General features: G+C 45.0%; 4 protein-coding genes across 12 annotated transcripts in view; 2 read left to right on the forward strand and 2 right to left on the reverse strand.

The window, feature by feature from the left end:
• Positions 1 to 10,355: 10,355 nt before the first annotated feature.
• WDR93 (WD repeat domain 93) lies at positions 10,356 to 40,606 on the reverse strand (the record flags this gene model as incomplete). Of its 6 annotated transcripts, none has more annotated exons than XM_083586551.1 (18): positions 40,486 to 40,606; positions 38,588 to 38,916; positions 37,950 to 38,160; positions 36,125 to 36,189; positions 33,480 to 33,558; positions 30,903 to 31,060; positions 29,472 to 29,513; positions 28,273 to 28,360; positions 27,546 to 27,729; positions 26,154 to 26,224; positions 25,830 to 25,916; positions 24,501 to 24,632; positions 22,661 to 22,868; positions 21,757 to 21,817; positions 20,589 to 20,745; positions 13,855 to 14,005; positions 12,279 to 12,398; positions 10,356 to 10,996 (listed from the first exon to the last, which is right to left on the reverse strand). In XM_083586551.1, exons 2-18 carry the CDS (start codon positions 38,852 to 38,854, stop codon positions 10,978 to 10,980), a joined length of 2,100 nt encoding a protein of 699 aa, XP_083442677.1. In that variant the 5' UTR covers positions 38,855 to 38,916; positions 40,486 to 40,606. The 6 variants fall into 6 exon arrangements, with proteins under 6 accessions (XP_083442677.1, XP_083442673.1, XP_083442675.1 ...); XM_083586547.1 differs by having other exon boundaries at positions 30,888 to 31,060; XM_083586549.1 differs by having other exon boundaries at positions 30,888 to 31,053; positions 33,476 to 33,558.
• On the reverse strand, positions 18,016 to 19,808 carry LOC310749593 (uncharacterized protein). Its single transcript, XM_083586829.1, has 2 exons — positions 18,236 to 19,808; positions 18,016 to 18,189 (listed from the first exon to the last, which is right to left on the reverse strand). The coding sequence occupies exons 1-2, from the start codon at positions 19,508 to 19,510 to the stop codon at positions 18,166 to 18,168; spliced, it is 1,299 nt and encodes a 432-aa protein (XP_083442955.1). The 5' UTR covers positions 19,511 to 19,808; the 3' UTR covers positions 18,016 to 18,165.
• On the forward strand, positions 33,785 to 49,804 carry PEX11A (peroxisomal biogenesis factor 11 alpha). Of its 3 annotated transcripts, XM_083587038.1 has the most exons (4): positions 33,785 to 34,062; positions 35,778 to 35,836; positions 45,491 to 45,606; positions 47,870 to 49,804. In XM_083587038.1, the coding sequence occupies exons 1-4, from the start codon at positions 34,018 to 34,020 to the stop codon at positions 48,424 to 48,426; spliced, it is 777 nt and encodes a 258-aa protein (XP_083443164.1). In that variant the 5' UTR covers positions 33,785 to 34,017; the 3' UTR covers positions 48,427 to 49,804. The 3 variants fall into 3 exon arrangements, with proteins under 3 accessions (XP_083443164.1, XP_083443166.1, XP_083443165.1); XM_083587040.1 differs by lacking the exon at positions 35,778 to 35,836 and having other exon boundaries at positions 33,796 to 34,062; XM_083587039.1 differs by lacking the exons at positions 33,785 to 34,062; positions 35,778 to 35,836 and adding an exon at positions 40,598 to 40,773.
• A 6,598-nt stretch (positions 49,805 to 56,402) lies between these two features.
• PLIN1 (perilipin 1) overlaps positions 56,403 to 70,745 on the forward strand; it is a 24,456-nt gene continuing 10,113 nt past the window's right edge. The window contains exons 1-6 of one of the 2 annotated variants that reach the window (XM_083586706.1): positions 56,403 to 56,580; positions 59,050 to 59,113; positions 60,236 to 60,440; positions 62,883 to 62,965; positions 64,770 to 65,022; positions 68,078 to 68,232. In XM_083586706.1, coding sequence (XP_083442832.1) covers positions 59,066 to 59,113; positions 60,236 to 60,440; positions 62,883 to 62,965; positions 64,770 to 65,022; positions 68,078 to 68,232 — 744 coding nt within the window. In that variant the 5' untranslated portion in view covers positions 56,403 to 56,580; positions 59,050 to 59,065. Of the gene's footprint in view, positions 56,581 to 57,879; positions 58,076 to 59,049; positions 59,114 to 60,235; positions 60,441 to 62,882; positions 62,966 to 64,769; positions 65,023 to 68,077; positions 68,233 to 70,745 lie in introns of those variants that run through there. The other variant, XM_083586705.1, reaches the window with a different exon arrangement.

Here is a 70,745-nt window from a genome sequence, read left to right on the forward strand (position 1 = left end):
TCCCACTGCCCTGAAGAGGCTGCGCAGCTATCCCAGAAGCCAGAAGAGCAAGAGGGATAGGTGCGCACCTGCTTCAGGGATAGCCACACAAAGCCTCTTGAGCGCAGCGGGAGCACTCCTGCCTCTTTGCTCAAGAGGCTTTGCATTGCTTTCTTGTTTCTTGTTTTCCTCCTCTAAAAACTATGTGCGTCTTATGGTCTGGTGCGTCTTATAGAGAAAAAAATACGGTATATGCTAGTCTTCACAAATATATGTAAACGTTTTCTGAGGTCCCAGGAAAAAAATATTTTCTATAATTTTTATTAAATTTTCTGTTTCACATTTTAGTATCTTCATTTAAACAACCTTAAACTATCAATGACTACCCTTCTTTTCCTTCCATGGTACGTTTTGCATATCATAAATCCCGGCATATTTTACATAAACTAAACCACTCAGTATTCCATTATTACTTCATCAAAATTTATTTACACTGTTGAATTTATCTTAACGCTGCCAACGTTTCAAGTGTACGCAATTTCCCCCATATAATCAATCAACCTTTCCCAATCTCATTTAAACGTATGTTCATCTTGTTCTCTTATTCTGTATGTTAAGTCTGCAAGCTGTGCATAGTCCATCAGTTTATGTTGCCATTCTTCTTCAGCTGGGACCTCGCCAGGGGCGCAGGAAGCGAGGTGCGAGGGTTGTGGTCTTCCCTGGGTGTCATCCCTGAGGGGGTGACAAAATGTCACACCGGAGGGGGTGGCACTTACCGCGGGGCCTGACCTGCAGCGCACCTGAATGACACGTCTCTCCTGCCCGAAATGGCAGCATGGGGCTTACATCCACCAGGCAGACCCCATGTGCGGATTGCCCCAGCCCCCGCCGCTCCAGGTGTCAGAGCAGCTTGCTATGCCACTGGACTTCACTCGTTTTCCATTTGGGGGCTAACAAAACACCGGCCGCAGTAGTGGTGTACAAAAATAACCTTTTTTGACACCTGGGAATTTCCATCTGAATTATCCCCAACAAAAAGGACTCTGGGTTTTTTGGGAAAAGACTTTTAAACAATTTTTTTCCCCAATTCATTACAAATTATTTCCCAATACTATTTTACCCTTTTACAGGTCCACCAGGTCCCAGAAAATTTCTGGCTCCACTCCTTTGGCTCCTGGGACCCCTTTTTGACCCCGGGCTGGGATATGATGTACCCCCTCACACCCTGCTTTCCTGAGCTGTCATGGGGTTGCATAATGTTTAAAAAGGTAAAGGTACCCCTGACAGTTAGGTCCAGTCACGGACGACTCTGGGTTGCGGCGCTCATCTCACTCTATAGGCCTAGGGAGCCAGTGTTTGTCCGCAGACAACTTCCGGGTCATGTGTCCAGCATGACTAAGTCGCTTCTGGTGAACCAGAGCAGCGCACAGAAACGCCGTTTACCTTCCCACCGGAGCGGTACCTATTTATCTAGTTGCACTTTGACGTGCTTTCGAACTGCTAGGTGGGCAGGAGCAGGGACCGAGCAACGGGAGCTCACCCCGTCGCAGGGATTCGAACCGCAACCTTCTGATTGGCAAGTCCTAGGCTCTGTGGTTTAGACCACAGTGCCACCTGGGTCCCTGCATAATGTTTACTTATGGTTTAAAGCCCTGCCCAAACATGTGCTCAGGAACTGGGGAAGAAGAAGACCGGGGAAGAAGAAGACTCCTCCCCCTCCTCCTTGCTGGCAGACTGCTTTGGATTGCTTGGTGTGGATCTGATCCAACCTTGGGCTGCCTCAACCCACTCTGTCCAAATTCTGGGTCAATTCTGTTCAGTATTTGGGATTCGGCCAAAGTCGGTGCACAGCCCTATTGATGACCCAGTTTTGCATTAAGGTTACATTCAACAGCGAACTGCAGTCGCTTCTTGCTCTCCGATAAATGTAACTGCATGACTAAATTGTTACTAGGCACATTGTCTCATTGACACATTATGTTTTAGGCTTACACCTCTTTTTTTAAAGAAATATATTGCTTGTTTTAAGCGTTCACAGACAGGACAGGAAACCAAATGCTGCGACGTGGAATGCTTCTGTTCATTGTTACAGCCAGTTAGTCAATGCCGCCATCTACGAGGCTCAAATCTAATCCAGCCAGTCACACAGTCCTGTAGCCACTGAGGATAGTCTGTCCTCATTGGGCAGTTTGGGGGATTTTTAAATGTAGTTTTATAAATCTCCTCAAGCTCCCTGCCCCCCAGCCAAAATGCACCAGAACTCAGTTATGGCACCTCTCAGGTGTGCGCTGTTGCCATTCTAAGAGAACAAGGGAGAGGTTCGTGGTGCGTTCCAGCACCTCTTTTTCTATAAAAATAGCACTGCTTATACATAAGGACATAACTATCATGCTGTTTACCACTCCCTATTTAGAGAGTTCCTCTCATTAGAAAGACCAGAGGAAAAAGTGTTTCACCCCCTGCTCAAGGTCTAAATCATTACAGTGGTACCTCGGGTTACAGACGCTTCAGGTTACATACGCTTCAGGTTACAGACTCCGCTAATCTAGAAATAGTACCTCGGGTTAAGAACTTTGCTTCAGGATGAGAACAGAAATCATGCAGCAGTGGCACAGTGGCAGCAGGAGGCCCCATTAGCTAAAGTGGTACCTCAGGTTAAGAACAGTTTCAGGTTCAGAACAGACCTCCAGACCTCCAGAATGAATTAAGTTCTTAACCTGAGGTACCACTGTATTTCCCAAACTTGGGTCGCCAACTGTTTTGAGACTACAATTCCCATCATCCCTGACCACTGGTCCAGCTAGCTAGGGGTGGATGGTGGGAGTTGTAGTCCAAAAATAGCTGGAGGAGACCCAAGTTTGGGAAACATTGGTCTAAATTAAGAGAACTCCTGGTGAGTTTCGGCACCTCTTTTTCTAGAAAGGTAGCAATGCTCAAGCCTACATTCCTCTTTTGTGTCATTTTGACTTCATAAGCAGTGGCACTCACATCTGAACATGAGAAACAGAGAGAAGGCTATATTGCTTTACAGCCTCCCCCCAAGTGGTTTACAAAATGCCGATACGCTTATCAACAAAAAAAGGATTAATACAGCATGATAGGGAAGCATGACAGAAAAACATTTAAAACAACAACAACAGATAAACTCATCGGTCCCAACAAAACCCAGGTGATATTTTTAAAAACACACTGAAAAGATAAGGGACTGCAGCAGATGAGCTTTGCTGGGTATTATGAAAGATGGAGACAAACTACTCCTTCACTTTCTATGTGCCGTGCAGAATATGATACACCTCTATCATTTTAAGAACTTCAAAACTGAGAACTAGTGCTTGATGTTATGTTTTTCTCCTCTCTCCCAATCAATTTTCCTTTTCTGTTGTGTCTTTTATATTGTAACCCTGAGGGCAAGGACTATCTTATTACTGGAGACTCCGGCTAAAGATCAGGAAGAACTCTCTGGCAAGTAAGAGCTGTTTGACGGTGGAACAGATTCTCTTTCTATGGAGGTTTTTAAGCAGAGATTGGATGGCCACCTGTCATGCATGACTTAGTTGAGATTCCTGCATTGTAGGGGGTTGGACTAGATGACCCTGAGGGTCCCTTCCAACGCCACAATTCTATAATTCCATGATTCTGTGATTCTATGATTGTTAAGAGCCTTCTTTAGTTGAAGAGTGGGATAAAAATGCTTCATATCAACTGAGAAATAATATTCTGACCTAAGACAAATAGCCCAAGAAATAAATAACACCAGAACTGTCCAATTCCCCCTGCTTCTGCCCTTTCTGAAACGATCACACACAATTTTACGTTCTGTCGTCACAATAGCATATTGCCTGTGTCGTTTCAAAACCGTGAATCCCACCTCCTTGCCAAAATGCTTATCTTTTCCCCTTCATTCCTCAATAAACCGTAACAGAAACTAAGCCAAACATACCCCACTGTTTTGCTACTTGAGCCAGGAATGGCAGGAACCAAGGAAAACATTGGCAAGTTTAATTAAAAACTTAGCAATGTGGTTTAGAGTGAGCCATAACAGTGCAGATAGCATTGCAATAACCCTTTCCCATATTAAATATGGCTTCAATATTGTTCAACAGAGAGTAGGGCATTAGCACAAGTAATCATCCCTGCCCAGTCAGGGTTAAGGGGAATTTGCTATAGCTAGAAAGGTTGTTTATATAATATTTCTTATATTTAATTTAATACCATTTCAACACGTCCTTTGACCCAAAGTACAAAACAGAATTAAAATCAAGGGGAGGGGGAGACAAAAATAAATTAAAAAATCAAATCGCACTGAAAGATAACAATGAAAAGCAGCAGCTACGATTGTACACATACACACAAACACATATACACATAACAGGTAAGCGTGTGTTTTTCCCCAAAAGGTCCTCCCCTGATGTCAAAATGAGAGCACAAAGGAATTTCTACCCGAACAGACAGGACAATTGGAAAATGAAAATGTGCGATCAAACCTAAAAGCACATACAGTCGTACCTCGGCTCCCGAATGCCTTGGGAGTCAAACATTCCGGCTCCCAAATGATCGAAAACCAGAAGTGAGTGTTCCGGTTTTTGAACGTCTTTTCAGAAGCCAAACATCCGATTGGGCTTCCACGGCTTCCGATTGGCTGCAGGAACTTCCTGCAGCTAATCAGAAGCCGCGTTTTGGAAGTTGAACGTTTTGGAAGTTGATCGGACTTCCGGAACGGATTCTGTTTGACTTCCAAGGTACAACTGTACACTTGAGCTTAAGTGGCTTCTGAACAGCAGTTACAAAAGATACTTAGGGTGCAGTAAGTGAACAGACCAGAACAGAGCAATGTACAATGTTCTGTGTACAATGGCATTTCAAACATGATCCTTCCATTACAGACTTTTAGTACCTTGTCCTTAAAGATTTGGCTAAGTTCGTGAAGATTTCGGAAGGTTTGCTGATTTTCACAGCCTTTTTAAAAGGATAATCGTGACAAAGGCAAAGTTAGAAGCTTGTTAGCAGTCTTGCTGATTCTCAAGCCCCTATTTGCTTTCAATCTAGCTCAGCAACAACTGGGGTGCTAAAGGTTCCCAACACCTGTGTTAGGGGGACACTTGCAGAGAACAGGCAGGTTTGTGGGAAGCCCCTCAAAACCCTTCCCTCACCCGGGTTCTCCACAAGAAGTCCTCTCCACAGCTGCTTTTCCTGCCAACCCAGGGAACTCATTTGGAAACTAAAGTATGACAAAGCTATAATTTGGTTTGCTATCCCCTTGCAGGCAATTACATGGCTTTAACAAGGATAAACCTCAGTAAATATTATGCCATAGAACCAGTGAGATGCGGTGCTGTGTGTGGCAGTCAGCTCAGCGGGATCCCACCTTCGTCGCCAGTGAAATATACTCAGAGTCGCAAAGTGATTTCATGCTCTTTATTCAGCTCATAGTGGTGAGGAGGAATGAATGAATGTCCCCTCAAAGTATCTGCTTTATATACATTATTTACACAATGGGCTGCACATGATTGGCTAATTCCAGAATTCTACTGTAAGCCAATCAGGCTGTGGATTCACTTTTATCTGGAGCATGATTGGGTGGTTCCTGCCAACCAATCATACTGCTGCATTGTTCTAGGACCAATCAGACTGCTGCATTCTGAATCCTATTGTTCTAGGACCAATCAGACTGCTGCAGTTTGGATCCTATTCAACTCAGTACATAACACTTGGTTTGGCTAGAACTCTGCATGTCCCCTGGAATTATGTAGCTATTTTGGCTGCGATCTGAGCAATTAGCGTGGTGTCACTGCAAAGCAACATTTGTCTAAGCTGGAAAATCTCCTTTAGCAGCTAGGCGTGGGATTGCAAAGCAACATCGGTTGAAATGCATATATATATATATATATATATATATATATATATATATATATATATACAGCACAATTACACCCTGGAACTCTGCCATATTTAATGGAAGTATTTACCTCTCTTGGAGTATGGATTAACTCTGGCAAGAACAAGAGGCTTCCTTCCAGCAAGCATCTTCCACTAGCAATCAGATGGAGTCTAAATTTCCATTTTCTGCGGTAACATCACCACTTTTCTTCAATGTGGGGAACTTTGGATCAGTGTCCTAATTAGCTAAGGAACCATCCATGACCATTCAGTTGCTCTGTGTTGTTATGCTTGCTGACAGTTTACCTGTGTCCATGGGCCAATGTCTCTTCCAGCCATATCGCCAACATTATTATCTATTGTCTTAGTTCTAACGCCCGTCAGGAAGATTCTTTCCTATAAATGAGCAGCTCAGGGATCCCCCCAAAATGTGCACTGCATGAGTTTAATGCTTGCTAGGCTGCTCCACATTTTCCTTCAAGCCTGCTTTACTCCATAGATGACTCTCTCTGCCCCCCCCCCAATAATCTTTATTAGTTTTCTGGTTACATACTCCACATACACATAATGTGTTGCATTTTACATTTATACTTGCTCCTAAGCACTGACTTCCCTCCTTCCTTCTTCTGGTTTTTTACATCACAAATAATTTTATCACATTATTTTCATCCATTTTGTATATTGTTATTCATTTTCCATATATGTCCATAGTATATCCATAAACAAATAAATCCTCCTGTTTATACAATTCTTGTTGTCTGTCTGTATTCAATTACAACTACTGTTAGTTATATTAATCTCCTTATACATTTTGCTTCTTATTCTTTTCATTATCCATCACTTTTCTTAATCTTTCCCGTTATGAGGTTTATTTCCAATTCTACTGGTTTCACTATTTCATCTTATCTTTCCTATATATCATAAATTTTTCCCATTCTTTTTCAAAAGTTTCCTCGTCCTGTTGTCTAATTTTCCCAGTTAATTTGGCTATTTCTGCATATTCCATTACCTTCTGTTGCCATTCTTCTACTGTTGGTATTTGTGGTGTTTCCAGACCTGGGCTAGCAGTAACCTTGCCACTGTTGTTGCATATAAAAACAATTTCTGGTCGTTCTTGATTCCATGGATGACTCTCTTTAACTTAGCTAGATCCCTTCTCCTTGCCTCTCAGGTACGGTTGTTATTTTCTTTCAATTAGTCGGGGCCCTTGCAGAAATTACAAGTTGGATTTCTGAACCACATTAAAAAGGGTTTGAAGGAACCTAGAACAGGAATCTGGTTATGGGTCAAGGCCAACCTATTCCTGGTTGCTTCATCCTGGCCTAAGCCTGTATATTTCTTTCTGAAAACAGAGGCAGCTGGGGCTGATTCTCTCTGCTGGAGGAACCAGCCACCCAAACAATTGAACTGCTGGCAAGAATCTATATATAGCCTCAACCTTGCACCCACAGATCATGGTGAAATTTTGGGGAAGGCTTCTTTTTGCACTCCCTTCCTGGTAATCATTAGCATCTCGCTTCTCTCTCCTGCGCTTACTTATCTCAGTCTCAAAATGTTGCTGTCGTTCAATCCTTGCATTATCCAAACCAACATCTGCATTCAAGCATCGACTGCTGGTTCTACAGAATCCATCTCACTGCATGTGTGGCAATTCTCCATCCTCCGATTGTTTCTATCACTACATTAGTAACTGTTCCAAGTATACAGGTCACACACCTGGTTTTGGGTAGCCTGTGCAATAGCTTGCAACAACTAGCCATCTCCCTGTTTTATGCTGCTGTACTGGCACTTCAAGCTTCAAAGCCAATTTACACAAAATGACAGACAATGAGTAACTAAATCTTTTATTTGCATTTATCTCGACATTTGTTGATTCTCGCCAAATCCTTCAAGTAATCAAGACAGTATTGGTAATTCTAAATTAATACTAACATTGTGCAATAGCCACTGTGGCGTGAAACTGTCTCCAAATTCAAGATCCCCAAACATGATGTACCGGTAATATATGGGTTCGTGTTGTTGTGTGTACAGAGAAACATTAAATCAGTTAACAAAGGTTTCCTAATCATGAACACTAAAATTCTACTCTGCAGGTCTTTTAGACTGGCAATTACAGGAATGCCCTTTAAAAAGTATCTCATCAATCATTTCTGCAGTGCTTCGTAACTGCCAGACGACCTTCTTGGGAGGTAGAACACAATTTAGAATGACTTTAGCTTTTACACTTGTCTCATGACAATAGAAAGGAAAATAACCCTATGTTCTAGCAGTGCATGGAAGCAACTACTATAACAATGCGCTATCCAAATGAAAACACAACCAGATATTTTCAAAAGGCTGGAATGTACAAGAAAATCATGCATGCATCTACTAACAAAATAATTACGCTGCAAGGAGACTCCTCTACAATGTTCCGGGGGGAAATGGATTTTAAAAGTCTCTTAAATGAAGCTGCACTGAAAAAGCCAAGTCACAAGGCAGGGGTTCAGATTCTGTTCCAAATAGGATGGGTGGGTTGGAGAACTTTAAATGGCAATGCTGGGATCTCAGTTTAGCTGTGCTGTTTTTTAACAACAAAAAATCCCTTCCATTTGTGTCTTGCTGACAAATGGGTGTGCGTGAGTAGTTCAGAGAATGCAAGAAGCTTGCAGTAACTGGGCTTTTGCTGCCTTTCTGCAGCAGTCCATGCAATGCAAGGTACTCTGTTATCTCTGCATCTGGCAGATAGTGTATTCTGTGTATATCATGGTGGAGGGGCTTTGTGGAAGCATCTCTCAACTCCCTATGCTTTGACTGGCTCCATTCATGCCTGGCTGACATGAGAGTGGGAATTCGCAGTGCTTCCAAGGACACTTGGGTACGGATGGTACAGTTGCTTGTCGTGTGCTTTAGAGTACTTCTGTTTTTTCCTCACCTTCTGCACTAGAAATGCATAGTATCCCAACGTATGTCCCCTCCAGACCATCCTCATATTGTGCATTCATGATGACTTGCATGCATGATGGTATCAGAGAAGTTATCTGCAATTCCGCTGTCAATACTGTTTGAGAACTGCTTCGTTTGCAATTAGTGCATGTCCTGTAGCTCCCTGCTAAAATCCTGTAACGTTTATGCTACAAATGTTCGGGGGCGGAGGGGTTGTCCCACTTTTGTTGGATTACAGTGCAACGAGTGTCCCTCCAGGCAGTAATAATGTGGTAACAGGGAAGCATCGCAGAATGATGCTTATAAATCCACTATTAATGATGCACCTATTATTGCATCAATGGCATGTTGCAGAACACAGCCACACACACAAAACACCTGCATCACATTGATGATGGCTGTTGGCTTGCTGTACCCATAGGACTACCAAAGCCAGGTTAATAATAATTGATTGCTACAATTATATGCTGATGTTGGGGGAGGATCTCCCTTAGGATGGAAGCCAAATTGTCCCATAAAGAGTCACCCTAAGAGACAGCTTAACAACACATCAGAGGCCTACGGCTTATTCACATTTGTGGATTAAACTTTTAAGATGGTTGTCAGGAGTATTTCCACATCAACACACAAGATAAATATGCTGATGGTTCGTCTGCATTTTAAGGAAGACTCCTGAATCAGCTGCCTACTTTGGCTGTGGCAATGCAGCGCTCTCTAGTGGAAAGTTATGCTGTTGACATTCTGCTCGGAAAATACCTCTTAAACTCATAAGCGAGGTTGCCAGCTCTCACAAGTATTACCCAACTGGATCGCTGAGACGCGGATTCAAGTTCACCAAAGCTTATTCCACAGCAGGACTGTTAGCTTTTTAAGGTGTCCTGAGCCATTTTGTGAAAGGTTATCGCAATCCCAAAAAGCAGGGTGTTTCAGACTTATAGTCCTAACCATGGTTTAGCACAATGTGAACAAACATAGAGAAGCTTTGAGATAACGTGCTTTATCCCTCTATCCTGGGTTTGAAACAAACTATGATGTGCCATTTTATCCTATTAAGTGCAAATCCTTGTTTTGAGGCTCAGACTAAATGCCAAACTCTAATATACCTCAAACCAGGATGAGAGACAGGTATGCAAAGAAAAGAATGAGTGCATCATTCCAAGGCTCCTATTCATTTGTCCACACAAACCGTGGATTGCCATTATGTTTGAGCCACCTTGCAGCCTGTGGGACCCTGGGCCAATGAAGAGCGCTCCACTGTGATTTGGAAATACAACTACAGTGGTACCTCGGGTTACATACACTTCAGGTTACATACACTTCAGGTTACAGACTCTGCTAACCCAGAAATAATACCTCGGGTTAAGAACTTTGCTTCAGGATGAGAACAGAAATCGCACGGCGGCCCCATTAGCTAAAGTGGTCCTTCAGGTTAAGAACAGTTTCAGGTTAAGAACAGACCTCCGGAACAAATTAAGTAAGTAACCAGAGGTACCACTGTAACTGCCAGTGGGAAACAATTGTGACTGTATCTCCACCACTAAAAGTACCTGCAAATAGAAGCAGCACAGACCACATTTTCTTGCCCCTATGCAATTTATTTGCATGTAAGGTTCCCATATTAACAAAGTGAACATAGTGTCTTCTGATATTTATTTGCTGTATTGTAGTAGCAGTACTGTTCATTTTTAAGATGTCAAATACTGGTAGGTGCCATGCAAGAATTAAAAAGCAATCAAACCTAGGCCCTATCTATAGGTTCAGGTTCTGAGCAGATGAGGAGGCGGTGATGGAAGAGACAGTAGACTTAGTGCACTTGCAGAGATTTCTTCAATATTCTGTAGCACCACATATTCCAGTTTCCCAGTATCTTTGCCTATGTCTCCTGTATTTTGCTCCACTTCCCCCTTGCCCTTCTCTGACATTAATTACATTTTAACAAGGTTTGCCCTTTAAGCTTGACAGTCTATTCCCGTTTTGGAACTCATTACCTATTGGGTTCAGAGCCTGAAGGCTTGTGATGGTGGATCGGGTGCTCTTTGAAAGGATCCAAAAAAAGGTTATGGGACAAAATAGCCAAGTTACGCTCACTGCTAGAATTCCTCAATGTGCTCAAGCAAATGGCAAGGATGCTGTCCATACAGAATGTAATTCATTGAGTCATCACTCAGTCCTCTGACTACTGTGCCGGCCGATGTGTCATGGCTCTTCAACATCCCTGGGAAAGAAGTTAGAGCAGGAAAGCAGAATTAACTGCTGATTTAACAGCACCATATGCAAGGCTGGGAGGGAAATGTATGCAGGCACAACCACAGTCGCTATACCATATAAGCTTTCCAGAGGTCTCTGGGCTGGAGCAAGTGCAATGCATTGGAGCTGGAAGCAAGGAAGAACCCAGAGTAGGGTTTTGCAGCTAGAAGTTGGCTGCACTTTTAGCACTGTGCTTACAAGGGAAAGGAAATGGGTTTAGCTAGGGCTGCCATATGTCTGGAATTTCCCATACATATCCGGACACAACTTTTGTGTCTGGATTTTCACTTAATGAAATATGGCAGCCCCAGTTTAGCACAACCCTTCACGGTAACCCAAGAGTTGCCAATTATCCTACTGGACTCAGCTCAAAGGTTTTGATTTTATCATTTGAAGTCCTACACCTCTGTTTTTGGGACGCAGGTGGTGCTGTGGTCTAAACCACAGAGCCTAGGGCTTGCCAATCAGAAGGTCGGCGGTTCAAATCCCCACGACAGGGTGAGCTCCCGCTGCTCGGTCCCTGCTCCTGCCAACCTAGCAGTTCAAAAGCACATCAAAGTGCAAGTAGATAAATAGGTACCACTCCAGCGGGAAGGTAAATGGCGTTTCCATCCACTGCTCTGGTTTGCCAGAAGCGGCTTAGTCATGCTGGCCACATGACCCAGAAGCTGTATGCTGGCTCCCTCAGCCACTAAAGCAAGATGAGTGCCGCATCCCCAGAGTCGTCCACGACTGGACCTAACGGTCAGGGGTCCCTTTACCTTTACCTTATCTCTGTTTTTAAGTTTTAATGTTTCACTGTGCTTATTGTTTCAAAATGCTTTCAATGGTTCTTAAATATTAAAAAAATGTGTCCCTCTAACTTCCTTTTGTATCACTGAAGTGCTTGCCCAAAACGGCCTTGGCGCAGTATCCCTGAAGGAGCATCTCCACCCCCACTGTTCAGCCTGGACACTGAGATCTAGCACCGAGGGCCTTCTGGCGGCTCCGTCACTGCAAGAAGTGAAGTTTACAGGGAACCAGGCAGAGGACCATGAGACACAGACATTTTTCTAACACTAACTGGTCAATAACATCCTTCCTAGCAGGAGGCAAAAGGGTAAAAAGCTCCTCATGACAGCAAAATAACCTGCTTTAGGAAATCGCCTGGACTGGCAAAGGATGGATAAGCAGCTGTCATTAAGATGACAGGCATGGGTTGATGAAAGATACAGCAACACAAAATCAGCCTCTGAGAGTGACCAACTCACCTAGTCTCCTCTTCCTCTACCACTTCTTGTGACTCTCCCTTTGCTAAGGATTTTGCACAGTTCTTCAGCAGGCTCCAGCACTCGGGCATCTGTTGGCTAATTGTGGACAGCCGCTGCAAGCTGGCAACGAGACAAAGACAGAGATTCCATCTCCCTGGGCTCCTGCCTGAGCCCACTTTGCCATGCCTCATTCACTCAGTGCCAGATGGTTAAGCGATAAGGAGTTAAGTCAAAATGGCGCTCCCCAACACTGTAAGTAAGGCTTATCCTTCGTAGTTCTCACTTTCAAGTTCTCAAAGTGATTCACATTTGTTCATTTTTATAACAGCCACATAAAAGTAAGTGATCAGGACAAATGTAAAAACGAGACATATAAAAACTTTTATAAATAATGCAATGAATCCTCATCACCTCCTCGTACCATTTTAACTAGTTTTGGTTGTTTCATATTATTGTTGCATTGGTTTTAACATACTGTCAACCACCTAGAGGACACAACTGGGTAAGTGGTATAAAACCACGAGTAAATAAAATCACTATTATTATTATTATTAATTCAAATTATATCTTTCCTCTCAAAGGAGACCAGGACAGCAGTTTAGGCCAATTTAGCCCTCAGAATAGGAAATAGTATAAGGAAAGGTTTCATGGTGCTCATCTGTGTGGATCATGTTGTACTGCCATCTGATGACATTACAAACAAATTGCACCCTGTGGAACACATCACAATAAATGCAGTATACAATCTTCCCTGAAATTGGGGCTTGATACATAGTTTATCCGAGGAGATCACAAGTCTTCTCTACTGCACCCAAAGTATACAGCAGCACCTCCGCCCAAAAGCATTGAACTGTCAAGGCAAGTACTGTACTAATCTATAGGCATATGGCTGCTACTAAATCTGGAAATCCTGGGGCCTGGGGTACACCCCGTTGCTCCATTAACAGTGGCCACTATCCTGTGGATTGTTTATTTCATTTATGAATTGCTTCCCCTGAAACATCCTGAAGCAATTAACATCAGTTTTTACATCAGCGATAAAAACGTTTATGGAAACAATTTCAAGTCCAGTGCAAAGAAAGGCTGGGATAAAAGCATCCACATAAAAGGCTTGTTGGGAATGGAAGGTCCCCAAGAGGCACCCAAAAGTCAATAGAGACAGCACTTGTTGGACATGGAATGGGAGAGAGGGCAGGTGTTGTTGCCACACTATAAGCCTAAATCCCAGAACGGGCATCCTGATTATATGGAATCTGCCCTCCTGCAGACTGGTGAAGCAACTGGGTATATGATGGGTGAGATTATATTCCAGGTATCCTGGCCCCCAAGCTGTGTGTAGATGTGCATGCCAGTATCAGCACCTTGAACTCAGCTTGAACAGAATCTATGTTTTCCTTATGTCCTCGGTGCCAGGCCAGAGGAGAGTCGGGATGCACCGAATTTGTTTGAGAGTCTAACGCTCTTAGGTAGAGTGCTGATCTCTCCAGAGAACATTCCCGCTCCGGTCCCCTGTCGCAATCACATGAGCAAAAATGGCTCGCCAGCTCCAGGTCTTTTTCCGATTCAAGAAACTTACCTATCTTTTAGGAAGATGTTACAGCGCTTGTCCCAGGGTAGGACTACGGCTAAGGCTTCGGGTTGCTCTTCGGCTTTCAGGGCAAAAGCTTCCATGAATGGGTAAGTCGTGAAGTCAAAGATGAAAATAGTTTCACTTTGCTGCTTGACCCCTGTGGGCAGAAAGAGAACAGCTTGCTAAGAGAGAAATGCACACACACACACACACACACACACACACACACACACACACACACACACAAAGTTGGGACAGGCACTATTTTTCTCTTTTGGGGGCTGTACTCCCGTGGGAGAAATTTGTTAGGAGTCGCATGCCACTAATCTGTTATTGTTTTTAAATCACATACAGTCGTGCCTTGGAAGTTGAACAGCTCAGCTCCCAAATGTTTTGGCTCCCGAACGTCGCAAACCAGGAAATGACTGTTCCAGTTTGCAAACTATTTTTGGAAGCCGAACATCCGACGGGGCATCCGCGGCTTCCGATTGGCTGCAGGAGCTTCCTGCAGCTAATCAGAAGCCGTGCTTGGGTTTCCAAACATTTGGAAGTCGAACGGACTTCTGGAACGGATTCCATTCGACTTCCAAGGTACGACTGTATTCTCCTGTTGAAAGTAATTTGAGTCTTTGCGGTTGACAGTGACAAACAGACAAACTCATTCATTCATTGATACGATAGGCTTATCAGCTTGGCAGAGTGGTTCTTGGTTCGTGGCTCCAGGTGCAAGCAACAAAGTTCAATAAATAGGACCAGGAAACTTCTAGAGAGGAGGGAAGACACAGGGAGATTCCACATTAAACAGCGGGTGTGCTGGATCACTGCAATAGGATATCTGAAAGTCCGCTGCCTGCTAATTGATACATTTCTCCCTTGGAGATTCCCTCAACTAAAAGGAACCTGATAAGAACTGGAAAGAACCATGTGGGGGCGGGCGGGCTTTCTCGTGTCACTTACAAATGTGACGCTCACTTTCACTTCCCGTGAACCAAAAAAGCCCAGGAGTCTCAAAGTGAGCGCATTTTGCATACAGAAGGCCCCAGATACAATCCCTAGCATCTCCAATTGAAAGTATCAGGTAGCCAGTAATAAGAAAGGCCTTTGCCTAAGACTCAGGAGAGTCATTGCAAGTCAGAGAAGACACTGCTGGACTATATGGGTCAGGGGTTTAACGGTATATGCCACCTTCATTTGTTCAGGAGGTTACAACAGTGGGAACTGTTAATTAGCCAGGAATTAGACCAGAAAGGAAGTCACTCAGCTTGTAAATTGCTGCATGCAAGCTTCATTGCCTCAGAAACAAGGTGGGAGGGTTGCTTGCAATTTGACTGGAAATATTATGAACTACAATCTTGCACATGCATGGAATGAGTCTTCCATCGAGAGATGGGGAACCTGTGGCCTTTGAGATGCCATTGCCCTACAATTCTCAGCAGTCCTGGCTAGTTGGGGCTAATGAAAGTTCTGCTCTGTTTCCTGTTCAAGTGTTAACCACTATTGGGCAGCTTCAAAGCTCCTGCCCACACTTCTCCTCTTTTCACCATTAACCAAACTTTAATTGGGCAGCCCTCCAAATAGAGGACTCCTTCAAGTTGAGGTCTGACCTCTGAAAAGTAGGGCACATGGCCACCCCATCTGTCTATCAGATCTTGGCCTTCTTCCCATATGCGTGTTGTGTCATATACTAGAGATTCCTGAAGAAAACATGAGCAATCCTTTTCTTTTAAACAGAACGTAAGAAAAACAGAACGGTAGAAGTGGGGGACGGGAAAAGGAGAAAGGGCATGCTGAAGAAGAAGAAGAAGAAGAAGAAGAAGAAGAAGAAGAAGAAGAAGAAGAAGAAGAAGAATTTTATTATTTATAAATGGCCTCGGACCTGTATACCTGAAGGAGCGTCTCCACCCCCATCGTTCAGCCTGAGGTCCAGCTCCAAGGGCCTTCTGGTGGTTCCCTCCCTGCGAGAAGTGAGGTTACAGGGAACCAGACAGAGGGCCTTCTAGGTAGTGGCGCCTGCCCCATGGAACCCCCTCCCATCAGATGTCAAGGAAATAAACAACTATCTGACTTTTAGAAGACATCTGAAGGCAGCCCTGTTTAGGGAAGTTTTAATGTCTGGTGCTGTATTGTTTTTAATATTCGGTTGGAAGCCACCCAGAGTGGCTAGGGAAACCCAGCCAGATGGGTGGGGTATAAATAATAAATTAATTATTGTTATTATTATTATTAATAAGAAGAAGAAGAAGAATACCCTGCCCATCTGGCTGGGTTTCCCCAGCCACTCTGGGCAGCTCCCAACAGAACACTAAAAACAGAATAAAACTTCAAACACTAAAAACTTCCCTAAACAGGGCTGCTGAACAGTATTATATTTTCCAGCCTCAATTCCCTCATCTTCCCAGGTCAGAGGAAGACTCAGTGGGAGGAGGCATCGCCCAAGAAGCAACTTGCCCTCTGCCCTCATAGAGTCCAGATTGTGTGGCTGTTTACATAATAATAATAATAATAATAATAATAATAATAATAATAATAATAATAATAATAATAATTATCATTTATACCCCGCCCATCTGGCTGGGCTTCCCCAGCCACTCTGGGCGGCTTCCAAAAGAATATTAAAATACTATAATACATCAAACATTAAAAGCTTCCCTAAACAGGGCTGCCTTCAGATGTCTTCTAAAAGCCTGGTAGTTGTTGTTCTCTTTGACATCTGGTGGGAGGGTGTTCCACAGGGAAGGCGCCACTACCGAGAAGGCCCTCTGCCTGCTTCCCTGTAACTTGGCTTCTCGCAGTGAGGGAACCGCCAGAAGGCCCTTGGTGCTGGACCTCAGTGTCCGGGTAGAACGATGGGGGTGGAGACGCTCCTTCAAATATACTGGACCAAGGCCGTTTAGGGCTTTAAAGGTCAGCACCAACACTTTGAATTGTGCTCGGAAACGTACTGGGAGCCAATGTAGGTCTTTCAAGACCGGTGTTATGTGGTCTCTGCAGCCGCTCCCAGTCACCAGTCTAGCTGCCGCGTTCTGGATTAGTTGTAGTTTCCGGGTCACCTTCAAAGGTAGCCCCATGTACAGCGCATTGCAGTAATACAAGCGGGAGATAACCAGAGCATGCACCACTCTGGCGAGGCAGTCCGCAGGCAGATAGGGTCTCAGCCTGCGTACCAGATGGAGCTGGTAAACAGCTGCCCTGGACACAGAATTGACCTGTGCCTCCATGGACAGCTGTGAGTCCAAAATGACTCCCAGGCTGCGCACCTGGTCCTTCAGGGGCACAGTTACCCCATTCAGGACCAGGGAATCCTCCACACCTACCCGCCTCCTTTCCCCAAAAACAGTACTTCTGTCCTGTCAGGATTCAACCTCAATCTGTTAGCCGCCATCCAAGCTCCAACCACCTCCAGGCACTCACACAGGACCTTCACTGCCTTCACTGGTTCTGATTTGAAAGAGAGGTAGAGCTGGGTATCATCCGCATACTGATGAACACCCAGCCCAAATCCCCTGATGATCTCTCCCAGCGGCTTCATGTAGATGTTGAAAAGCATGGGGGAGAGGACAGAACCCTGAGGCACCCCACAAGTGAGGGCCCAGGGGTCTGAACACTCATCCCCCACTACCACTTTCTGAACATGGCCCAGGAGGAAGGAGCGGAACCACTGTATAACAGTGCCCCCAGCTCCCAGCCCCTCAAGATGGTCCAGAAGGATGTTATGGTCGATGGTATCAAACGCCGCTGAGAGATCCAGCAGAACTAGGAAACAGCTCTCACCTTTGTCCCTAGCCCGCCGGAGATCATCAACCAGTGCGACCAAGGCAGTTTCAGTCCCATGATGAGGCCTGAATCCCGACTGGAAGGGATCCAAATGGTCCGCTTCTTCCAGGCGTGCCTGGAGTTGTTCAGCAACCACTCGCTCAATCACCTTGCCCAAGAATGGAAGATTTGAGACTGGGCGATAGTTGGCTATCGTGGCTGCATCTAAAGATGGTTTTTTAAGAAGCGGTTTAATAACCGCCTCTTTCAGCGGGTCTGGGAAGGCTCCCTCACGGAGGGAAGCATTCACCACCCCATTAAGCCCATCGCCCAGTCCTTCCCGGCTAGCTTTTATAAGCCAGGATGGGCAAGAATCAAGGAGACAAGTGGTTGGTTTCACTCGTCCAAGCAGCCTGTCCACATCCTCGGGGTAACAGATTGGAATTGATCCCACACAACTTGACTAGACAGGACTCTAGCACTCTCCTGCCCCGGCCCTGCTCCCACGGTGGAGTCTACCTCTTCTCGAATCTGAGCGACTTTATCTGCAAAAACTTTGCAAAGTCATTGCAGGAGATCATGTGGCCTCTCTACTGGGCCCTGATGGAGCAGGTGGTTCCGCTAAATTGCGAACTGCCTGAAAGAGTCTCCTGCTGCTGTTTTCCGCAGATGCAATAGAGGCGGTGAAGAAAGTCTTCTCCGCTGTCGCTATCGCCACTTGGTAGGCTCGACATTGAGCTCTAACCCGTGTCCGGTCAGATTCAGAATGGGTTATCCGCCACCGGCGCTGTAGCCGTCTCAATGATTGTTTCATTGCCCTCAGATCCGTGGAAAACCACGGGGCTGTCCGGGCTCCATGCAATCGGAGAGGGCGCTTTGGAGCCAAACAGTCAATAGCCCTGGTTAACTCCACATTCCAGCAGGCCACCAGGGAATCAGCTGAAAGGCCATCAACATGGGATAAAACATCCCCTACCACTCTCTGGAAACCATTTGGATCCATTAAGTGGCGGGGGCGGACCATCTGAATCGGTCCCGCCTCCCTGCAGAGGGGAAGGGTCACGGAGAAGTCCAGTTGCACCAGGAAGTGATCTGACCATGGCACTTCTTTGGTTTCGCTTTTACTTAGTGTCAGATCACCAACATCCATAGACGTGAACACCAGGTCTAAGGCATGCCCGTGGCTATGAGTTGGGCCAGACTTATTCAGGGACAGCCCCATGGAGGCCATGCTTTCCACGAAGTCCCGAGCGGCCCCTTGTAAGGTCGTGTCGGCATGGATGTTAAAATCCCCTAGGACAACCAAGCTAGGTGTCTCCAGGAGAACATCCGCCACGACCTGAAGCAGCTCGGGCAGGGAATCCTTGGTGCAGCGGGGAGGTCGGTACACCAATAGGAATCCTGTACTGCCCCTATTGCCCAACTTCCAGAACATGCACTCAGAGAACTGGTTCTTTCCAATAGGACGCCTGGTGCAAACTAATGACTTCCTAAAAATCACTGCAACCCCCCCTCCCCGCCCACAAGGCCTGGGTTGCTGTGCGTAAGAGAAACCTGGTGGACAAGCAGCGGCAAGGACAGGCCCATCTGCTTCATCCAACCAGGTCTCCGTCACACATGCCAGGTCAAATCCTCCATCCACAATCAGGTCGTGGATGGCAGTGGTTTTATTCATCATTGACCTGGCATTGCACAGCAACACTTTCAGGTCATGTGGGTTTCCCTTGTTGATTCCAGTATCCTTCCGGTCAGGACCAGACCTGGAGGCAGGGATAGTCCTCAGACAACGACTAAGCCTGCTTCCTCGGTAATGACATGGTCTGGTCTTAGCGTAACTCCTCCTCCTACCCATGATCACTGAGATCAGTTGTCTGAGTGCATCCCCCCCTGTGGAACCTGCCCCAGCCATTTTGTTTGCTGGGACCCACTCCCAGGCAGCCCTGACCACTCCCCTTAAAATCAAATTAAAGCCTATACAAAAAACAAACTAACAGAACAATAAAACTATAAAAACAAAAAACAAAGTTACAAACACAACATAATTAAATTAAACAAATTCCCACACCCAACTAAACACCCACCCCACCCCACACACCCGAGGCCTCCCTGGAGCCCCATAAGCTGCAGAGGTGAGTATGGGACCCACCCCCAGGCCCAAGGTGGAAAATGGGCTTCAAGGGGGAGCAGTCCTCCCCACAAACTCACGGCAAAGCGGCAGCAGCCGCTTAACTCCTCAGACTCAGTCACATAATAGGGGTTGGTGGCTGCAGAATCAGACAACAGCCCTTTTGAGAAACACTGACAAGCACCTCAGAGGTAGCGAGTTATCTGCAGGTCCAGACTAGTCAGCCTCCACCACAGGGCCTCAGCATGCTACTGAAATACAGTGGTACCACAGGTTAAGTACTTAATTCGTTCCGGAGGTCTGTTCTTAACCTGAAGCACCACTTTAGCTAATGGGGCCTCCTGCTGCCGCCGCACCGCCGGAGCACGATTTCTGTTCTCATCCTGAAGCAAAGTTCTTAACCTGAGGTACTATTTCTGGGTTAGCGGAGTTTGTAACCTGAAGCGTATGTAACACGAAGCGTATGTAACCCGAGGTACCACTGTAACAGCTCTCCTTGGGCAAGTTTCAGCCGGCATCTGCCACAGCTACCTGTCCAGGGTCCTGAAAAGCCATGCTTTGCCTTGCCTGTTGTAATCCTGCATAGTCTCTTTTAACTTTGCCCTATCAGATGCGGCCCTGCAATGCCAGTAAGTCCCTTGCTTTAATCCATCATCTCCTGGATTGAGCCAAGCTAGGGCACAACAAGCAGGCATCTTAAAGAGTTCTCTGTGATGCTGCAGAGACCACAATAGAAAGACATTTGCTAACCACCTGAGGCATGTTATGGGGTGTTCCCACTTCAGGGGAAGGGCTTGAATGCCTTCAAGTGCTATTTCTGAGTTTTGAGTGCCTGCTCCCTTTTGTACCTAGGAGATCCTACCTTGGAGGAGCAAGTATTGGCCCTGAGTATCCACAGAAAAAACGGGCTGCCAGGAAGTTGCCACCTTGTAGGAGGGAGGCATGATGAACTGGGAAATATAATCTTCTGTGGTGGTGTCCATCAGAATGACTGTGCCATCCCAGAAGAAAAGAAGTACCTGGAACAATGAAAGTTCATTGTTATGACAGAAACCCACCTAATGACAGAAACCCACCTAATGAACTGATAGTGTTTCCATAGCTACTTTCTTGGATAGGATCAGCAGTGGATCTTGACATTTTCCCAGGTAGGTTATGATTCACATTCGCAGGCACAGCTGCACAGAAGATTTACCGTATTTTTTGCTCTATAAGACTCACTTTTTCCCTCCTAAAAAGTAAGGGGAAATGTGTGTGCGTCTTATGGAGCGAATGCAGGCTGTGCAGCTATCCCAGAAGCCAGAACAGCAAGAGGGATTGCTGCTTTCACTGCACAGCGATCCCTCTTGCTGTTCTGGCTGCTGAGATTCAGAATATTTTTTTTCTTGTTTTCCTCCTCCAAAAACTAGGTGCGTCTTGTGGTCTGGTGCATCTTATAGAGAGAAAAATACGGTATTCAGGCTTTTAACAGGGCTGAAGCCTAGCAGTCTGGCTTCGTCCTTCCCTCAAAATCCAGAGGATGAAAGATGTAGGGCTAGGCAGAACTACAAATCCCACTTCGGCCAAAAATGTATTAACTGATGCTGAGAAAACTCAGCTTCTTAGCCACATGGAAAGAAAAGTAGTTCAACTCAATATAAACTATAGACAGATGATCACTACTGTTGTTGGACTGGACAGCCCCGGTTAGGTTTACTGACCTTTTGATTTTGTGTGCTTTTAAGTATACAAGCATAGTTTATGTAGACAGTGGGTTTTTTTTTTAAGTCTGACAACTACTCTAGGCCCCAGTTTAGATGTGTTATGGCTGCCCACACACTTCTATGGGCTAGCTGTCTATACAACATCCATACTCTACCCACAAGAAATTGTAAGTGTTAACTGAAAATTTCATGCCCAGAAACCTTAATCTTGTTGTGTTAATCTAACTAAAACAGTATCTCCTCTCCCCCCCCCCCAATACTGCTTTCACAATTCTGGTATTCAGAAGATGCAGAAGACATTATGGGAGGTAATCAGAAAACACTCACTGTATCAGGTAAAGAAGAAATGGTTGCTATAGCAGTGATGGTCTGATTGGGAGTCTCAGGCCTAAGAAAGAAACCCAAGTTTGTGTTACTCTTTGTGCATTTCTTCTTTGGGCATCTTGTGGGGAAAGCACACCAGTGAGAGCAGAGAGGTGGATTCACATAACTATTCTGGGGAAATGGTTTGGTTTTGCTTCATATTGCAAATGAGGCCAACAGAGCGTTCTACAATGTTCAAAAGTCATTGCCTCCAGCAGACATAGCCTGATGTGTTCTTTTATTTTATTTTATTATCATTTTTAAACAACACAAGTCTCAGATTTCCACTTTGGTTTCATTTCTCAAAAAACAAACGAACCCCCCCCCCCAAAAAAAAACACACTATGTTGTCAGTCAGGATTGCTGGGTGAAATCCTGAGAATATATCAGGAACTTCCTCTAAATGCTTTAAAACTCTAGGAGTGGAGGTATTCATTTTAATTAATGAGAAACTGGACTTCCACATTTCACCCAGTTCCTTGGCCTTCAGGATTATCTTGTTAGAGGTCACTTAGTTTATCTGCATCTGCTCTTACCTACTTATGCTCTGTTTCCCTAACAATACCCCCTTGTATCCCAAATGGCCTTCCCTTGTCCCTGTAGGTGGTATTATCCAGCCGCAACTATGAATTCCAACTCCCAATACTCTCTTGGAACCAGAGTAGTCCTAACCAACTCCAATAAAAAGAGGACTAGAAAATGAAGTACCCTCTTCTTCTGGGAAGTACAGGAGTGGAAGACAAGGTATGCGGCCCTATTTGTCTTTGGGGGGGCCTGGGCTAAAGAGTCCTCTCAATAGGAGAACCTCTCCCATCCTTCAAACAAGGTTCTGGGTCTGTAAACAGCCAGAATCCTGCCTCATCCGTACCCCAGCAGCTTGGTGTCAAATTCTTTGGCCCCCGATGTAATCATGTGGAGAGACCCATCTGTGCACAACACCAGAAGCTTCACTTTGGTACTTGCAAGAACTTCACTGGAGCCAGGTGCTTTCTCGCAGAGTGAGGGTAAACATGGCATGAACTGGATGCTTCGTATAATGTATCCATCAGGGAGCACAGTCACAGACAACGGGAACCCTAGGAAAGCATAAACATCACAGAGGGAGAACAGGAATGACAGCAGGATCCTCCTGGCCAAGATAAGACAGATGGTTTCTACTAGACTGGCTGATAGGTGGGTGGGTGTGACCTGACAGCATCTATTCTTCACATCTGAGAGCCACACTTACCCAATGCTTGGATTATTTTGCAGTTTGCTGGCCAGCCCACATCTATTACATGCTGTAGCATATTAGAAGATGTGTTTCTTAGTTTACATTTCTTAGTTTATCCACTTGTTTCCAGGCACAATTCAAAGTGCAAGGTTTTATTTATTTAAAGTGTTTTTTATCCTGCTCTTAAGCTAAAAAGGCTCCCAGAACGGCTGGCTTATTGTTACATGAGATCGGTAAAAACAAGAAAGGGGGCCAACCTACAGCCTAATAATCTAAAATACACGATACGAAAGGGAAAAGAAAACGAACAAAGCCATGCACCAATTCTTAAAGTTACACGGTAGTTATTATAGTAGCCAGCTGGAATGGAAACAGTTCAGGGAGAAATCAAACAGAGCTGGTCTCCTGTCAGAGCTGATGGAATGGCCCTGTTTTCCCCCCTCACATTGCTGAAGCCTAACCTACAAATCCTTAAACAACCTGGGCCCAGAGTACTTGGAGGTTCATGCCTGTTGCATGTTTAGACCTTTAAACCTCCCCCTTAAATAAATTCAGACAAGACTCAAATTTTGGTTTGGTTTTTGGCAGAATTTAGGCCACAACTTTATTGATTACAGCAAGTGACTGGTTGCATAGGCTCTGGTTCAACTAGCGCCCTGCACCGTTGCCGGTAGCGCTGACCCAGAGCACCAGCATAGGTCAGCCAAGGGCGAACACTTGGAAAGCCGGGAGCAGGCTAACTCCGCCACCCAAATGCTCCCTGGACTCAGGCATGGGCACAACCCCCTCACAGGGGTTGACCAAACCATTGAGTCCCTGAATTCCTTTAACAGAATACCCTTCACATAGGGATGGCGAGAGCGTTCTCCCATCCCTGTCACCTGAATCAGAGGCTGAATCAGAGCCAACCTTACAAGTTGTGATGATTTGATACGCGGCAGGCGAAACCCAAATGGCAACAGGCAATCAGCCAAGTGGGGAAATTCCTGCCATGCCCCTGTCCCAACGACAGACAACACACAACGGAATAGCAAGGTCAAGCGCGTTAGCCCTAAATATAGGGAGAGGTGGGGGGGGGTGTTCCGATGCACGCACCAAAAGAGAAAGCTCTGGGTCACATGCATAGGTATATATAGGTCCCTTGATCTGTTTAGCCTGCGTCCCATTGGCCTGTCTGAACCCTGCATTAAGGGACCTACCAATCGGGTGTTGTGCCTATCCAAATGTACCCACCCACAACACAGGGTTAGGTTGCCAGGTCTCACTGCAACATGTGCCCTCTTTAAGGGAGGACCCCATTTCCCACATGGATTGGCCCAATCATTAAGATCTTTGGACACCAGGCTCAGGGTGCCACCACCACCACGACGTTTTTGGTTGTAGTGCCTCATTTCTAGAACTCCCCTTTTTTCAATTCATCAAGTGCCTTCGCTTATGGTTGGCGAGGGAATAGCCCCATGGCAATCTCATGAAAGTTGGCAAGGAGAAAGCTCACCAATAGATTTTTCCCAAACCGTAATGGTTCCATCTTCGCAAGCAAAAGCCAGGTAAGAGGAGCAAGGTGTGACGGCTGAGTAGGTGAGTGGAGAGGCACAGGGCCAAACCATGTCTGGTTTTGGATCAGAATCTGAAAAGGAATGAAAGAGCTTATGAATGATGGGGCCTGTAGGAAGGAAAGAGACAGTGCCTTTTGCTTAGTGCTACCCTTCGTTTATGCACTGTTTCCCCCATGTGCCTCAGAGCACTGGGGTGACCAGCATGCTGAATCCAGCCTCATATTGGAAAGTGAGCGAGGTCCCAGCTAAAAAGGATTGGCAACATAAGTTGACAGAATATGCAGAACTTGCAGATTGAACGTATAGAATATAGAGGAAGAAGAACATACATTTAAAGATTGAAAACATTTATTGAATATATGGAAAATAACTGTATACAGCCAAAAACGCTGGCAGCATTAAGATAAATTCAACAGAGTAAAAAAAAAATTGATGGATGTAAAAAGGAAAACTCATTTGAATGGTTATAGTAAAATATGCAGGGATGTATTATATTTAAAATGAACCATGGAAAGAGAAGAAGGGAAGCCACTGGATATTTTAAAGTTTGTGAAATGTTTATTTGGAAATGTAAAGTTAAAAATTTAATAAAAATTAATCTAAATAAAAGAATCCAGCCTCCTATGAGTTGCTATTTGGCCCTACATCTTTTTTCACACCGAGGGGGTACCCTGCCCAACTGACTAGGTTGCCCCAGCTGCTCTGGGTGGCTTCCAAAAGAATATATGGAACACAACAGTATACCACACATTAAAATCTTCCCAATAAATACAAGACTGCCTTCAGATGTCTATGGGAGGGCATTCCACAGGGCGGGTGCCACCACCGAGAAGGCCCTCTGCCTGGTTCCCTGTAACCTCCCTTCTCGCAATGAGGGAACTGCCAGAAGGCCCTTGGAGATGGACTTCAGTGTCCAGGCTGAATGATGTGGGGGGGAGAGGTTCCTTCAAGTATACAGGGCCGAACGGCTATTGTGGACCCTCTTACATCATGCCAAGGGTCAGAACTACATTGCCAGACAGATTAGGCTTATGCCAAAACTGGCATCTCTGAACAGCAATATTGTATCATGGGAACACTAGACATTACAGTGGAGAAAGCAACATGGGGATGGGAGCCCAGAAGTGGCAGGAGCAGGAGGCTGAAGCTCAGCTTAAAAATGCCACAGCTCCATTGCAGATATGCCCAGAAGAATCTTTCTGGGATGGATCATAAGGAGGTTTGACAATGCACATAAAATTGCAGCTGTTACTTGCACACTGCGTTACCAATTTTCTCCTTTGCTGGGCGACTGAGAAAGTAGTAGCAGAGGTTGTGGCTCCTGCTCCAGTGAATGCTGAGAGCAATGGGCATATCTGGAGAACAAGAGAAAGAGAAGGAAATAAATAAAGAGCCAACAGGGAAGATAGGCACTTCAGAACCCCAGCAGCTCCCCTCTCCCCAATTCTGGGAGCAAAATGAGAAAGCCAAAAACAGAGGTGGGTGGGCCATGCAAATTTCAAATCCCAGACACAAAGTTCCAGGTTCCCCACCTAGTTTTGTTCAGGCTTGCCTCTCTAATTCTGCAGAAGGAACTTCCGCAGTACAATTACCTGGCTCAGCTCTGAATTCGGTTCCAACAGGCAAAGTGCGGCCAGGCAAGTGAAAATGGAACATAGCATTGCTGAAATGGCGGCCAGGGGCGGGGGGGGGGGGAGGGAGAGAGAGAAAGAGAGAGAATAAATCATTTTAGAACATATAGGATATATATAAAGGTTCGGGGGGGGGAGATAGTCAATGACACTGGTATAAGTAATGTTTGTGCTAAACCACCACAAAAAGCAACAACAAACATTGCAATGTGACTTCCTGTTAAAGTATACATTATACTAGGGGCTGCCACCCCTGCTCACTCCACATGTCCGTCCACCTACCTGCCAACCCCCACACCTGGCCACCTCCTCCTGCCTAATAATAATAATTTATTTATACCCTGCCCATCTGGCTGGGTTTCCCCAGCTACCCTGGGCTGCTTCCAACAAAATATTAAAAATACAATAAAACATCAGGCATTAATAACTTCTCTAAAACAGGGCTGCCTTCAGATGTCTTCTAAAAGTCAGACGGTTGTTTATTTCCTTGACATCTGATGGGAGGGCGTTCCACAGGCTGGTGCCACTATTGAGAAGGCCCTCTGCCTGGTTCCCTGTAACCTCACTTCTCGCAGTGAGGAAAGCACCAGAAGGCCCTTGGAGCTGGACCTCAGGCTGAACGATGGGGGTGGAGACGCTCCTTCAGGTATACTGGGCCAAGGCCATTTAGGGCTTTAAAGGTCAGCACCAACTCTTTGAATTGTGCTCAGAAACGTACTGGGAGCCAATGTAGCTCTTTCAAGACTGGTGTTACGTGGTTCCGGCAGCCACTTCCAGTCACCAGTCTAGGAGCCTTTGCATCTGACCAAACCCCATTCCTTTTACACCTTACCCACCACCTCACCTATCCCCCTCACAGCTCAACCCACTTCTCCTCACACATTTTAAAGAAGGGGGAGGCACTTCAGAGAGTAGTTTTCTGAAGCGTCTCCCTCCCTACATTAAACTACGCTGCAGCTGCATTTAACAGAAGGGGAAGGCACTTCACAGACTGGTTTGCCATACTGTTCTGTGAATCATCTCCCCCCGCCCCTCCGTTAAATGGCTCACCTGGGCTGCCGGCTGCCTGCACTTCTCACTCACCTGCATGCTGTCCCGCTGGAGCTGGTGTGGCCACCTATCAGCAGCCACGTGAACTGCAGCGTGACAACAGCCTTACATTCCTATATATATAGAAAGAAATCAAGCCACTGATTAATATATTGTCCCATGAACCCAGGGTGGGCTGGAGGTGAATCTTTCCAGCCTTACTACTGCAGCAGAAATAAACTCTGGGGGTCTTGCTGCTCCCATGAGCATGATAAGGATGGAAGATTGAAGTAAATGTTAGATGTAATTCAACCCCCCACTCACCAGGGTTTCTCCTCCTTGATCTCTAGCTCATCTTCTGTCTCCAGATACTGTTGGAAAGTGCTGCTAAATATTGCCTCCTGCCGCTCCCATTGGCTTTCCTTGAGCATATGGTTGTATCCCAAGCCAATCACACTGCCATCATCGCTCTTCATTAAGGCTTCATAAGGATGCTTAAATGTGCTTGCTGAGTTTAAATGTATACAGGACAGTGTTAGAATCAGTCATGGGCTCCTTGCCATGAAGAATCCTTGTCTGATACGCAGCAGGAGCCAGTCACAAAGGGCTATGTCATGTCCTACCAGCCTAGACAGGAAACCTGTTGCAAATTTGCACATTGTATTCTCACTGGTCATTTTTTAGAGAGAGAATCCTCCCCTCTTAATGCCCTTTAATCAGGGAAGGAGAAACAGTAGGCATCAATTGAAAACATTCTATTTTCTTTCAGTGCACTAAATGTTGTTCAGTATAGAAGACCGGGTTCTGTAGGGATTGCAAAGTCAGACCAGCTCTGGGCTCTGATGGCCTCTGCTGGTCAATGCTGGTAGTGCTCTCCATTTCTGACAAAGGAAACACTCCCTGTTAATGTTGGAAGAGGCACTTTAGTCGGTCCCAATACATGCATTTATCACACTATTTTTACATTTTGTATTTTTACTGTTGCACTGTTTCAACAAAACACAGAAACAGAAAAAACAGGTAAACAGAAGAAGGTAAGGAGAGTTCATACGTGCAAATGGTTTGGGTGATCGGATCTTCAGCAACAGAACAGGGGGAATCAGCCTCGATTCAAGTCTGCTTAGAAGCACTTGAGGATCCTGTAATGAAGCAGAGATGCAATTCTAAACAATTCCACTTCCAGAGTCCACTTCCCATCTTGCCCCACACACTGAGATTTTCCGAAGCCAAGCAATTTCTGGCTATCCTCTTTCGAATGTTAACCAATCACTTGATACGAAGACTGGGGGACCTCCTCTATCCTACAATAAAAGTGGCTGGACTCCAAAAATAGTGCATGTGTCTCATAGCGCCACTCCAGGTCCAAGACACAGGACAATGCATGGTATAAGCGTTGCACTCATCTAAAGCAAAAATAGGGGCCAGAAATTAAGGCTGCAAAGTCCAAACCAGCCCTGTAATGGCTGCTGGCTGCCCCCCCCCCCCCACGAGTTGTCAACCAAGAAGCAATAATGGTGTAAAGGAGTAGCATTTAGGAATATGATCTTCAAGTTTGTTGCAATTCTGCCTGTCTCAGAGCAGATAAATGGTTAATTCTTTCATAAGAGGCTTCCTTTACAGATAAGCTGCAGCAGGAATTGGCCGACTTCCATCTTGCATGGTCTACTTTTTTTGTTTACTAGCATTTCTGTGATCCGGCGATGTGTGTTGTGTTTTTCAAACAAGATGGCATGTTCAGAATCTCTCAATAGTTACGGCATAACTCATCTGTGTTAAAGGACCCTGGGCACATCAACCAACACCCCTCACTTCAAGAGCAGTTATATCACCTTAACAGTCATGGTTTCCTCCAAATAATGCTAGGAACTGTAAAAAAAGGTAAAGGTAAAGGACCCCTGGACGGTTAAGTCCAGTCAAAGGCGACTATGGGGTTGCAGCGCTCATCTCGCTTTCAGGCCGAGGGAGCCAGCATTTGTCCACCGACAGCTTTCCAGGTCATGTGGCCAGCAACATTCTGGCGCAACAGGACACTGTGATGGAAACCAGAGCACACAGAAATGTCATTTGCTTTCCTGCCGCAGCGCTACCTATTTATCTACTTGCACCGGCGTGCTTTTGAACTGCTAGGTTGGCAGGAGCTGGGACAGAGCAGCGGGAGTTCATCCCGTCACGGGGATTCGAACCGCCAACCCTTCAGATCAGTGAGCCCAAGAGGCTCAGTGGTGTTTAGACCACTGTTAGACTACTTACCACCTCTTCAGCAACCAATCCTTGGATTTCCGGAGCCTTCTTCTACAGAACCAGAAAAGGCAGCAATTATTATATACACACTGGAGTCCCTATAACATACAATGTGATCCAGGATACCCCAATTTCACCTAGGACCACTGCAGCGCCCTCAGCTCAAGAAACCTTTAAGACATGCTCATTCCTGCTCCCAGTGAAAGAAAAGGAAAACACACAGGGAGCAGGTGGTAATTCCTCCTTGAAAGAGGAGGAAATGGGGAACATGCAAGCCCATTTCTGAAAGGTTTGCTTGTGCTAACGTTACAAATGAAGGGCAGCACATTCATGGGTTTGTGGAGCTCAGCATTGGTTTATCTGTTATTTTATCTGCACACCAGTCGAAGAGAAATATTTTTTGATCAAGTGGTTCATACAAATAAATAATTTCCAGGCATGCCTATCCACGATAGAAAGACTACTTGCTCATGAGAAGAGAACTCTGAAACATTGTCATTTGGCTTCACTGAATACAAATTTTCTGCCTCTGAAAAAGTTTGGAACGTACACCTGTGTATAAATGGTATCGGGACAGAAAAGAACTAAAGACAAAACTCTCTTGAAGAACTACAGTGGAAATAGGGCGCCCATTTCCCTTCAAATGATGTTGGACTCAGTAATGTTCATTACTGAGTTATTTGCAGATCACTCTCCTTCCCAGGCTGAGAGGGAAAATGGCGAAAACAGGATATTCAATGGGACGGTGTGATTTTTGCAGCTGCTTTTAAAGTTGCAAAACAATGAAGCACGGGACGGAGCAATGGGGAATTTCTGAAACAACAGTGGGATATTAGCTCCGCCCAAGGCATGATGGAGAACAGCAACAACTGGGAAAAGATAGATATAATATTTTACAAGGACAGGATAATTGCCACACACAGGAAGAACAAGGATATAGTTTGAATGCTTCACCTGCAGGTTTATAAATCATTCGATGTGTTGATACGAATGGAAGTCGTTAACATTGCTATTTTGACTGTAGTGTAATTGAAATTAATAAGATTTTTGGAATGCAGAAATAAAGTAAACCATCAATTCTAGAATGCGGGGGGGGCACCTAAATTATATAATTTGGCATCTGAGTGATTGCTATTAGTAATTGTATTATAATTTTGCATTGTTATAATGAGACTATTATTGGATTGTTGTAACTGAAAACTAATAAAAATTATTATCAAATTATGTCGGACTAAAACTCCCATCGTCCCTGAACATTGGTCATGCTGGCTGATGGAAGTTGGAGTCCAACAACATTTGGAAGGCCACATTCATTCATTTATTCATGTGTTCATTCATTCATTCATTTAAATGACAATTGAAAGGTCATGGAGGGGAAGGGCACAAAAAACTTTTGAGGGGCTAGATATGATCCATAGGAATTACATTTTTTTTATCCACCTCTACCCCAGCCTTCTCTGGCAGGGTTGCCTGGTTAACTTTCATGTCCTTGGTGTTTGCTGGAGTTGTAAGTGCGACATTCTGGGCATTTTCTGTTTCTTTTAGCCAAGAATCCTTAGGCAATCGGTAGATCTCCAGCCAAGCCTCCGAGCTGCCTGCTGTGAGGAAACAGAAGAAAACAGATGAAGCAATGCAGAAGGAGAAGAAAGGTCTCTTAGTCAAGCAGTCTTTCTAGTTTTGCTCCCTAAAAGGCAAATTCATGCTTACTCTTGGCCACTTATACATAGTATGTCGGGAGATACAGATATATAGGCATGTAAGTGGCTCTTAAAGTTTCGAAGCATATGGGAAGGGGGGGCGGGAATCTTACCAAAACACACAAAAAGTCACACACATTCCAAGTATCCATTACCCAATATCTGAAAGCATCCTATTTAGAAACCTCAAACCCTATTGAGAAAGTTTCCATGTCAGTGCCATAGCCTGGATTGTGTCACAAAAACTCTGCAACTAAGTCATGCAATTTGCTGATGCAGTTACTTGCCAAAATTCTGGTCCTTTACCATCCAGATTGATTTATTCTTTTTGTGATAAAGTTCATACATGTAAATACATTCTACAAATATACCCAACAGTGTAAAAAAAAACTATGCTGAGGATCAGAAACCCCTACAGTTTGATAAGGGGTGTTTTCTAAAGCTCTTTGAGGATGCTTCTCCTAATAGTTTTATATTAGCAGCGTCGTATATTCTCGGTGAAAACCAAAGTAAATGGAATCGACCTCTGTAGGGAACAGAAACAACTTCCTCACCATATGCTTGACTGACTTACAGTGCAATCCTATACATGTCTACTCAGAAGTAAGCCCCACTGAGTTTAATGGCACTTACTCCCAGTAAGTGGATACAGGATTGCAGCCTTCAGGAATTAACAAGAAAGGCCCGTTGTATCCATATACCAGAGGTAGGGCCTTATCGGTGGTGACCCCATATCTCTGGAATGTCCTTTCTAGAGAATTCTCTGAAGGCCCTTTCTCTAACTGATCTTCAGTTAGACCTACCAGCTGCCAGTGTGGTAGGACAGAACCACCCCCCAAACAGCAGCATTGTTGCAGCTTGCCTTGAAGGGGCTGAGGGAGGGCAGAACTGAGTTTAAGCATGTGCAGATGTACCAGTGAGAGCCCCAGATTGCTTAGAAACTTAATAATAATAATAATAATAATAATAATAATAATAATAATAAAGCCCTTTCACATTGATTTTATGCAGGCGCCATATGTTTTAATTCAGCAGCAGGGAACCTGTGGCCACCCATAAGTTGTTGGACTTCAACTTCCATTAGCTCCAACCAGTGTGGCCAATAGCCAGAGATGAAAAGTGTTGTAGTCCAAGAACATCTGAAGACCACCGGTCCGTTCCTCATATTTTAATTGATGAGGCTTTTTTATTGAGATGTATTGTGATTATAGGGACGCGGGTGGCACTGTGGGTTAAATAAACCACAGAGCCTAGGACTTGCCAATCAGAAGGTTGCGGTTCGAATCCCTGCGACGGGGTGAGCTCCCGTTGCTCGGTCCCTGCTCCTGCCAACCTAGCAGTTCGAAAGCACCTCAAAGTGCAAGCAGGTAAATAGGTACCGCTCTGACGGGAAGGTAAATGGCATTTCCGTGTGCTGCTCTGGTTCGCCAGAAGCGGCTTAGTCATGCTGGCCACATGACCCGGAAGCTGTACTCCTGCTCCCTCGACCAATAAAGCGAGATGAGCGCCGCAACCCCAGAGTCGGCCACGACTGGACCTAATGGTCCTAATGGACCTAATGGCCCTTTACCTTTACCTATTGTGATTATAATGCCTATTTCTGTAAGCTATCTTCTGAGGACTTGGTCCCCCTTTTTCAAAAGCTATATGTAATGGCTTTAGGGGTTGCTTGTGCGTAAGTTGCCGCCACTCTGGGCTAGGTTGGCTGGTTAAACCATTTCTCGCTGGACAGCCATCCACTCCGTGGCTGTTCAGTCGCTGGCAGAATCCGTCAGTAGGCGTTTCTTAAACCTTTTCCAACATAAAAGTTGTTTGACGCCCAGTCTCCTCCTACTCTCCCTGCACGGAAGTCTTCTGCGCAGGGAGGGCGTGGGTAGCGGAGGACCTGTGCTCTCCCCGCTGGTGTCCAGTGAAGAGTCCCGGAGCCTGCTCTCTGCTTCCCCCATTGGCCCCCCTCTATCCCTGGTGTTGCGCTGATTTTCTTCCCCAACAGGAGACCTGCCTCTCTCCCTGCTTGGCCCCTCTCCAGCATCGCTGTGGAGCCTCACCTCCTCCTCTAGTTCCGATGGCAGTTCCCTGACACTATAAATATGTATTTGAAAAGTTACTTGTCTGTGGAGGGTGTTCTGGATCTTTTATTTGGAAGATTAGACCGAGTGGGTGCAGTATCACAAAACGAACTACCCAAAACACATCATGGTAAAAAGAGAGATTCCAAAGGGAAACCTGAAGGACTTGCTTTAGCAAATATAAAAAGTGCTAAACTCCAGCCTGCAGGTTGCAACTTGTCTGGCTAAGTTTGACAAATGTTGAGACTTGCCTTGCAGCAGAAAGCCTGCATAATCAGCCCCGTGAGAGAGTTCCAGTGCAACACATGTATTTCGCTTACTAATATCTTCCTGCCGAGAAAGAGATTAGAAGATGGTAAATATATATTCTGAAATATATATTTATGGTAAAATATATATTTATGGTAAAATATATATTTTATGATGGTAAATATATATTCTGAAATTAGAGCAGGCTGGGCTTGTGGAACCAGGAATGCCAAGCAGGGAAACCTGATCTGGTAGGTTTGTTGCAAAAGCTCTTTTAGCACACCACCTATCATCAGAAGACTCTGATGAGGAAACCTTGATGTTCTGCCAGGAAAATGCACAATAAAACATACGTGGCTTTATCACATTCATCATTGCCTCCAGAGTTCAATAGACGTAACTCATTTTAACAGTTGGACTTGGCTGCAGATAAGGACTGCACAGTGGGGAAAGCTGTGCCTATTGATTTTCCGCCTGCTGCTGGACGGTTGTTGAACACAGAGGACCTCATCCGGGAAGAAAGCTGGCATCAACAGGAAGATGGACCATCAAAACACTCAGCCCACAAGGGACAGTTCTATGCAGGTAATGCAGAGTATAGGCTGGCTGCAAGAGGCTTGGAAGGATAAGTAGAGTCAGGGCTGACACATCCAGTTTTGCTGCTTGAAGCAAAATGAAAAAGCAGCACCCCACCCTCTCCGCTGCTAGTGGAGAAGCTAGCCAGAGCCAATTTCCAGTGAGATCTCACCAAAATCTGGCGAGATCTCTCACACTCTGCCAGATCTTTCAAAATTTCAGCAAAAACTTGCCAGAAATTGACAGCGGAGGCAATGGGGTGAGACTTTCTGCTGCCCGAAGTGGCTGCTTCATCTTGCCTTTTAGGTGGGCCAGCCCTGAGTATAGCAGATACCGTATTTTTCGCCCTATAGGACGCACTTTTTCCCCTCCAAAAATGAAGGGGAAATGTGTGTGCGTCCTATGGGGCGAATGCAGGCTTTCGCTGAAACCTGGAGAGTGAGAGGGGAGAGCCCCAGCGCCAGCCCCACAAGGTCGTGGGACAGAGGGAGGCGGAACGCCGCCATCCCGCTGTCTCCCGAAGTGGTTTGGAGGCTGACGGCGGGGAGACCCCGCTGCCAGCCCCGCAAGCTCCGGGGACAGTAGGGAGGCGCAGCGCGTCTCCCCGCTGTCCCCAGACCTGGTCTGAAGGCGGGCGGCGGGGAGAAGAGCGCTTCTCCCCGCTGCCTGCCACGCAAGCTCCAGGGACAGCTGGGAGGCGCAGCGCGTCTTCCCGCTGTCCCCGGACCTGTTCTGCAGGCGGGCGGCGGGGAGAAGAGCGCTTCGCCCCGCAAGCTCCGGGGACAGTGGGGAGGCGCAGCGCGTCTCCCCGCTGTCCCCAGACCTGGTCTGAAGGCGGGCGGCGGGGAGAAGAGCGCTTCTCCCCGCTGCCTGCCCCACAAGCTCCGGGGACAGAGGGGAGGCGCAGCGCGTCTCCCCGCTGTCCCGGACCTGGTCTGAAGGCGGGTGGCGGGGAGAAGAGCGCTTCTCCCCGCTGCCTGCCTTGCAAGCTCCGGGGACAGTGGGGAGGCGCAGCGCGTCTCCCCGCTGTCCCCGGACCTGGTCTGAAGGCGGGCGGCGGGGAGAAGAGCGCTTCTCCCCGCTGCCGGCACCACAAGCGCCTGGGGGGGGGAATAAATTTTTTTCCCTTTATTTCCCCCCCAAAAAACTTGATGCGTCCTATGGGCCGGTGCGTCCTATGGGCGAAAAATACGGTATGTAAAACCTTGAAGCAGCACCAGTCAGGACTTTTAGCATGCATGCATAAAGTCAACAATAACTGCTGACATAGTCCAACCAAAATTAAGTCCCATTAATATTTACGGGAGAGAATATGTTAATGGTTCAATTTTATACACACATACTAAGTAGCAAGCAACAACAACAAAAAATCCTTCCAGTAGCACCTTAGAGACCAACTAAGTTTGTTATTGGTATGAGGTTTCGTGTGCATGCACACTTCTTCAAATACACTGAAACAGAAGTTACCAGACCCTTATATATAGTGAGAGGGTGGGGAGGGGTCTTACTCAGAAGGGTGGTGGGAATGGGTGATTGGCTGATAGGCGTGGTAAACCTAATGACGACTATCAAGGACTGCAATTGGTCTTACAGGAAAAAGCAATGGGTGAGTAAAGATGCATAGGACTGAGTCATGCATCTCTTCCACAGGCATCTGTGAGACTTCTTATGGTTTAAGTTTGGCCACTGTCGGTCATTCACATTTAACCTCATTTTACATTCAGACCGAGCCAAAGCATGTTTACTCAGATGGCCTACTCAGTGAAATGGGACTTGTTTCCAAGTAAGCATGCAGAAAGTTGGGGCACTGTTTTAGAAATAAACACCACTGAAAGTATAGGTCTTAATTCCAAGTAAAGCATGTTCGTTATCAGGCTGTATATCAAATGCTATGGGGGGAAAGATGTGTGTGTGTGTGAATAATTATACATATGGGTGGATGGAAGTGCCTTTCTACTTAGAATTGCACCAATATGGGTACCGCACAATGGATTTGGATAACTGGGTTTTCCAAAAGCTGAGATTCAGATAACCAGTAACTATAACAGATAGATATATAGTGGGGACTCACCACTTCATTTATGGCTTTTATAGACAGCAGATTCTCCTTGAAAAAGTAAAAAAGACGAGCAATACCTGGAACACAACAACAGAAGAAACTGCACTAGGATACCTTTTCTTTCATGTTCATTAGCACATCAGGTTTCCTCTTTTCCATTATCCATTAAATGACAAGTGTTATAAATAATCAGTTTTCCCTTCGGAGAGTTCTGAGAGGTGCAAATACTAATTCCTGCTCATCCATGAAGTTTGCTAGTGACCTTGGACCAGCTACTATCTTGTAGCCTAACCTACCTCATAGAGTTGTGATGAGGGTAAAATAGAAGCGGGAGAATCGTGGATGCTGTGCCTTGAGTGCCCTGGAGTAAAGGCGAGATATAACATCTGCATAGCTGAGAAGCCCTGCTCCTTTGAACCCTAGCATTTCATGCTACCAGGCTTGATGCTTACCTGTGACCATCTCTTACCTGTGACCATCAGCAGTCCAGCAAGTCATCAACTGGAGAAGCAATAGCAAAAGGGGGTGGGTTTTATGTAGCAAAGGGATTGCTGTAGTTAAGTGGCAGAGAATCTGCTGTGCATGCAGAAGGTCCCAGGTTCTATCCCTGGCAACAGTTGAGATTAACTTATCTAAGTTAGCCATGGTCATTCATCTCAGTGGGTTTACTCTGAGCAGGACTAACATTGGCTATGATCCAATAGAGATGGTGCTGGTTTGAAACACAATGGAAAGGACAGGTGCTGTCCCAATTCCAACATAGTATGGAACAGGCCTCCTGATGAGATGGTATCTGCAGTTTCATAAGGGAAGAAACATTATTTCAGTTATCCTGGTCCCAAGTTGTATAGCGATTTCTGCACCAAAACCCGCACCCTGAACTTAGCTTAGCAGCTAACTGGCAGCCAGTGCAATTCTTCCAACAGCAGGGGAACATGCTGGTGGTATCCTGTCCCAAGTTCAGCGGCTGTATTTGCACCAGACGAACTTCAAGGACAACCCTACATAGAAAGCACTGCAATGAATTGCAATAATCCAGCTGGGTTACTACAGCATGGAAAACAGTAATTATGCTATCATGGTAAAAGGGAATCCTAGCCACTGAGGTCACCTGAGCCTCCAGTCACAGAAATATATCCAGGAGCACCTCAGGGGAAGTATATCTATAGTAGGCAATTGATCAATTATCCAGGCTGGAATTGGTCAGGCAGTGCACCTCCATCTTGCCAAGATTCAGATTCAATTTGTTGACCCTCCTCCAGCCTACCATCAAGCCCAGGTGCTGGTCCATGGCTTACACAGCTTTCCTAAATGAGATGATACACAAAAAAATAGAGCTGGGCATCATCAGCGTACTCATCACACCTTACTCTCTTATTTGAAAAAGAGAATGGTTGCTAGCGTGGGGGCAGTTTCTTGCAAAATCCGAGTCATGCACCAGTTCTGGCACAGAACTGGCTGAATGTGGGTATCCAAGTAGCAGGACAACTCAGACATATGACTACAGAGCTGCTTCAGTTGCCAAAATTAAGCTGAAAAAGACAATAAACAACATCGTCTCAGGCAGGATTTGTGCTTCTTAGTTGTCATTAAAGCACAGGGAGGTTTTCAGAATTACAACCAGGCAACGAGAAAAGGCATGGGACCACTATGTCATTCCATGCAAGCCACTTTCTTCCTTTAGTTCTCCCTTCTGTAAAATAGAAACAATACAGATCCCTCTCACAGGGTTGATGGGACAAACATAACAGAGGCCTGAGGTCCTCATAAGACAGGTAGGATAGAAAATAGTGCAGAAAAGATAATTAATTTGCAAATGGGTGTTAAATATACTTACCCAGCTCATCCACTGAACCAACGAGATAGGAGCTACTGCCAAAGTTTGAAACCTTGATGGCACAAATCTCAACGTTGGCTGCCTCCCAAGCACATACCTTCTCGCATGTGGGCTTTTCACATGTGGGTATGCTGAAGACAGATAGTCCCATAGAAAAGCCAATGAAGATGAATTCTCCAGCGGCTACCATGCAGTTTGCCCTTCCCTCAACCTGGGAATATGGAAAGTGAAGAAAGCACAATGCCCAGCTCAGCGATTAATCCCACTGCATGCATTAATGCACCGCTGATAAGTATTAGTGTTATTTTCAATGCTGCCATATTAATAACCACACTAGCCATTTTGCACACATGTAAGTAGCCTGTTAAATAACCACCACAGTCTGTGCTTACTGCAGTTCATTTCCCTCTGACCTCACCATCCCACCCACTAACAATCATATGTATATATGCCTACCACCTCAGGAAAACACTTCATACATATGGTGAAGTAGATCCTAGTCCACAAAAGCTTATGCCATAATAACTTTGTTAGCCTTTAAGGTGCCACAAGACTCTTTGTTATATCCTACTGAATTCATTGAGGAGCTGCTGCTAAGTAAGAACTACTCATCCCACAATTTGCCCGGGAATGAGTACCTGGAATTCAGATGAAGGTGGGTACTTTGGGGGCGGAACCTTCGGCTGCCTGGTTTCCTGTAATGGTTGAGGCCCCTCAACAATTTCCCAGGTCCGCTCAAGCAAAAGATTCACCAGTTTATTGATCATCCGGTAAGGCTGAGGCAAAGAATCAAGGTACTCATATGGATCTTTCAAGTATATGTCCTCTTCTTCGTCTTTCTTAATCCAGTCCTTCTCAGTGGGTGAAGGTATGTCCAGGGGCTGCTTCCGGAGGAAGACGGGCATTTTTGTGCCACTTCTATTGTCCCTCTACAAGCAGTTTGGCAGCTTCGAATATTAAGAAAGCCCTGTGGTAAAATATAATCTGATTATTGATCAGGTATTCCCCCCCACTCAAAAGCAGTTCATTATATTTTGAGAAGCAATACCTGCTTCACACCATGGCAACCAAAAGGGAGAGCGAGGACAGCACTACGGTGCTGAGGTCCAGTATTTGGGCTTCCCATAGGCATCAAGTTAGCCACTATGAGAACAAGATGCCTACGGTAACTAAATGGGACTTTGATCTGATCCAGCATAGCTCTACCAGAATAGAATTCAGTGTGACTGTGTTCCTCACTAGATAGCAAATATGCCCCTGACTCCTCAGAAGTAAAGTTCAGGAGAGTCTTGCTTGATAAAACAGATAAAACAGCACTCTCCTACTAGGGATCCTCAGCAGATGTTATTCAAAGGCATGCTGTCTCCAACACTAGACTAATAACTTTATCGTCCAAATGGAAACTCACTGGGTGAAATCCTGGATCAGTTGCTTTTCCTTAGCTTAACTAAAGGGCTCCAGAGAGTGTAGATGGCTCCTCCTCCCAGCTGAATCTGCACAACCACCCTATGAGGTAGATTACACTGGGTGTGCCTGTGTAAGCAGCCCAAGGTCACACAACGAGCTTTATGGGTACGTGAGGGATTTGAACCTGGATCTCCCTGGACCTAGTGTCATAATAAGAATTATTATTATTATTTATTTGTATCCCACGTATCTCACTGAGTTGCCTCAGCCACTCTGGGCAGCTTGCAACATATATGAAAGCAAAATAAAACATTAAACATTAAAAAAAAACTTCCCTATACAGGGATGTATTCTAAAGGTGTTTTACACACACACACACACACACACACACAGAGAGAGAGAGAGAGAGAGAGAGAGAGAGCTTTTTTTTTCCTTAAAAAATGTTTAGGGGTACTCTCATTTTGACACAAGAAAATCCCCATTTTATAGTTCAAATTGGGAAAATTAAATACAGTAAATGGACAAAAGTACAAAGATTCACAAAATGTTTAGGGGTTTGTGCCCCCCCCCCGAAAAAAGTACTGTAATATATAATTTATACTTTTCAGATTTATACATTTTCACTGATTTCAAAACTTGACTTCCTCCCCCAACTTCTGCAGTTCCTTAAATTTATTTTTAACATCTTCTGCATATCCACATTAACTTAATTTGTTCATTTATTCATCTTCTTTAAATATATACACTTATGAAACTGCAGGTTATTGCAATAATCCCGCCAATGTTTTTAATCTCTTTACAATTTATCTGTAAATATTCAATAAACCATTCTAAAGGTTATATAGTTCCTCATCTCCACTCTTACTCTCAAACCAACTGGCCTCATTAAAAAAAAAAGTGCATGTGAGAAAGATAAATGCGTGTGTGTGTGTGTGTGTGTGTGTGTATAGATACACACACACACACACACACACACACGGTGCTGAGCTCCAGAGACATGTTAATGAATCTTATTAATTGATTTCACAATAACAAATCACAACCCCTTACTCCGCTTTCCAAACCCCAGCCCCGCACCTATACACGTGTACACACGCGCGCTCACACACACACACACACCACCCTGCACCTGTTTCCGGAAGTTGACACGTTGCCATAGTAACCCAGACCCGGAAGGAAGGAAGGCCGGCCGTTTTTGAGGGGCGGGGCGATCTACGGGCGGGGAGGCGGGGCTAACTCTGATCACGCCCACTCCCCGAGAGCCAGCTGATCGCACAGGTGGCGCGTTGCGGGAAGTTCCGTGTCGGGGTTCCGAGCTGCTTGGCCGCCGTCCGGCGTGGGGTTTGCCGCCGCCTTTGCAAATGGAAGCGTTTGTGCACTTCACGAACCAGACCCACGGTCGAGATCGGCTCTTTCGGTGAGGGGGGAAGGAAAGAGGCGAGTCGGTGGGCGGGCTGAATGGCAGGTGTCCTCCAAAAGTTTTGTTTTTGTTTTAGCTTTATTTTGTATTTATTGCTAAAGGCACTTTTAAGGCGGTGTTCTGTAAGAGTTGTCGATTTCGCAAGCCTTTCCCACCACACCAAAAACACACAGAGAGAGAAGCAATTGTGCAATCCTATGTACTCGCCGTGCTTTTTTTCTAAAAGTTTAGGGGTACTCATTTGGACTCAAGAAAATCACCATTTTAGAGTTTAGATCGGGGGGAAATAAATACAGTAAATGGACAAAAGTACAAAGATTCACAAAATGTTTAGGGGTATTCGTACCCCCAGGAAAAAATACTGTATGCTCGGTAGTAGCTCCCGTTGATCTCTAGCTAACAGGACCGGTAGTCAGGGATGATGGGAGTTGGAGTCCCAAAACATCTGGAGGGCCGAGTTTGCCTATGCCTGCTCTAAACCATAAGGAGTGCTCAGTTTCCAAAATTGCAGCTTGACGCTTGCGGATAATGCCATGCCTGATGTTCAGGTTTCTAAAATACTGCTCAGGGAAGTAGCAATGTACCCTGAGGAATGCATCCAGGTAATTAAAATGACTCCTGGGAGCACAAATTTGCCAAACCACAGAAGAGGCCGCTCTGATCTTTGCCGCTGCCCATGTAACAGCTCTGTCCAGATTGAGGATTGCGACCAGGGAGAAGAGTCGGTGGAAGAAGATTGGAAGAAATTTAAAGATTATCTACAGAAATATTGTAAAATTAACGAATGTTAGAATGATGTTGGATAGAAATTAAGTGGTTTCCAGCTGTAATGCTTTAAGAGAATATGAAAAAAGGGTTATAAATAGGTAAAAACATAATGGTAAGGATTTGCTGAACCAACAATTTGAGGTGGAATACAAAAAAGGGAGGTATGAGGAGGTCTGGGAAACTGGCTAAAGGAAAATAAGCAATGGAAAATTTGTGTGTTTTTAATTATTTTTATTTTGTATTTTTGTTATTGTTATTTTTTTTCATTTTACTGTAATACTTAAAAAAAATCTTTAAAAATATCTTAAAAAAAACAGATTGAGGATTGCGACAGAAACGGTGGCAGTCGGGTGCCTCTGAAGTACGGTTGATAGTGTGGTGTAGAGAAGGTCCAAGGTTCGATTCCTGACACATATTTTTTTAAAAAAAGATATCTGTACTGCCCTTCATCCAGGGATCACTTGAAGGTTTACGATATAAAAACACAAAAAGACATGCCATAGTAACAAACAAAAACAATATTCCCCCTCCCATTTAAAAGACCATAGGTTGTTTAGTTAGCCAAAGGCCTGGGTAAAGAGGCGTGTTTTTGCCTGGCACCTAAAGATATAGAACGAAGGTGCCATGGGAGCCTCCACAAGTGGAGGGAGCCACCACAGAAAAGGCCCGTTCTCATGTTGCCACCCTCCGGATCTCTTACAGAGGAGGCACACAAAGAAGGGCCTCAAATGATGATCGCAGAGTCCAGGTCAGTTCAAATGGGGCAACTCTGTCCTTAAGGTATTGCTGTCCTGAGCTATTTTAAGACTTTTTGGTCAAAACCAGCACTTCAAATTGGGCCCGGAAACTAATTGGCAACCAGTGCTCTCAGGCCAGGATCGGTGTGATATGCTCAAACCGTTTTGCCCCGGTGAGCAACCACATAGGGCTGGGAATGTCCCCTGCCTGAAACCCTGGAGAGGCTGCTATCAGTCTGAGTAGGCAGTAGATTATTATGGAATCATAGAGTTGGAAGGGAACCCAAGGGTCATCTAGCCCAACCCGCTACAATGCATGGTGCTTTCATTCCATGTCTTTAGGTGCAAGCCAAAAACATTCCTCATTTCCCAGGCATTTGGCAAATTTAACAGTCTATGGTTCACATCTGTCCCTGGGTAGGTTCAAACCACCAACCTTCTGGTTAAGAGCCAGACCCATTGTGCCAACATACTGAGCTCGATGGGTCAGTGGTCTGACTCATAGAACAAACATAAAATACTGCCTTCTACTGAGTGTAACACTGGAGCTAGGAAAACTGAGGTTCAAATCAAGTCTCCACCCCCATCGTTCAGCCCAGACACTGAGGTCCAGCTCCGAGGGCCTTCTGGCAGTTCCCTCCCTGCGAGAAGTGAGGTTACAGGGAACCAGGCAGAGGGCCTTCTCGGTGGTGGCGCCTGCCCTGTTGAAAGCCCTCCCATCAGATGTTAAGGAAATAAACAACTCTCTGACTTTTAGAAGACATCTGAAGGCAGCTCTGTTTAGGGAAGTTTTTAATGTTTGATGTTTTATTGTGTTTTTAATACTCTGTTGGGAACCTCCCAGAGTGACTGAGGAAACCCAGCCAGATGGGTGAGGTAATAATAATAATAATAATAATAATAATATCAACATGAAGCTCACTGGGTGACTTTGGGCCAATCACTAGTTCTCAGCCTAGCCTATCTCATTGGACTTTTGTGAGGATAAAAATTAGGCATGTATTGTCTGAGCTTCAGGAGGCGGAAGTGGCTTATAAAAGAAATTGATTCTAATTATTTTTGAAACTGCGGTGCTCTTGTCAGCAGCAGTTTAATCTGGAGCAATGAACAGCTGATCTCTCGATCTCTCTTCTGTGAAAACCCAATCATGTGAGGACCAGCAAAGCTAGTTATGTTTAGCCTGGAGAAGAGAAGTATTCACATATCTGAAGGGCTGTCGTGCAGAAGATTTGGCAGACTTGTTCTCTGTTGCCCTGTGTGGTGGATGACCCTTGCTCCGAAAAGCGTGGTCAAAATTAAAGGGTTCAGGAACTCAGACCAGACCGAATTTCATCAAATCATGCACAGACTTCACTAAAACAAAACTCTACAAGAGAGGGTGGAGAAGCAAATCTGTTATGATTGCATTTTTATGAGAAGCTTTTTGAACCAACATGGAAACCATTACCAACTATTCTTCAAAATTCACACTCCTTTGATTTTTGCGAGGTTGGTCTCCCGACAGAAAATGTACACACCAATGCATATATCGGGGGAAAGTGTGCATTAAAATACATTCATTGGTGAAAGTAACACATAAGCATGCAATACAGTGGTACCTCAGGTTAAGTACTTAATTTGTTCCGGAGGTCCGTTCTTAACCCGAAACTGTTCTTAACCTGAGGCACCACTTTAGCTAAGGGGGCCTCCTGCTGCCGCCGCACCGCCAGAGCACGATTTCTGTTCTCATCCTGAAGCAAAGTTCTTAACCCGAGGTACTATTTCTGGATTAGCGGAGTCCGTAACCTGAAGCGTATGTAACCCAAGGTACCGCTGTATATTGGAGGGGGAGGGAACCGCTTGCAAAGATGTGTGTCTTGGTTGGAACGGCATACAAAAACAGGGAAAATTCACGTGGAAAAATACTGGTGGATTTTTATGAGGATTAAAAAACAAAAAACAACAGCCACAAATTTCCAGAGAAATGTGGAGGACTCAACCTAAGGCTGGAAAAATGAGAAAGTTAATAGAAGTCAAAAAGGACAGGTTCATCCATCCCTAGTAGTGCTAGACAAACAGGAATACAGCTGATGTGCAAAGCAGCCAGAGGGAGAATGCTGCCTCACTTAGTCATAACTCAGTGACAGGGCAAATTCTTTGCACACAGAAGGTGCCGGATTCAGTCCTTGGGATCCTCAGAAAGTGCTGTAAGATGCTCCTGTCTGAAATTCTGTAGAGCTGGTGCCAGGCAGCCTTTGCCAACCTGATGCCCTCCAGATATTTGGGAGGAAACAAACCACAGTCCCTGGCTTAGCGTCGCACCTCAATCGGGGGTCATGGTTTTGTCTACGGCACATCATTAACCTTGGTTTAGCATGATGTGTGAACTGGGCCAGACTTTAGGAAAGAAATGGGAGTTAGGGAGATGCTTGCTTGCTCCAAGCCAACACATTTCAAGAATACCTGCTCTTACTCTTGGGTGTTTGCTAATAATATATTTTTAATTTATATATTTTGATTCATTTACATACCACTTAATCATTTCTAGGTGCTGGACATAAAAAAACAAACAACCCACAGAAAATGGGTCAATAAAACAATACAAAGTTAGAAGGAAACCAAAGACCACCTTTCAATGCTTGCTGGAACAACAAGCCTATAACCAATAACCGTATGTCTGAGGTTGAGCAAGGAGGCTGGCTGTTTGATCTCAATTGGGAAGGAGTTCAAAGGGCACTGAAAGAATGGCTTCTAAAAGTTATGAGCCATGGGATACCATCAAGGGACTCCACAAAGATCACAATGAATGGGCCATGATATAAGGGACCAGGCTTAATAGATCGTGGACCCATATGAGCAACCAGTGTAAGTTTTTAATCACCAGTGCTGTGTACTGGCGGTAGTCTGTCCTCATCAAACGCAGCATTTTGCACTAGCTGGAATTTCCGGATCAGCCACAATGGTTGCCCCACACACAGCATGTTGCAGTAATGGATTCTTGATTATAGTGTGCGTCTCCTTGTGTGCATGTTCACATTGCTTGAGTTGCCTCCTAAACCAGGAAACATAATTGTGTGCGTAAGGATATTTTGTGAGCAGTCGCCCCGAGGAAAAGGACAGTTCCCCTTTGATGCTTCTGCCTTAATTTAATTGTGGGAGAGACAGTCCTGTCCCTCTGCTTTTGCCTGTGATGTGAATTGGGTTCTCCGTGTTTTTCCTCCCCATTCCAGAGCAACTCAGTATGCATGCATGCTGCTTAGCTATATGTTAGAGCATAAGACCAGCCGAGAGGAAGTGATAATGAAGCTCAAAAACCTGGAGGCGAGCATGCGCTCCGGCCGCAAGTGTAAGTATGTTTTCTTATAAGGAAATACCAAAAGAGAGAGAGGCACGTCTTTTGTAGGCATAATCTGGGGATGGGGAGCAGAAAAAAGGACCAGTTGCAAATGCACAAAAGCAATATATAATTGAAACAGATCACAAATGATGATGAAAGTAGTAGAGCTTGTGTTGCTGCACTTGAGCTAGTTTGGAGTCCTGTTAATTGAAATGAGAAGAGCACATGCTTATAATTCTTCATCAGATCTATCAAAAATGGTCTGTTGTAGGGGTGGGGGACCTTTGAAAGCCCAAGGTCCACATTCCCTTCTGGGCAACTTTATGGGGGCCACATGGCAGTGGTGGGTGGGGCTAGAGGCAAAATGTATGTAAATGTATGTATGTAAATGTTATCTTTGTACCATAAGCTAGTTGGTACACACCCACACAACCCCACTCCAGCCAGCCAAGCACAAGGCATTATCAGAGTTCAAGGACACGTTCCAGACAGGCAACAACAACCAAGGGGGGTGCAAAGCAGGACCAGTGAGGGGTATGGTCTGGGGACAGTATCAAAGGCTAAATAGAAAATTTTGGAGGACTGCATTCAGCCAATGGGCCTGAGATCAAACACAACAAAGGTTTTTGCAAGGTTTTTTAAATTAAGTAATCTGCATTAATTATATGTGTGATTTCATTGATGTAGACATGAATGGACATAGTGACTCAGGCTGCATTTCATCCACCCTTATACCTGGAAATGCTCCATTTGAGGAGGACATGCTTGCAAATAAAATCCTATACATCCTCCTTTGCTTTTGCACAGTTTCAGCATGTCACCTTAATTGGCTTTTAATAAATAAATTGCTCAACATGTAAGTAAGCAGTGTACACTGGGGGGGGGGGGGAGCCAAGTGGTTGAAATAGTTTTAAAACCCAAGACTGATTCCCAAGGGCAGATCTTGCCTGTTAGCTTCCTTCTAAAACTGTGTGGGAAAGGGGGATGCTGTGCTCGCCATGAAAATGTGCCCTGTTCCAGAGATCTGAGCCCAATTCTTCCTGTATAAGTCTTATCTCCTCCAATATCCAGCGTTATCTGGTGGGCTGTTGGTACCCAGTGTGAGGTATATTGATGGATCTTGGATTAAGTTCCTATACCAGAAGCATCCATGTCTGTTGACTGGGTGATGAGGTTTGAGGGTTTTGTTGTTGTTTTCAATCAAACAGTGTATAACTTTTATGAAATAGGAAAACAAAAAATGAAAGCTGCTTTATCATTTGCTTGTTGTTGACAAGTCCACTTACCGTACCTTTAACGGTCAGGCGGCTTTTCGGCCTAGCCTCATCCCCACAATCTGGTAGTGACGGCTTGGTGGGGAGTGCCCAGCCAGCAAGTGTGGTCTCCTGGAGGATAAATTGAGGCCTGCCCAGCCTCTTCACCTCGTTCTCCTTGGCGGAATACTTTTTGTGCAAAAGGTTTGCAAGTCTACCCATCTCATCACCTTTTGTATTGCTGAAGCCATGTAGTAAATCTGTTTTGTTTTTAAGTACTCTTCTGCTCTGGTTCGCCAGAAGTGGCTTAGTCATGCTGGCCACATGACCCGGAAGCTGTACGCCGGCTCCTTCGGCCAATAAAGCGAGATGAGTGCCAGAACCCCAGAGTCGGCCACGACTGGACCTGATGGTCAGGGGTCCCTTTACCTTTACTTTACTCTTCTAAAGACCCTAACTTGCATTATGTGTTGCTGTTATATATTGTTTGCTTGCCTGCAACCATATCCAAGAAGCTGATATTTAGAAGACCGTAGGACCCTGTCCATCCAGCCAAATGATGGAGTGTAATTGGGATAATAAATGCGATTAACTCCAGCCAGTTCCAGGTGGGATTTTGTGGGTGGGGTTCACTCACAAACCAGCAAATTCAAGATGTGCAGTTAAAGTGGATTTGGCACTCTTGTGCAAGCAGCTGGCTTCGTGTGCGTGTGTTTTTGTAAGCACTTTCCTTACACATATGTACATTCACACAAACACACACACACACACAAGATACATATATTTGTGGTAAGGAAAGTAATGGGAAAATCCCCTGAAAAGTGGGGGGGGGGGAGAGATAATTGCTTTACATTATGTTGTACAGTCACCCCCACAAAAACATCAGAATGTATGCTCAGTGAACGGTGGCTGTCGTATAATCTCCTGTGCAAACTTTGAGCAAGCAAATTGGGATGAAAGCTCAGTAAACAGGCTGTCTGGAAACAAGGCCCTTCTAACAATTGTGGGTTCTCTTGCAGTGTTCAGGCTTGGTAACATGCTGCATGCCTTCGTTTCGGCCAGACACGCCTCCCAGTTGCCAGATTTGGTTCCCCGCTGCTGCCTGACTGCCTCCAACCTCAACCGTGTCCTGTACTTCATGTGCGACACTGTCTTGTGGGTGAAGAGCGTGGGACTCATCTCGCATATCAACAAGAAGAAGTGGCGCAGCCGGGCGACCAAATACTACTACTATTCCCTGCTGATAAACCTGGTCAACGACTTGTACGAGCTCTGCTGGCGCATGGAGCAGGCCGCACGGAAAGATAAGCTTCAAGGGGACTCATCTCGGCTCCAGAACTTAACTTCTCTGGCAACTAGTGGCCTGCAGCCATTTCTCCTCCTCCTCTACATCACACTGAAGAAACATCCTCCTTTGCTTCTGGACACGGTGAAGAACCTTTGCGATCTCTCTAGTCCATTGGACGTGCTGGGAATCTACAAAACCAATCCCGGAATCATTGGGCTCTGTGGCCTTATCTCCTCCTTGGTGGGGATCCTCACCATCGCCGTCCCACAATTGAGACTGAAGCATTGACTTTTGACACTTCCCTGATGGCTTCCATTTTGCAGAGCAGTCCTTTGGATATCAAGCCCAATTGGGTGGGCTTCCTCTGTCCTTGTCAGCAGACTTGTTCTCTGCCACTGCCTTCGTTTCCACCTCTTTCCTCATATGATTTTGCTGCCCTTCAATGGGAGAAGGCATCAATCAGTGATGGCATAAGAAAGTGTGTGCCGGATTTATGTACAAGCTAAACAAGCTATAGCTTAGGGCCCCACTCTCTTGGGGGCCCCAAAAAAATTTAAAGGAAAAAAAAAACACTGGGTGTACTTTGATAAAATACATACTTTGTTATGTGCAAATGGCTTTAGATACCTATTAGGTCCATAAATTAACATATAGCATCTATTCGGCACAAAAAACAGCGACAATTTGTTGTTGACAAAGGACAGCTGGACATATAAAAGGCCCCATTACCTTCAGTAGCTTAGGGCCTCATCAAACCTAAATCCAGCTCTAGGAAAGACTGAAGGAAATGACTTCGCAACTATGTAACAAAGAATGTGAAATTGTACAGTCAAGATTTGGGTCTGAATGTAGAAAAAAATGGCCCGTGGCCCTCAAGAGACTTTGGCTGAGGGCAGTCAGCGGGTTATGTCCAATGTAGCACTAAACAGATATTCTGATCTCCCCCTCTCCTCCCCTGCTCACCCTTGAAACCTATTCTGGGGGCTTTCCCTAACCTTCCAGAGCAGATTTGGGAATGGTGGGGGGGGGGGTGTAGAATCCTCTAGCCCTAATCCTTACACTGAAGTCTTGTTGAATACCACCCAGTTTATCTTTCGCTGGAGAACTGAAGTTGGTTTGGAATCATAGAATCACAGAATTGTAGAGTTGGAAGGGACCATGAGGGTCATCAAGTCCAACCCCCTACAATGCAGGATTCTTTCGCCCTAGAACCCATGACCCTGAGATTAAGAGTCTTGTGCTCTGCCAACTGAGCTATCAGAGGGGTCACATCTCAGGCTATGGGCGCTTTCACATCTGATCTAGTTTTGCAAGTTTTTTTGTTTTGTTTTTTAATCGCTTCAAAAACTTGCCAAGCTGTTTGACTAGAGGTTATAGTGGGAAAGCAAAGCCTTGTAAAAAAAACCCAACAACAACAAGACTGTTGTGTGTGCAACTTCATTTTATCCAAATGCTGCTTCCAGTCAAACAGAGTATATAAAAGTGCAAAACCTAGTTCACCTTTTGTATAATGACATGAGTATGCATACTATGAGGAAACCATTTGACTCTTTGGAGAGTGAGGAACTTCTCCCCACACCCAAAAGATGTGAAGGCATGGGGGGGGGAGACAGAAAAATGTGGGGTGGGAAACAGTGTGGCTGCTGACTTTGATAGGGACTCTTAAAAAGGTAAAGGGACCCCTTACTGTTAGGTCCAGTCACAGACGACTCTGGGGTTGTGGCGCTCATCTCGCTTTACTGGCTGAGGGAGCCGGTGTACAGCTTCCGGGTCATGTGGCCAGCATGACTAAACCGCTTCTGGCGCACCGAAATGCCATTTACCTTCCCACCAGAGCAGTACCTATTTATCTACTTGCACTTCGGTTGGCAGGAGCAGGGACCGAGCAACAGGAGCTCACCCCGTCGCAGGGATTCGAACCGCCGACCTTCTGATCGGCAAGGTCTAGGCTCTGTGGTTTAACCCACAACGCCACCCGCGTCCCTTTATGGACTCTATGACTGCCCAAATACAGTCGTACCTTGGAAGTTGAACGGAATCAATTCCAGAAGTCCATTTAACTTCCAAAACATTTGGAAACCAAAGCTCAGCTTCCAATTGGCTGCAGGAATCTCCTGCAGCCAATCAGAAGCCACGGAAGCCCCTTCGGACATTTGGTTTCCAAAAATAGTTCGCAAACCAGAACAGTCACTTCCAGGTTTGCAGCATTTGGGAGCCAAACCTTTCAAGAACTAAGTTGTTCGAAAACCAAGGTACAACTGTATGCAATTGCAGGTATCCAGAAATTCTGTGCATGTTCTTTAAAGGGCTACCTCCTGGCCCATATTTATCCTGGCCAGTCTGCAGATTCTCCCTCCCAGCCTCCTAACATATAGGGATGCCAGGCCTAGCACAGAATATGCCTTACTTTCTCAGATAGCACTGCCTTTCTTGTTGCTTATGGTAGTGGGAAAATCCCTTTTTCCAAATGTCACTGGGTGAATGATTTATTTGTGTTTCCCTATCCCCTTGGGGTGGGCATGTGGGGGTGCAGTATATGCACACAGATGCATCTGAGTTAAGACGCAACTTTTTTTTTTAAAGAAATATTTATTAAGATTTTACAAAAAACAGATATACAAAAACACATAATAAAAAAACAAGAAAAAAATAAGAGTAAACACACACAAAAAAGATACAAAAAATTAAAAACAATTCTTGTTCATAATTTAAAACTCATTTGCTTGTTTCTTTGACTTCCTCACACCTCCCCTTCTTGTATTCCCATTTAAATAATCAAATCAGCAAATCCTTACCCTCTTTCATTCATCTTATCTCTATAACTTGACATTTTATAACTCAGTATTTTCATCCATTATCAATTCATTTTTGCATATTCTTATTAACTTTGTTACTAATACCACTTATTTCCATTCCAACACCATTTTAGTTATTTTTTTTTACCTATTTATACCCTTCTTCCATATTCTTAAAGCATTACAGCTGGAAACCACTTAATTTCTATCCAACATCATTCTAACATTCATTAATTTTGCAATATTTCTGTAGATAGTCTTTAAATTTCTTCCAATCTTCTTCCACCGCCTCTTCTCCCTGGTCCCGGATTCTGCCGAGTTAAGACGCCACTTGCTTTACAACAAAAGAAGGGTGTTGCCTTGCAACAAAAGGAAACCATAGGTCAGCTGTAGTTGGAGACAGGCCCGAGGAACGAGCTGGGTGGCTTGAGAGGGGAGAACATTGTGCAATGTTGCCAGCAATTTTGTAAGGTTCTGAGCAAGCAATCTTAGTGTTATCAGAGCTTCGTGGTTCTCCCCCCCCCCCCCCACACACATAAACTTCCAGGCGGCAGTAGGTTTTGGTTTGGTTTTGAAAATTAAGGGTGTAATAGGATACATTAAGGGGACGTGGGTGGCACTGTGGGTTAAACCACATAGCCTAGGACTTGCCGATCAGAAGGTCGGCGGTTCGAATCCCCGCAACGGGGTGAGCTCCTGTTGCTCGGTCCCTGCTCCTGCCAACCTAGCAGTTCGAAAGCACGTCAAAGTGCAAGTAGATAAATAGGTACCACTCTGGCGGGAAGGTAAGCAGCGTTTCCGTGCGCTGTTCTGGTTCGCCAGAAGCAGCTTAGTCATGCTGGCCACATGACCCAGAAGTTGTACGCCGGTTCCCTCGGCCAATAAAGCAAGATGAGCACCGCAACCCCAGAGTCGGCCACGACTGGACCTAATGGTCAGGGGTCCCTTTACCTAGGATACATTAAGAGCCCAGCTCGTTTGGTGTAGAGGATGCAAGTTGACTTTGGAATTCCATTTCCAATGCAAGCATGCAGGTTTCTGAGTTTTAGCAAGTCATTAATTCCCTCCCCCCAACCCCCCCTACTTTGCAGAGTTGTTGTGAAGCAATCCAGTGTAAAGCTTCTTAGAAGGACAGGCAAATGAAATAAGCAAACAAGAGTCTAGGTTGTCTTGTCTCAGAAGGCGGTGGACCTTTCGTTGTAAGATTTTAAATAGACGTTGTATGGTCCTCTATCAGGGATGCTTTAGCTGTTCTTCCTGCGTGAGCCTTGGGGTCCTTTCCAACCCAATGATTCTAGTTTTCCTGCTTCTTACTCTCTTAACATTTTGTAACTTCCCTTTTGCACAGGATGCTTTTGACTACACCTTCAAGCCCAACAGACATAAACTCATGACATAAAAATGCATCATCATCTTTGTGTTCAACAGAATTCTGATGAAAGCAATGAGATGTATTTCTGTCTCACGAGATTAGGGCTGTTGGGCAATGCTAGCAGGTGCCGTCAGAATCGCCCTCCAAAAGAAGATACTGTATTTAAAAGGCTCATTTTTAAGACACTAAAATCTGGGAGTAGACTATTGGGAGCTCACACATTAGGATTTCTAAAAGCTATGAAATTAAGCCATATTTGTGACTTGGGACAGGGTGGAATCCCTTTCTTGGTGCCTTTTAATCTTGCATATTGGGAATTTTTTAACAGTGTTTATATTATAAAGTATTTTAACTTATGCTAACATTTTGAATATGTTGTAAGTTGCTTTGTGACCTTTTTCTGCAATGAGCAACTAACAAGTTTAATAACATGAATTTTAAGAGCACCCAGCACCTTGAATATCACACTATCTGGAATAAAAGCTGCTATACTGTACTTCCATTTTTTTCTAGAAAAAAAAGAAAAGCAATTGCAAACTTCTGAGTTTGAATTTTAGTCTTGTGTTTGGTTTGCACATGGTAGGTGAAAAAAGTCACTGATAGAGAAATTGGTGTTTGTTCCCTTCTGAAAGGGGAAACCAAGAATGGAACCTTGCAATGTGCACTTCACTGTTCAGCTATAAAACTTCACCCAGCTGCTGGCTTTGCAGCCTAACCAGACCTTAAGAGGAATGAATTCCTGTGGAATCTCTCAAGAACAATCCGATTCAGCAAGACGTCTGTCAGCCTCCAGATTATCGCATCAAAAAGCAGATCCCTTGCTGCTTCCAATTTTTTATTGCCTCTTGTAAAACCATCTTAGAGGACATTTCAGCCTTCTTTCAGCTTTGCAACATACATTCAAAGGTGGTTGGAACTGAATAATGTAGGTCCGCCTTTCTCAACCTTGAGTTCCCAGATCTTGTTGGACTACAACTCCCATCATCCCTCACCACTGGCCCTGCTAGCTACAGGTGATGGGAGTTGTAGTCCAACAAGATCTGGGGACCCAAGGTTGTGTAAGGCTACTTTAGGTGGTAAAACGTGGTTTAAGCACCAGCTCACCCCTATGAATTCAGGCCTTGGAACAGGGATGGAGAACCTGTGGTCTTCCAGATGTTCTTGAACTACAACTTCCATCACTGCTGACCAATGACCATGTTTGCTGGGTCTGATGGGAGTTGGAGTCCAGCAACATCTGGAGGGGCCACAGGTTCCCCATCCTAACTGTTCTGCAGCTTCATTGATAAACCGTGATGTGGCACCTAGCAGCGCTCCTGTAAAATTCCTCTTGAATTTTAAAGCCTATTCTTCAGCTGTTTATATTCCACTATTTGAGTTTAGCAGGTCTCACTGCATCCATCTCGCAGACCTAATTGCAGGCAAGAATGTGTAGGACAGCAGTGTTGTACAATAAGATGAGTCAGTCAAGTGTTCTGCTCTTGTCTCAAACAGAACAAGAGAACGGTATAACAGCCAGTGTTTGCATGTTGGATGGGAAAAAAGCAGCACATCATTCATTTGAATAGTTCCCTTCACATGAAAGGGCCATGGCTCAGTGGAAGAGCGTCTGCCTTGCATGCAGAAGGTTGCAGGTTCAATCCCCAGTACCTCCAGGTAAAGGTAAAGAGACCCCTGACCATTAGGTCCAGTCGTGACCGACTCTGGGGTTTCGGCGCTCATCTCGCTTTATTGGCCGAGGGAGCCAGCGTACAGCTTCCAGGTCATGTGGCCAGCATGACTAAGCCACTTCTGGAGAACCTTCCTGCCGGAGCAGTACCTATTTGTCTACTTGCACTTTGATGTGCTTTCGAACTGCCAGGTTGGCAGGAGTAGGGACCAAGCAATGGGAGCTCACCTTGTCGCGGGGATTCGAACCACCAACCTTCTGATCGGCAAGTCCTAGGCTCTGTGGTTTAACCCACAGTGCCACCCACATCCCTATCTCTAGGTAGGGTTGGGATAAAACTCCCTGGCTGAGACCTGCAGCTTCTTCTGGTGTTCCTGTAAACTTAGCTGGTGAGCACTGGCAGAATTGTAGGCAAGGAGAGACAGACAGTGAAGAGGTAATTCCCATCTGCTTGGCATGAAATTTATTCCAGGTCCAAATGTCTCCCTGAGGAAGAACTTGTTCTGAACCACGTTGAGCCCAGAATAAATTTTGTTTTCAGCCCCTAGTTTATTTTATTCATTTGCCTGCCATTTGTACTTTCCCGGTTTTGCGGCTGGTTGTCTGACAGGATTGTGGCCAAAAGGGAGAAACGAGAGAGAGGTGACAGCTTGCCCTGGTGAACTCTGAAATGCAGAACATCTTCAGGGGAAAAGATTAAGGGTACAACCCCTCCCCACACTCCAAAAGATGAAGAAGCAGCCCATGGAGGGCTGAGAATGCTCAGTGGCCATACGATACTGACCAACGGTTCAATGGCAATGGAATAACAAGAGGGAGGAAGAATGGCGTATCCTGGAAATGGGCAGGGCTGGCAGAAATGCTGAACAGGAGCCCTCAACCCTGCACTTGACACTTCCTTAATGGCAGTCCTGAAGATACAATCACCCACAACGCTTTGATCTTATGGTAGCTATTTTAAATCAGAAATAGCCAGTGCGCTTTCTTTATTTCTTTAAAGAAATGTTTAGGGGTACTCTCATTTTGACTCAAGAAAATCACCATTTTATAGTTCAAATCGGAGGGAATAAATACAGTGGTACCTTGGTTTGCAGCCATTTTGGATTACAACCACATCAAACCCTGAAGTGTGTGTCCCTTTTTTCGGATTACAACCTATTTTTTGGATTGCAACCCATTTTTATTTTTTGGGGGGGAGGCCCCATTGGCGAAAGTGTGCCTTGGGTTACAACCTGTTTTGGTTTACAACCAGACCTCCGGAACAGATTACGGTTGTAAACCAAGGTGCTATGTACTGAGCTGAATAGGATCCAAACTGCAGCAGTCTGATTGGTCCTAGAACAATAGGATTCAGAATGCAGCAGTCTGATTGGTCCTAGAGCAATGCAGCAGTATGATTGGTTGGCAGGGACCACCCAATCATGCTCCAGATAGAAGTGAATCCACAACTTGATTGGCTTACAGTAGAATTCCGGAATTAGCCAATCATGTGCAGCCCATTCTGTAAATAATGTATATAAAGCAGATACTTTGAGGGGACTTTCATTCATTCATTCCTCCTCACCACTATGAGCTGAATAAAGAGCATGAAATCACTTGCAACTCTGAGTATATTTCACAAGGTATCGCTGTACAGAGAATGGACAAAAGTACAAAGATTCACACAATGTTTAAGGGTATGCGTACCCTTGAGTCTTTTCCCACCCCCTAAAAAAAGCACTGGAAATAGCTATCCTGTGTGGGTCTATGGGTGGGAGTGTGAAAGTGTAACAAGGTGGCGAATAGGTGCTACAGTGGTACCTCGGGTTAAGTACTTAATTCGTTCCGGAGGTCCGTTCTTAACCTGAAACTGTTCTTAACCTGAAACACCACTTTAGCTAACGGGGCCTCCTGCTGCTGCTGTGCTGCCGGAGCACGATTTCTATTCTCATCCTGAAGCAAAGTTCTTAACCTGAAGCACTATTTCTGGGTTAGTGGAGTCTGTAACCTGAAGCGTATGCAACCCGAGGTACCACTGTACTTGCTTCACCCGCAAGTCCAACTGCAAAGCCAGGAGTTAGGGCTGCTGTGCATTTTCTTTCTCTGCATGTGTTTCATTGGGCTGAAAACCAAGTGGTCTGATTTAACCCCATTTCAGTCTAGGACAAGGAGCACTTGTGCTGTGGAATGGTGGCTGGTCTCTCTCTCTCTCTCTCAAGTCATCTATGCCAAGCAGAGTGCCAAGTGCCCAGCCCGCTGTTGGGGAGCAACTGCTGCACTTTGGACTTCTGTCTGCGGAGAGGAATGATTAATTCCCAGACCTAAGGAAATAATTTCCACTTGGTTGCAGCAGCTTTGCTTCTTCACCTATATTTGTGACAACAATGGATTTGAGGAAGGAGGAGGAGGAGAAAGCCATGCAGAGACACGGGCTGGTTTGAAGGGCCAGTTGACGCTGGAAATAAAGTCTAGGCCCTGTTGCCAAAATGCCTGGTCTGAAACCACTGGTGGTGATTTAGGGTCCCATCTGCACTATGCATTTAAAGCAATATCATACCACTTGAAACAGTTTTGGCTTCCCTGCAAAAAATTGGGGACTGTAGTTTGTTATGGATTCTGGAGAACTGGTAAGATACCCCTATTCTCTCAGAACTACCATTTGCAGTGTGATTTAACAATCCATTTTCCCAGGAAACTCTGGGAACTGGAGCTATAGGAGGGCAGTAGGGGGGTCTTCCTACCAGTTCTCAGAACCTGGAGCAAACTACATTCCCCAGGATTTTGAGGGGGAGGAAGCCATGGCTGTTTAAAGTGGTATACAAATAGAAACACTGGCTAGAGCATGTGCTTCTGAAGACAGCTTTGTTTAGGGAAGTTTTTAGCATCTGATGTTTTATTGTATTTTTAATATTTTGTTGGAAGCCGCTCAGAGTTGCTGGGAAAACCCAGCCAGATGGGCAGGGAATAAATTATTATTATTATTATTATTATTATTATTATTATTATTATTATTATTATTATTTTCTCCAGTGCCTATACTATAGAGACATTCATATTAGCCTCATCTCCCAACTACTCCATAAGTACCCAGGGCACACAGGATGTCATCCCATCATCCCTAGCTAACAGGACCAGTGGTCAGGGATCATGGAAATTGTAGTCCCAAAACATCTGGAGGGCCGAGTTTGCCTATGCTTGGTTTGGACGAATCCCCAGCAGGGCTGGCAGCACAACAGCAAGAGGAGGGCTCAGATCCGCCGCCTGAAGCAAATGGCTTCACCTTGCCTTATGCACGGACCACCCCTGTGCCCAACAGCAACAATATAATTCAGCTCTTACTACTCCTACGTATATTCATAATCACACTGTCAGCCGTTGATATATTACAAGGCACAATTAGAATGCAATTTGAGCTTCAGGTGCTTATGGAATGTAACCAAAAATGTACACATTAACTTGAGCACTTTTTAAGCAAGGAAGCCAGAGACAGAAAGATATCCCAGAAGGGGAACTGGCAGTGCATCCCCTGAAAGCACCTGAAATTTTTTTTAAGAGCCAGTGTGGTGTAGTAGTTAAGAGCAACAGACTCGTAATCTGGTGAACCGGGTTCGCTTCCCCGCTCCTCCACATGCAGCTGCTGGGTGACCTTGGGCCAGTCACACTTCTCTGAAGTCTCTCAGCCCCACTCACCTCACAGAGTGTTTGTTGTGGGGGAGGAAGGGAAAGGAGAATATTAGCCGCTTTGAGACTCCTTAAAGGGAGTGAAAGGCGGGATATCAAATCCAAACTCTTCTTCTTCTTTCTGAAGATCTGGAGACTCTGACCCAAGGGGATATAATTTCTCCCTTTGGATGTGTGATTTGCCTCTTGCAGATTTGGCCATTTGAAGATCACAGTTGGGCAATGTTTTGGGCATCCGCCTGAGTTTTACAGAATCCAAGGAAGCTCTTTTGCCCAATTTCCACAGCAGCTTGGCAAGACCCCTGACCCTATTAGCTGGAAGGTGGGGCTTACTTGCGTTACTGTCTGGGGCAAGACTTGTCTCTGCCAGAGTTGAGACAGCACTGCTGCACGTTCTCCACTTCTGGCACCTTGCTAAAGGCGGTTTGACTTGTGAAGCCGGTGAGTAACGTTCTAATATAGTTATTGCAAAAAGACTCCTATATAGTGAAGATGCCGATATATGTGACTTCTGGAGACTCTTTCCTGGAGCAATGTAGATTAAGGCTGCAATCTTTTCAGGCTCCCCAGAGGCATCTGGTGGTCCACTATGAAAACAGTATACTGGACCATATGTGGCTGTGGTCTGATCCAGCAGAATCGTCTTACTTTCTTATGCTCAGATGCATCTTTTTATTTAGATATTCCACTAAAATAAAAAAAAAGATGTTTGAGAACTTAGCCTGTCACAAATTCAGCACTGAGTGGTTAAAAAAAGAAAAGAAAGGTAAAATGTTGATTGTATCAAAATTCAGGAAGGAAGCAAAAATTGTGAGCAGGAATGGGTGAGAATTTTTTATTCACTTTGCATTGCATTTCACTTACTGAAATAACATGCAAAATGAAACACAGCTTTCCTTCGGCGTTCTCACTGCTCTGTATTTTGCAGTGCAAGTAATGGTTGCAAAAAAATACATCTATTAAGGTAGAATTAAAATGTATGTATTTTGTAATTGTTGTTATATATTGGAAATAAATAAAGCTATATATATTTATTTTAAAAAAGAAAGAAATGAACAAACCTGTCCCCCCCCCCCCAAGGGCTGCTTTTGATTCTATTAACAGGGAATAACTGCGGCTTTAAATTTCTTAATGCAAATGTAATGTGCATTTGAGAACATGAGAAAAAAATAAACTCTGTTTCCCACATTGCTTGAGGGATAATTGCACATTTATTGTATGTGTAATTATATGTAAAAATCCCCAAGACAGCTGTTTTCCTCATTGATTCCTGGCACCCAAAGCCGCTTTTCCTGTGTCAGGGTTGAAGTTCCAGGATTGTACAAGCTTAGACTCTTCTGAGGGCTTCCTAAGAAACCACACAGGAAGAATCTCTTGCCTTTGCGCTGCAGATTAATTTGTTCTTTGCACTTTAGTTTACAGGCTAATGCAATGATGGCAGCCAAAAGCAAGCAGCTAATGCAGAACGGAACCCCTAAGGTAAGTGCGTGGGCGGAAATCAAGACGGAGAAACTTGTTCCCTAAAGTATGAGGATTTATGACGGCTCAGTGCATTTTGAAACACAGGCTCCTTCAGAAGCAACCTTGAACTTTTCAAGTCTGCAGAATGATTGAAGCAGCTTGCACAAATGTTCCTGCTGGCCTGACAAAGCTCCAGTCACTTGTGGGACAATTGTTGTTCCTAAACTGCCCTCAGACGCAGGTGGCACTGTGGGTTAAACCACAGAGCCTAGGACTTGCCGATCAGAAGGTCGGCGGTTTGAAACCCAGCGATGGGGTGAGCTCCCGTTGCTCGGTTCCTGCTCCTGCCAACCTAGCAGTTTGAAAGCATGTAAAAGTGCAAGTAGATAAATAGGTACCGCTCTGGCGGGAAGGTAAACGGCATTTCCATGCGCTGCTCTGGTTTGCCAGAAGCGGCTTAGTCCTGCTGGCCACATGAGCCAGAAGCTGTAAGCCAGCTCCCTCGGCCAATAAAGCGAGATGAGTGCCACAACCCCAGAGTCGGCCACGACTGGAGCTAATGGGGTCCCTTTACCTTTACCTTTTAAACTGCCCTCAACCTTCTACATTCATTTATTCATTGTGTTTACTGTATTGGCCCAAATATAAGCCGCACCCGAATATAAGCCACAAATTAAGGGAGGGGGAGAGAGAAAAAAATAATAATACCCAAATAGAAGCCACTTTATTCCTTGCTGCTCCTGGCTGCATACTTGGGGTGGGGGGAGCCACGCTGTGTTGCCGGCGGCCTTTCCCCTTCCTCGCTCTCTCCCTTCCCGGCCTTGGGGGAAAGGATGGGAGACTACATGCGGGGCGGGCGCCGCTTTGCTGAGCTCCTGGCACTGTTTGCCCAGCGCTCCTGGATGCATACATCAAGGTCGCAAATATAAGCCGCACTTTAACTTTTCACGGTTGGAATTTGGGGAGGAATGAGGCTTATATTCAGGTCAATACTGTATTTACTGCCTTTTCTCCAATGAACTCAAGGCAGCATATATGACTGCTTCACAACAACCCTGTGAGGTAGGCCAGGATGAGTGTTTGAGGAATTGAACCTGGAAGCCTTCCCAGTCTTAGTCCCTTACCTTCCTTCCCCAACAGGGAAATGATAGTGCATTGCAGAGGGTCTTGCACCTACCGGTGGTCAATTCAGCATGCAGCAACCTCCAGAAGGCATATTCCGTCACCAAAGAAGTTCATCCCCTGATGGCGTCCGTGTGTGGGGCTTATGAGCGAGGCCTCCAGAATGCCGGCTCCATAGCTGCATCGAGCGTGAAGCCTGTGATAAAGAAGCTGGAACCTCAACGTAAGTCAAAAGTGGGGGATCTCTGGCCTGGGGGGGGGGCAAATGTGGCTCTCCAGGCATCTCTATCTGGCCCCCGGAACTCTCCCTCAGCCACACCCACAGCTTTGCACCCTGACGCTTCTTGCCTGGCTGTAATTTGGCCTTGAACCTTTCTAACACCTCTTGCTTGGTTGGGTAGAGGATGGAGAGGAGTGTATGGTTGGGTGTAGAAACTAGCCCTACTGTACAAAGGGGGAAGGGACGTGGGTGGCGCTGTGGGTTAAACCACAGAGCCTAGGACTTGCTGATCAGAAGGTCAGTGGTTCGAATCCCCACGATGGGGTGAGCTCCCGTTGCTCGGTCCCTGCTCCTGCCAACCTAGCAGTTCGAAAGCACGTCAAAGTGCAAGTAGATAAATAGGTACCGCTCTGGCAGGAAGGTAAACGGCGTTTCCGTGCGCTGCTCTGGTTCGCCAGAAGCGGCTTAGTCATGCTGGCCACATGACCTGGAAGTTGTACGCCGGCTCCCTCGGCCCATAAAGCGAGATGAGCGCCGCAACCCCAGAGTCGGCCATGACTGGACCTAATGATCAGGGGTCCCTTTACCTTTTACAAAGGTGAAATTTACATTCACATCATCACTCATTTTTGCTTCTGGCCTTTTCCACCACTAGGATGTGGCCCTTGGAAGGTTACCCTGGAGGGAACTTGGCCCTCAGGCAGAAAAGTGTTCCCCACCCCTGATGTAAATACTGTATTGTTTGAGGGCTGGAAATGACACAAAGGAAACAAGTGCATTTGTTTAATTCCTGGCCTGGATTGGCCCTATACATTCTCAGGCGGATAATGGGACCACAAATCCTGTGTGGGTTCACCATGACAAGGCCAGGGAAAGGGAAATATGGCGCCATGACAGAAGCCAACAGGAATGGCAGTTGAATCCAGTTTCCACAATGGTGAGGGAGCAGCTTCCTCCACTGTAACTAAGGGCAGCAAGAACACAAATTTTGCTGCCTGGGTTAGAGAAGCAGTGATACACATGTGCGCAGACAAACATCTGCTCAAATCAAGGTGCATAAGTTTCAGCTAAGTTTCTTTTGAGGGAAAATGTCCCACAAGCACCTCTCCACATGTCTGACACTAAAACACACACAAATGCTAAATGAAATAAACATTTATCTCCTTTCATGACTCCCAAAATCAGCAGCCCGAGGCATTTGCCCCTCTGTACCTAATGATAGGGCCGGCTCTGTTGGCTCAGCTATAATTGAAATGCTTTTGGAGGAAATGTGTCATGGAAGGTCAGGCAGCAGAGCAGAAGGATTGTGCTTTTCACTTCCCTCTTTTCATTATAAAATTAGATCTTCCCCTGCCACCTTGCTTTGTACATAAACCAGGAAAACACATGATAAAACAAAGATGGCTTCTCTACCACATGTTTCTTATATAGCTCTGAGGATGTGGAAGGAAGACCCTGGGAGTGAGGAATTGTGTGCAGGGTCTCCGTCCAACTACAACACACACACCTGCTTTGTGCTTTCAACTTTAACATGCAAGTATGAGATATAGGAAGGGACGCGGGTGACGCTGTGGGTTAAACCACAGAGCCTAGGACTTGCTGATCAGATGGTCGGTGGTTTGAATCCCCACAACGGGGTGAGCTCCTGTTGCTCTGTCCCTGCTCCTGCCAACCTAGCAGTCCGAAAGGACGTCAAAGTGCAAGTAGATAAATAGGTACACTCTGGCGGGAAGGTAAATGGCATTTCCGTGTGCTGCTCTGGTTCGCCACATGCTGGCCACATGACCCAGAAGCTGTACGCCGGCTCCCTCGGCCAATAAAGCGAGATGACCGCCGCAACCCCAGAGTCGGCCACGACTGAACCTAATGGTCAGGGGTCCCTTTACCTTTATGAGATATAGCAATTATACCCAGGCACCCCGGTCAAACGAAAGCCTCCTATTCACAGTATGCAACAGACCCTCCAAATGTTCCTATTTTCCAGGGATGTCCCAGTTTCTGATTTGATCCCGGAATATCCCAGGTTTTCTTAGGATGTCTCTATTTTCATTGGAGAAATGTTGGAAGGTATGGAGTTATTCAACTCCCAAGCCATCTCAAGGCAATCCTATATAGGGAAGGTGTTTTTAAATGTTAAATGTTTTATTACGTTTTTATATATGCTGGAAGCTGCACAGAGTAGCTGGGGCAACCCAGTAAGATGTGTGGGGTGTAAACAGTAAAATTATCTTTATGGAATGGGACGTCCCTGTTTTCATTGGAGAAATGTTGGAGGGTATGATGCAGAGATGGAGAATTTGGATGTTGGACTTGGAATTTGGCTTGTTTGGAAATTGTTAAGTGTGTGTTCTGCATGGACTGATTGAATCAAACAATTTACAGCTTGCTCCTTCTGCCTGGCTCTGCCCTAGAACTGTGTTAGTATCTGTATCCTCTTTGATTCAGTTGCAGCAGCCAACATCCTGACTTGTCGAGGTCTGGACCATTTGGAACAGAAGATTCCTGCCCTCAACCAGCCAGTGGAGAAAGTAAGTTATGAGACTGCTTTGCTGGATGAGGCCTAAAGTATAGGTAAAAATGTAGAAAGCCAGCTCATTCAAATGTTGTTAAGATGCACCTCTTTGCCCAGCCTTTGACAGTTAAGATATTTTATTATGCACGACCCAGTTCTTCTTTTGCCAAATGGTTTTTATTCATTCTCCAAATTTTAACCAATCAATACCAAATTACATCAAATTTACTACATTCCCCCCCCCCCAAATATGATGACCTCCCATTCTTCTTCCTAGATGTGTCCCTACTTCTCCCTATTTACTGCTTTTTTCCATTTTTGTTTGTTTGTTTGTTTATACTTTTCAAGTTTATACATTTCACTCGTTTTATACATTTCACTAACTTTACAATCGTTTTGACATTTCAAAACTTGACTTCCCCCTCTTTCTGCAGTTCCTTAAATTTGTTTTTAATACCTTCTGCATATCCAAATTACCATATTTTTTGCTCCTTAAGACTCACTTTTTTCCTCTTAAAAACTAAGAGGAAATGTCTGTGCGTCTTATGGAGTGAATGTGGGGCCCCTGAAGCTAAATTGCCAGAGCGCAGCACGCTCCTGAGCTGCTCTTTGGGGCTGGCGGGGGAAACCCAGGCTTCCCCCTCCAGCCCTGGGAGCAGCAGGCAGGCTGTGCTCAGATGCCCCATGCTGCTGAGCAACTCTGGGGCAGCCTGCGAAGCCAGAACAGCTACAGGGAGCGCTGTGCAGTGTTCCCTCTAGCTGTTCTAGCTTCTGCCTAGCTTCATCCCGCTGCCCTGCGGAGGCTTCGCGTGGCTATCCCTGGCTTTTGCAGGCGGTGCGTCTTTTGGTCCGGTGCGTCTAATAGAGTGAAAAATACGGTGACTTGATTTACTCATTTAATAATAATAATAATAATAAATTTTATTTATATCCCGCCCTCCCCAGCCGAAGCTGGGCTCAGGGCGGCTAACAACAATCAAAATAATCCAACATTCTAAAAACATTCATTATAAAATTAATTAAAATCAAATTGTTCATCTTCTTAAATATATACTCTTATAAAACTGCAGGTTATTACAGTAATCCTGCCAATTTTTTATCGGTTTATAATTTAAATATTCAATAAACAATTTCCATTCTTTTGTATATAAAAAATTGTTATCTTGATTTCTTCTTATTCTGGTAAGTTTTGCCATTTTTGCATATTCCATAAGTTTTTGTATCCATTCTTCCTTTGCTGGGACTTCTGCTTCTTTCCATCTGGGGACAAGTAACATTCTTGCCACTGTAATTGCGTACATGAATAAGTTTCTATACATTTTAGGTAGTTCTGTCCCTATAATTTCCTATTTACTGCTTTATATTCCAATTCACATTTCAACCCTTATATCTTATCTTGAATTTCATATTTTCCAATTTAATTCTTTCTCCTTCTCCCTCAGCTGTCTAGTTTTCAATTCCTGCCCGTATACTTAGCAATATCTGATACAGCAAAAGCAAAAACAAACGAGGTCTCCCAGTTCCTTGTCTCTCCCCCTTAAATCCTTACTTGTTTCTGTACTAATTCTTTCTTTGTTTTCATCTTGCATGTGTGTAGATCTGGGACGCACTTCTTCGGTTGAATCTATTCTGTTGTGTTTCGGCCATTATAAGAGTTCTGTGTTTTACCTTTATAACTGTAATAGTTTTATTTGATTTCATAACAGTATACATTATGTTGTTGTAACCTGCCCTGAAACATTATAGTGACAGACAGGTAAGCACCCTTTTAAAAAAAGTAAAATAACAATCTTCTTCTCTGTTATCTCCTCCTGCTTTAGGTTACATCTGATCTAAAGGACTCCATCGTAACTTACATGCAAAGTGCTATGCGCTCAGTTATGCACACCTTGGACCGAGTCATGGGACTGGGTGTCAAAAGCTGCAAGCAGCCCAAGGGTAGCTTGAGGGACGCAGCAGAGTATGCCAGGACCAGTCGAGTGAGCCAGCTGGCTGAAGCTGGAGTAGACGCGGCCATTGGCAAACTGGAGAAGCTGGTGGACTTCTTCTTGCCAAAAACTGAGCACGAGTCAGGTTAGTTAGTACAGGGACAGACTTTGGTAATCTTTCGTAATACGGTGCCCTGTGCCAAGCCAAAATTTGAGATCTTCTCAATTAGAGATCTTCTCAGACTTGCAACTTGCAATGTGGGGAAACTGTCTGCACCACTCTAAATCCAGCGCTGTTTCGTACCATTACAGCGGTACCTATGGTTACGAACTTAATTCGTTCCGGAGGTCCGTTCTTAACCTGAAACCGTTCTTAACCTGAGGTACCACTTTAGCTAATGGGGCCTCCTGCCGCTGCACCACCACGTGATTTCTGTTCTCATCCTGAGCTAAAGTTCTTAACCAGAGGTACTACTTCCGGGTTAGCGGAGTCTGTAACCCGAGGTGTTTGTAACCCGAGGTACCACTGTACCTGATTTTGTGGAAGAGTCGTCGGGTTGTCCTATTTTGAAAAGCAAAAAAGAGGACACATTTGCCAACTTCTACTTTGAACTATGAATCGCTAGCATGATTCTCATTTTACATACATGAAAAAGAGGACATGTCCTAGAAAAAAAGAGGACACATGGCAACCCTAGCTGGTGTTAGGTCATAGATACAGTGGTACCTCGGGTTACACATGCTTCAGGTTACATACGCTTCAAGTTACACACTCCACTAACCCAGAAATAGTGCTTCAGGTTAAGAACTTTGCTTCAAGATAAGAACAGAAATCGGGCTCCGGCGGTGTGGCAGCAGCAGGAGACCCAATTAGCTAAAGTGGTGCTTCAGGTTAAGAACAGTTTCAGGTTAAGTATGGACCTCCGGAACGAATTAAGTACTTAACCTGAGGTACCACTGTATGCCAAAAGAGAACAAAGCAGCCCTGGTGTTGCAAAAACGGAGATGGTGAATTTGTGGTGGATTGTCTACCCATCTTCCTCAATGTTGCCAATCCCCAAATAGAAAACTGCTTTCTACTGTTTAGAAAGTCCACCTAGCTTGCAACAACTTTCACTAGGGGTTCAGGCAGGGCTGTCTCCCAGGCCTACCTGTAGATGTCAGGAACTGAACCGGAGACCTTCTGCATGCAAAGCAGATGCTCTTATCACTGAGCTACAGCCCTTTCCTACTACGTATCGCATATGGGAATTCAGTAATTTCCACAAGGTGGCACTGGAGATGCTTCTGTTTCCAGTACTCGGGGTACTTCATGGAACTATTTGGATTCAAACCACAGTTTATTATTTCTTTTTAACAGAAACTCATACTGCAAATTGCTTAACATGTCCCATCTGAAATTAATAAAAAAAAATGAGGTAAAATGGCCATTCAGACAGAGTATTGTTAGCTGAAATTACAAGCACCATTTTTTTCTGCTGAGCAGCAAGTCATTAAGACTGGGTTAAACCCTTAAACTAATTAAAAACTGGGAGTTCTATCCAATGTTATCACTTGGATGATGGAAGGGTCTTTGATTCTAGTGGAACCTTCTATCAGCAGAATGGAGAAGGCAGGCAATGTTTGCATATTCACTCTCCCCTCTGTACCCCCACTTCACCCGGCTTTCCTCCAACCTGCTCCAGAGAGGGGGAGTTTACCCTTCAGGGCATCATGGGAGTTGGGATAGGGCTGTAGAGGGGAGGGTGAATCCCTGTTCCACTGATAGGAACCTCCACAGAAACAATGGAACCTTTCTTCCAGTACAAGGACATCATTAGTTTCAAGACAATCCCTTATAACTGGACACCAAAAAAGACATTCATGATTAACCAGCAGCATATTATCTAAAATATTAATTATTTTTAACATGAGTTGGTTTTATAACTGCGGGTGACAGTAAGGATACAGGATAAATTTGATTCCATTCACATTTAATGGTGAACCTGCCTAATTCACACTTTCTGAAACAATACTCTGGTTCTCTGCCACAACAAATCCACTTTTGACAACATCTGCAACAGACTTTTTGCAGGAAGGAAAGTGACTGGGAAATGCACTAAAAAAAAAGTGTGAGATAAACAATTTGTTGACGGAAAGATGTCGAACTTCCAAGCAAACAAATAAAACTGAATGCTCAGTAAAGAATGGGCATAGCCTAACCTCCATGGAAGCTTTGTGCAGTAAACAGGTTGTCCAAAGAGAGCCAGAGGGAATGAGAGTGTATGTCCTATGCCAGTTTTTATGTGAACTGCCCTAAAAAGCTGGGGGAATTAATGAATGGGCAAGATTATGCAGATGTCATTCTTTGATCAGTTCATTAAAACTAGTCTGATGGATTGGTTAACTATCCAACCTTATGCATGTCCAGCTAGAAGTCAATTCTTTCAAGTTCAATAGGACTTATTCCCAAGAAAGTGTGTGTAGGATTGCAGCCTAAAATTTCTTTAACCTTACTTTAAAACTGTCACCTTTGATAGCTACTGTGGAAGTGTAAGGTGTAGCTTATACTCACACCAAACTGTCTTGCCATTCTATTTAATTTTTGAGAAAGCAGGCCTGAGTCTGCTACTTGAAAGAAAATTGAAGCAGAAAGAGGAGAGATGATCTTATTTATATTTATAAAGATGGAACTAAAAAGAGAATGTGGGTCTGTTAGTCATCAGCTGCCTATAACCTGGCCTGTTTATTAGTAGGTAAAGGTAAAGGACCCCTGGATGGCTAAGTCCAGTCAAAGGCAGCTATGGAGTATGGCACTCATCTTGCTTCAGGCCGAGAGAGCTGGCGTTTGTCCACAGACAGCTTTCCAGGTCATGTGGCCAGCATGACTAAACCACTTCTGACACAACGAACACCATGACCGAAGCCACTGTTTACCTTCCTGCCACAGCGGTACCTATTTATCTATCTGCCCTGGTGTGCTTTCGAACTGCTAGGTTGGCAGGAGCTGGGACAGAGCAATGGGAGCTCACCCCATCTTGGGGTTTCGAACCACCAACCTTCTGTTCAGCAAGACCAGCGCCACCTGGGTTCCCTTTTATTAGTAGGGATGCTCTGATGTCTTAGAAAGTGCAGAGGCATTTAACCTCTTTGTCTAATATCGCTGCTCTTGCTCCTTGATTGCATGCATATTCTCAACTCCCCACATTTTTCTTCTCTAGTGCACAAGCCTCCGGGGAGATGTGAGTTGAGCACCCTTGGGAGGATAAGATCTTTAGCTGTTACTGCTTTCCACCGTGCATACAAAAAGACCACCCAAAACATCCAGCGCGTAAGAGACAAAGGGCAGGATTTGGCAACGTGGATCCCAGGTCTGGTAAGTGTCTCTGTCTGGAATTCTCTTGGCTAAAGTGAGCGTGGCTGTTGTACCAAGTGCTGGATTAGCACGTAAAAGTTTAATTTAGGGCTTAGCATGTAATAGTTTAATTTAGGGCTTAACGACACCTTAATTTTCTATTTTAAGCATCACTCATAATAACTTTCCCCATGGCGCCCACTGTTCTAGGACCATTTGAATTCCCTGCCCAAAATGAGCCATCGTCAGGACACAGTCGGTAAAAATCATAACGCCTTTGTTTCTTTAGACCATATTTCCTTCTCAATTCTTAATGCTGTCACTGTGCTCATGAGGACTGGAAACATAAAAATAAAGTAAACAAACAAGAAGTAAACAGAAATGCCATGAAGCCCATCTGGTGCATGTCAAGCGTGGAACTTTAAGAAAGAACCAAAACACTCAGAACTACTTCTTCTTCTTCTTCTTCTTCTTCTTCTTCTTCTTCTTCTTCTTCTTCTTCTTCATTTACTGCTCCTCATCCTAGTATCACAGGACGGTTTACAATATAAGAATACAAAAAAATGCAACGTTGTTGTTGTTGTTTAGTCGTCCAGTCGTGTCCGACTCTTTGTGACCCCATGGACCAGAGCACGCCAGGCACTTCTGTCTTCCACTGCCTCCCGCAGTTTGGTCAAACTCATGCTGGTAGCTTCGAGAACACTGTCCAACCATCTCGTCCTCTGTCATCCCCTTCTCCTTGGACCCTCCATGTTTCCCAACATCAGGGTCTTTTCCAGGGAGTCTTCTCTTCTCATGAGGTGGCCAAAGTATTGGAGTCTCAGCTTCAGGATCTGTCCTTCCAGTGAGCACTCAGGGCTGATTTCCTTCAGAATGGAGAGGTTTGATCTTCTTGCAGTCCATGGGACTCTCAAGAGTCTCCTCCAGTACCATAATTCAAAAGCAACATAATAACAAACAGACAAAATAACCCATCCACACACAGTTCAAAAGGCCATAGTTTGGTCCTTGGTCTCTTTTGGACATGCTTTCTGGCAAGAGTAACACCAGGAGATTCCGAGGGCCTGATAGAGAGGCCTGGGGACCCTGGGCCTTAGGTTCTCCACCTTTGCTCTAACCATTACACTACACTATTGGCCCACATAGAGAAATAATTTGACCTACGTTCCTAAGTAAGCCAATTCCTAACTCTGTTCCTAATTTATTTTTAGGATTATATGATAGTTTCCTGTGTTTCCTTTTAGTGTGGGATTCTGAACTCTACTAAAGACTTTATCTCTGGGCACTAGGTTCACAAATGAAGATGAAAAGGCTGGTTTATTTTTAACTGGCTCTGTATTGATTCATGACTTTGATTAACATCCTTCTTAAAGCCATCAACTCTCCCTCGTGGAGTCATGGGAGCATGGGTTTTGAACAGGAGGAGGAAGACACACAAATTATCCCCCTTGGTACCTCCTTTCCAACATCCTGTTGAGTTTGTGCCTGGGAACCATCACATAGCTACTTCCCCTCCCAAGGTCTTCTTTCCCCTCACTCCCCATGTATATCTCCCAAGGATTGGGTCCTCCTGGCTCCAGTCCCAATACAGAGAGATGTCTTGGGTGTCCAAGATTAAGTAGAACATGTTGTGGTTCCCTTGAGCTGGGATTTGCATGTACAGCTTCTGGAGGAAGCTACCAAGCACTCTTAAGAGTGTTTTCACCCTTGAGATCTAGTGTGGTGTAGTAGTTTAGGGTGTTGGACTAGGACTGCAGAGAGGGAAACCCGGGTTCACTTTGCCCCTCTGCCACACTCGGTTGATGGGCTTAGGCAGTGTTTTTTTTCTTTCTTCTAAAAATTTTTTAGTAAAGGTAAAGGGACCCCTGACCATTAGGTCCAGTCGTGACCGACTCTGGGGTTGTGGCGCTCATCTCACTTTACTGGCCGAGGGAGCCGGTGTACAACTTTCGGGTCATGTGGCCAGCATGACTAAGCCGCTTCTGGCAAACCAGAGCAGCGCACGGAAAAGCCGTTTACCTTCCTGCCGGAGCGGTACCTATTTATCTACTTGCACTTTGACGTGCTTTCGAACTGCTAGGTTGGCAGGAGCAGGGACCGAGCAACGGGAGCTCACCCCGTCGCGGGGATTTGAACCGCTGACCTTCTAATCGGTAAGTCCTAGGCTCTGTGGTTTAACCCACAGCACCACCTGCGTTTAGGGGTACTCTAATTTTGACTCAAGAAAACCACCATTTTATAGTTCAAATCGGGGAAAATAAATACATCAAATGGACAAAAGTACAAAGAACATGTGTTACCTTATATTACACAGTTGACAGCTGACAGTAACTTCCACATTGGTATGAGGGTATGTGCACTAACATCTTCCCGATTCCTTTGCTTGCTGTTGGTGTCCATTGCCAGATGTCGTCCTTTCAAAAACCATGAATTTACATACACTTGAAGGCTCAAAGGAGGGCCTACCAGTATTATAAACATTAAGTTGGCCACAGGGTTTAAATGCAATGAAGCTCTTGTTGGAGTCAGTATTA

Source organism: Podarcis filfolensis (genome assembly GCF_964270895.1).
Source record: "Podarcis filfolensis genome assembly, chromosome: 14".
NCBI lineage: Eukaryota > Metazoa > Chordata > Lepidosauria > Squamata > Lacertidae > Podarcis > Podarcis filfolensis.

Coding starts and splice junctions, on each gene's coding strand:
- LOC310749593 (XM_083586829.1), bottom strand. CDS start 19,510: ATGGCTGGGGCAGGTTCCACAGGGGGGGATGCACTCAGACAACTGATC. Junction 18,190..18,235: donor GCAGGAGACTCTTTCAGGCA/GTTCGCAATTTA, acceptor GGCCCAGTAGAG/AGGCCACATGATCTCCTGCA.
- PEX11A (XM_083587038.1), top strand. CDS start 34,018: ATGGACCATCAAAACACTCAGCCCACAAGGGACAGTTCTATGCAG. Junction 34,063..35,777: donor CAAGGGACAGTTCTATGCAG/GTAATGCAGAGT, acceptor TTTTACATTCAG/ACCGAGCCAAAGCATGTTTA. Junction 45,607..47,869: donor CATGCGCTCCGGCCGCAAGT/GTAAGTATGTTT, acceptor GTTCTCTTGCAG/TGTTCAGGCTTGGTAACATG.